Genomic DNA, 72,089 nt, shown 5'->3' on the forward strand with positions numbered 1-72,089 from the left:
GGTAAAAATCCAACCAATCAGTTAGCAGATATGGAAGATAAAATTCAAAGGACACAGTTCGGTCTGGCTGAACGAAATCCGAACGAAGGCTGACAATCCGCAAAATGAAGTTTTTGGCCACGAGAGCGTAATTTATAATTAAAATAATCAGTTTTCAGTTCTTACCAAGCCGAAGAACAGTTTTGAATCGGAAAACCAAAAAAAATCGGATTATTCCGTACAAAACGAATTTTGAGTAAAACGTGCATTTTATTTTTCTCTTTGAGGTGGCTCTTAGGCGCAACGCATTTTTGCCATTTCCACTGCCTGCAACACATGATTTTTTCAATAAAATCTTTAAAAATTGGAAAAAAGCCGTGATTTTTATAGAGTAAGTAGCTTAACATGTTTTGCATCCGCTGCAATAGATAACTCAATTTTATTATTTGGCGTTTAGCTCGGTCTGGTCGAATCCCGACCTTATATAGTTTAAGCATTTTTTATTGTTTTCTTCTATCTGAGCAAATAAAAAAAAATTTCTATATAACTTTTTCAAATTTGTCATTCCATTAAAATTCAACTAAACTATTTTAGAAGCTCAGAATTTAAAGCAAACACAATATTTAGGTAATACCATTTTGTCATCAAAATTTAGGCATATGAGGGAAATTCGTGACAAAAAAAAACGTTGCCCCTACGTGTCATAAACAGCAAATTCAAAGTCAACACTGTAAGTAACTCAACAAACGATATTTGGTATCATTCATGAGTTTGGTGAACCGACTATTATCAAAATTGAGGCTTTTTTTTGTTGCAAAAACACTGCCACTGAGTGGAAAACTTTTGAAAGTTTAAAAGCACATCGATTAGGAAAAGGATAAGGAAAAGTTATAAGTTTTGAATGAAATGAGCTTGAGGAAGGGGGGGGGGGCGATAAATCCCCCCTCCCCATAGGACCACGCATGGTGACTTAACATATAGAAAATCGCTCAATTTAAAAATTTCAGAAAAATATTTATAGCTTGTTTCATTTTATAATACCTATACTTTAGGCTTCCAACTAAAGTAGAAAAAACTCCCCAAGTCTTGAATACCGTAAAATAGGTTGAACAGAGACGAATGGAGGAAAATTGTTTGTAATACAATCTTCTTATTTTTTCACGTTTCAGGACCTATACATTTCTTGAACAGTTCCGCAAAAGCAATAGTGAATTCAACTTTGACACAAATAAAAAAGGCATTTGTAACATACAAAATTGCCAAATTCATATCATGTCAAGTGTGGGCTGGAATCTTTGCAAATAGTTACATGATTAGCCTGCAAGTTTCAACATGGTTTTGATGAAAATAGCATGGCAATTGATTAAAGCTTCTCCACATGGTGACACGTTTCTACAAAACATTTTTTGTTACGTGATATATAAATTTATACAATATTATTACAGTTTTTTATTTTTTCATACTCATATTTATTACACAAAAGTTATTCTGATTTGTATTTTCATGTTAAGTTCGCCGATTTTTTAATTTGTGCATTTTTTTTTGTCTTCCTTAGTAAAATAAACCGTAACTTTATCATACCTTTTCGAGCCTAGGAATAACCGATAAATAGATTTAATCGCTTATTCGATGTCACTTTTCTCGGTTATTATGAGCTGATAAAGCCAGCTTGATTTATAACTGCATTCAATGTACAATGTATGATAAAAAATCAGCATCAGGATTTCACCGAAGTCTGTTGCATTAGTAGGTATAAAATGAATACTGTCACTGAGCGTAGCTCATTCAGTGCGGGTTAGTTTTGACTGAAAGTTATGTGATCAGAATGCAGTTATCGGATATTGAACTCCTGAGACAGAATGGAGTCTAACAGATGATTTTAAAATGCTTAAAACAACTTTTAAACAAAAGTATCGACAGTTGATGCACTTTTTGTGCTTCGATCCTAAACGTTTGGTGAGAGTGATTGTGCTTAGTATTTGCAGTGTTATAGTAATTTTTCAGGTATTTTTCGAATAAATGATAATCGAAAATTCGTTGGATTGAAAAAATTCCCTAACTAGTTGACAGAATGCTTTCAAAAATTAATTCACCCGCCGGTGAGCACCCATTCACGGTTCGATCTCAACGAGTCAATGCTGTATCCGGCGGTAACATTTTGCCGAAACCCATCCTACAAGCAAGATGTCCTGGAACGTTACAACCTCTCGTATCATCCAAAATATACGAGTAACTTTAATAAGTTTAATTTTGAGGAAAACACACTGGAGCAGCTTTTTACCGAGGCCACATTCAACGAGTCGGAATTTTTTGTGCAGTTCGGTTTGGAGGGAAATCCTGAGAGTAAAAAACCAATAGTTAGTATTGTGTCAGCATTGTGATGAAACTATACTATGTTTGCAGATGTAGAAGTCACCAGTGGAATACACCTGGATATGGGAAGATGCTTCACGTTGAATCCACTGGTCACAACAAATCATTCCTGGAAGGATGCTGGGTATTCGGTTATGCTGAAGCATGACACGAGAGAAAAGTACTACTATCTGGGCCAGGATACCCCGGGGTGGCATGTGTTTATACACGATAAATCAGAAGGATTTGCAGGTGAGTCGCTCGGATGCCAAACGATCAAACTTTTGTGCGATTCTGGAACATCGATTTGTTTCAGTTTGACAAAGTTGTGCTGTTGCATACCCGTCGGGCTGATTCTAACCAAACAAACGCTTCGCTCTGATTCTTCTACAGAGAATCGCATGCAAACATCCGGACGGATTGAGTATCTCTATATGGAAGTTGATGAAGAAGTGGAGGTAAAATTAACAACCCAGCACTTTTACATGCTTCCGACGGACGACAACCTTTGCACTACCGAGGTGGAAATGAGCTCCACTAGGGTAATTGTATTCAATGATTAACACCTCATCAATCAATTGTTTGTTATGAAATGTGAAATCTACTTTTAAAGCTATAATTCAGAAGTTTTTGGTTAAGTTCATTAGATTGACTTGAGCGGGGTGAAAGCGTGGGTGAAAGATTTGACTGAAATAATAAAATATCTGAAATTTTGAGTAAGCTATCCATTTAGCCGGATGCAAACTGTATGATTATCTATAGATCTATAGCTATAGCTGAGGTCTGTGGCCCGCTTAAAGTATTTAGAGATACTCTGGTGGATACAAATTTATGTGTGGCAACGTTGCATATTATACACTGTTATTTTTTAAACACAACTGTCAAAAGTACGGAAGTAAGTTCGGGATCGGAAGTCCGGACTTCCGAAGTAAAATTTAGTGCTGGCGCTATAATATAGCATTCATCAATCATTCAATACACTCCCACAATAGGAGATAATAACCAAACAGTAGCGCCACATAATGCTTCATAGTAGAGTTTAGAACATTTGGAAAGCTTTTGAGAACAGGCATACAAATAAAGGGAATAAGTTCCTCATGTTGTGCTCCTCATGTTATTGGACAAAATTTTGTTATGAGAAGGCACTTGCAAGACAAGCCGGAAAAACATTCAATTTTGTACAAAAATTTACGAGAAATTTGTCCAACAGCTCGCTCATAACATAAGAGCAGACATTTCAGAAATGTATTTTTCATAAACGGAAAACGACACTTGAATAATTTTATAAAAAATCTAAATAATTTTATATCTTCTTCCAGTACAATAAATAACTCAAACACTCCGTTGATTCCATGAAAAAAAATCTTATTTTTTTTCTTATTAAAATAGACTGAGTCTATTTGGAGTGAATTCCTCAAACCCTGGGATCTTAAAAGCTTGATATGGGTTCGAAATTCATCCACGATTTTTTGCAGAATTTTTAAGTAACGTTTACATGAGTAAATTTGAACTTTTAAGTTTGTATGGGAGAATTGAATATTTTGTACTGAAAAATCAACGTCATTTTCGTTTCCTCTGTGGAATCGAGCCTGCAAATGGTTGTTGTGCCAATTTATAAATTCTTTAAAGTAAATTTTCTTATAAGACAAAAAAGTTATTGTTAGAATGCTTTCAATAACAGGACTTTCAAAATTCAGCTTACAAATATCTTCAACATTTATTTTAAATGTATTTTTTGTGAAAATATCACTTTTTTATTGAAGAACTACTAAAATACTTAGGTGTATTTTCAATGGCAAGAAAATCGCCAGTTTTTGAAACTCAATACTATGCGGGTACTTACCAATTTTTTTTTTCATAAAATATATGAAATACAAACCTAAAAATTCTACTTACTTTATTTTAGAGATCTCTTAAGGAAAAAGCCATGGTAAAATAAGTTAAATTCATTGAAAATGTTCATCTTTCTGTTTACATTTTTTCCTAATTTCAAAACGCCAAAGATTCATCTGGCATCCCGAATTATTCTTCAGGCTAAAAGAAAAATCTTGGCTAAATGGATCAAATTCTCACGAGAATAGACTCTCAGTGCAACATGAATTCATGTGTGTTGAATTTCTCCAATTGATACGGTTCTGGAACTCTTTGAATCTAAAAATAGGTAATATAGTAAATCGTGTTCTCGTTCGTAACCATAAACATGATTTTGCATATTGTCGGCATTTTTTAAGTTTTTCTTCTGCCATTACCATCCTGCTTCATGAAAATTTATTTTGAGTCGTTTATTGGCATGTTAACGACATTAACCTCTAAAACCCAACCTAGCGTAAAGACGGAATTTACTTAAATCGCCATAAGGCAAAAGCCAATAATCATTTTAAATAACTTTTTGCACAGAATGTTTCAAAACAATGTAGGGGAGAGGCGGGCTATATGCGCATATTAAGGAAAGCACTAATTTTCTCCCATTTTCCAATAGATAGGCGTCTGCAACTATATACACACTAGCTGATCCCATACGAACTCCGTTTCGCATTCAACTTTTAAAATGTCATGAACAGTTTGTATAAAAGTCGATTGTCAAGCATTTACCAGATGCACTTCCTAATTCATTGTTAATTAATAATTGCAAAAATATTGGACGATCACTTTTTCTGTCGCCTGCTAATAAATTTGAAATCATGAATCAATTTACCTTGCCAAAAAAACCCCGTGTATAAATTTCGACTCGATCGTTGCATAACAACGCAATTATTGCCACAAAGTTAACCCTTCATTTCATGATTTTTTATTTTTCGCTAAAAATCATTTTTAACAGTTGGAAATGATGAGTACATCAAGAAAAAAAATTAAAATAAAATACGATTTTTGATTTTTTTCATACATTAATTGTTGCAAATTTGTTACTTTATGAAACGAAGGGTTAAACCCCTTTCGATGGCCTCTTATACAATCTTTGATATTCGAAATTGATTGCCCTTCTCTCAAAACTCCCGTGTGCAAATTTTCAACGCAATCTAGTGCATAATAACGTCAATATTGTTAAAAACAGTGAAAAAATAATTAATATAGACGACCTCTTTCGTCGACCCCTGGCAAAACATTTGACATCTGAAATCGATTGCCCGTCCCCGAAAACTACTGTGTGCAAATTTTCATCCCAATCCGATGTCAAATAACGACGATATTGCATAAATATTGAAAAATTAATATGGACGACCCCCTTCGCCGGCCTCTTACACTGAATTTAATAGCTGAAATCCATTGATCGTCCCTCAAAACTCTCGTGTACCAATTTTCATCTGAATCCGATGTATAATAACGACAATATCGCATTAACAGTGAAAAGTTAATATGGACGACCCCTTTGGCCGACCCCTGTTTGTAATGTGGATAAGTGAAATCAATTGTTTGTCCCTAGTAACTCCAATGTGCAAATTTTCATCCCAATCCGATGTATAAAAACGTCAATATCACTAAGTTACTGAAAATTTAATATGGACGACCCCTTTTGCCGGCCCCTCAAACTGAATATGATACCTCAAATCGATTGCACGTCACTCAAAACTATCGTGTACCAATTTTCATCTGAATCATATGTATGGGAGAGTGGGGAATCATAGGCCACTTTTTTTTTGTTGTTGCATAACTTCTTTATTATAAAAGATAAAATGAATATAAGAAATGGAATGGTTTTCTACATTTTCAAAGTATCATAAGGTATTTTAATAAAATTTTTAATAAGATATTTTTCCCTAATTCTGACTGTTTGAAAAAAAGCAATAATTTTTGGATTTTGAAAAATGGTGGGGAATCGTGGGCCACCAAATCCAAATTGACCAAATAACATGCAAAGTTTATGAGTTGACCCAAAACTGTGATTTCCTAATTCATTTCGTTATTTTAAAGCAATTTCAGATGGTGGAATAAAAAAAGAGAGCTTTGTATGATCGCATATATTCTAAAACCTGGCTCGCGAACGTTTTGACAAAATTTCTGATATAAGATGGACAAAATAATTTTCATAACTCTTCATTTGGCATAAGAAAATTTTACAGATAGGAAAAACGTATTTTAAGTTCTGCATGTGTATAAATACATAAAAATATAGGTGATTCAAGATGTGTGGCCCACGATTCCCCACAAGCTATGATTTGCAAATTGGTTGCGTTTGTGTGACTTATTGATGTTTTATCAAAAATTCCTTTTCCACGTGAAAGATTATGACAAAACTAAGATCATAAGCGTATGAGCATTTTTTTTATGCACTTTAGGTTCCCCATCGATGAAATAAGCGGGTGTTTTTTTAATTATATAAGTAAATTTTTCTAACTTTTTTAAGCTTGATAAATAAAAGAAGGATACGATGCATATTTCAGTCAACAACGTATAGGAATATATGCTCACGCAAAGCGACATCGATGACAGTTGGTTTGAGATTTTTATCTCAACACACATCTGAGATATTAAAAGTGGCCCACGTTTCCCCTTGGCCCACGATACCCCACTCTCCTCTATAATAACGTCAATATCGCAAAAACAGTGAACAGTTTATATGGACGACCCCTTTGGCTGACCCCTTACACAAAATTTAACACCTGAAATCGATTGCTCGTCTTTCAAAACACTCATGTGCAAATTTTCATCACGATCCGACGAAAAGTAACGTAAATATCGCGAAAACAATATTTGTCTTCTATGGACGACCCCCTTCAAAAGGGGTCATCCGAAAATATAAAAACATTTTTCATCTGAAATCATCCTAATGAGCATCCATGCCAAATTTCAGCTCTCTAGCTCTTAAGACGGCTGAGTCTATAGAGGACAAACAAACAAACATACAGAAATTGCTTTTTATAGGGTAACGGACCAATTGAGACTGTTGGCCAGCAACTCCCGGATATTTTTAGCTCAGTCGCAGAAGACCCTTTGACTAATCTCAGGGTCGGCCTACGGCTGGGTAATCGGAGGGGAACGCGGACAAAATTTACGGAACAAACTGTGGGCTTTCTACAATCAAACAATCAACAAATTAAAACTTGGGACGAAAAATTTCTTTTATTACAAAGAAACGAGGAACTACTTTAAAACTTTGGTTTAATGATCTTGACTTTATTAACCTCTCTACTGTGTGGTGTGGGTGTGTAGGGTGTGGGTTGGACGGTGGTCGATGACCGTTGCGGTACGTACCGGATGCTCGATGACTCTGCGTTGGTGAGCGCTCACTAGTTACCTTTTCCCGGGGTTGGGTCCGACAATGGCGGATTGTCGATGGCGGATCACGAACGGGAATGTGTTACGTGACCAATTTGCCAAAATGGTGGCAGCTCGTCTGACGTGACGAACGGTAAGGATTACGGCGTCTTCCTTCGTTGACGGGAATCAGCGGACCACGGCAAGACCGTATTGGCCGCGCTGAGAAGGGCTCTCCTTTGTAGTTAGAGACTTCGAGAAACTCGAAGTCCCGAGAGATGAGCCTCCTTTGCGGTTATGGTCCTTCCTGAACCAGAGGCCGAAGTCCTTTACGGTAAGACGTAGACTACCGTCAGGTAGTCTAGGCCGAAACGTACGACGGGATTCCTCAACACAAAACAGGATGGCACAAGAACAAAACACACAGGTTTTCCAAATTTCTTGGCTGTTGGGGAACACACCTGACTCGCACGAACGCCGGAAGAAAAAAGCCCAGAGTCAAAGACCCTTTTTGGCGCGATACTTCACTCCTCTCCTCCACCTTCTCCTTTCAAAAATCTTTTAGGCGAGTTATTGCACCTTGCATGCAACCTACATGCATTCGACCTTGCAACCAGTCTTGGTTGCAGACTTGTTGACGAAGATGCCACACGCCCAACTTAAAACTAACAATTATTGTATTTGTTAAAACCTATCTTCTAAACATTTATTTAAAATTTGTCTAATCCTAACTAAATTAACAAATAGAAAAACAACAGTTCGAAACAACAATTAAAACAAAATGGAAAAATTACCTAAGGACTTTGTAACGACGGTTACACAATTTTGGACCGCTTTGGGAAGTGGCTATACTATTTTTTGAATTGAAAAAGTACATGTTACAATTTTTGACTGCTTTATCCGTTCATTACAACGATCAAGACTTTTTCTATCAAAACATGTCGTCGTTTGTTGCAATATAACAAGATTTTAGCCTAAAAATTCATTTTTTCGATCATTACTCTGGTCGTTATTTTGGACCACCAGGATTCTATTTTGGACCACCCTTTGGACCTATTTTGGACCACCCTTAAACTAAATCAAAATTTTGCTATATTTACGACAGCGATTGATGCGCAGTTATGCGAATAATGCAGCAATTCTTTTCCTTTGTCATTCTTATAGATAAGTTTGATTCATTCACGTTAATTTGTTCCTGAACTAACTTTCTTAAACTTTTCCCCAGCCTCTATTTAGATACACTTGTTTGTTGAAACTGTTACAAAAATTATACTCGTTACATATTTGCCGATTTATTGTTGGTTTTTCCTCGGTTTTCCCCTCCCCCGGGGTTTATATTTCGTCTCTTCTACCTAACCAAGTATATTTTTCTTCTCGTAAATCATCGGTTGTAATCGAATGGTTGTAACTTTTTTAGACTATGAACTGTCAATAATTTATTATGAAGCATAAAAAATCATGACTTAATTAAAAAATCGTGCATGTTCACCTTTTCATGTTTTTAAGCTTCTTTAAGCAGTTGCTTTTGACAAATGCTTATCAAACAGTTGCGATTAATGTGGATTGTAAGATCAACAAGGTTCAAAGTTCTGAAAGTAACAATCATTGGCTTAGGCTTATGTCATTTGAAATAACCCCGTTTAAAGGCGGGTTTGGTCCTTAGCTAGTTATTTGTATAAAATAATATCAAAATTCCAAACTTAATTTTAAGTAAGCGTTTAAAATAGTGTTCAAAATTCTTTTCATATCGTTGTTCAACGTCTTATTACATTCATGAACATTTGACATCAAGTATAATACCCAGGTTATGTTGAGTGGTCCAAAATAAGTCCTTAAGGAATTTAGTAGGACCTATTTTCGACATGGGTAAATTTGGTATCAAAACAAGTTTTTTTGGTTCTTCAAGTTTGCAAACTAGTTTTCAAGTGTTTTTTCATAGCTTTGAACATGTTTGTAGTTGTTAAATTCATCACAGCTAGGCAGAAAACTTATTGAAAGTTGACTTCAATAATGGCACGTCCTCCTGAAATGGGCTTGATTCGGCTCAACTGTGAAAATTCAAAACTTCATTTTCAATTTTCTCTCCCTTATCATCTTATTTAAATTGAATGTTAGACACGATTAGAATCATAAGAAGTAGCTTTAACTATATTTGTTAAAAAAAATCATGATTAAAATGTTTTATGAGGGAAATATTGGAAAAAAGCTGAAAGGTGGTCCAAAATATGTACCCGGTCCAAAATAAGTCCGTTACCCTATATATCTATAGATTAGCGGACATCTGTTCTATAGGGTAACGGACCTATTTTGGATCGCTTTGGGAAGTAGATATGCTATTTTCTGAAATAAAAAAGCACATGTTACAATTTTCGACTGCTTTATCCGTTCATAACGAAGACCAATGCTTTTTCTATCGAAACATATCGTCGTTTGTTGCAATGTAACGAGTTTTAAGCCTAAAAACTCGTTTCTTCGATCATCTGTTCTGGTCGGTATTTTGAACCACTAGGTTTCTATTTTGGACCACCCTCTGGACCTATTTTGGACCACCCTTAAACTAAATAAGTTATTTTTCTAAACTTTGACAGCGATTGATGTGCAATTGATTGTGCAATGATTCATTTAATCTTTTCCTTTCTTATCCTTGTAGTCAAGTTTTGTTTGTTCACATTAATTCATTCCTGAACTAACTTTCTTCAATTTTTTACCACCCTCTGTTTTGGTACACTTGTTTGTTGAATATTTGCTACTACAACTAGGTATCTGTTTTTTTCTACTACTATGTTTATGCTTCTTATGCTTTGAAACAGTAATTTTCGATAAGAATAGAGTAAAATAGTGTGTGTTGTTATATAGTGTGTTTCAAATGTTTCGAAATTTCCGACAGCACAGTGCAATCTGCGACGAAATTTGTTCTGCAGTGTTGAATACTGACTAGTTTGCTTATCTTTAGGATCAATTTTTATGACCAATGATAAAATCTGTGTTACTTGGGAAGTTAAGACATCATCAACTCCGCGACATCAATTGATGCATTTTGATTTGAAAATCCTTAGTGGGTTTGGTTTGGCTTCAGTTCTGTAGATTCAAAAAAGATAAAAATGTGGGAGAATTATGCGATCTTTTTAACCATCCTAAAGCCAGATTTTTTTCGCTGGAAAATTTGCAAAGTTCATTAACTTTGAAATAACTTTTCTCTTCCAAAAAACTATCGTTGGTGTAAATTCTTCAACAGTTTTTAAAATTGCATAACTACTGAAAAACAAGCTTTTAGTACTTTTTCGCTAGTAATTTTTACTAATAATACAGAAATAGTTTTGAACCACATTAATCTCAAAGCTTTAGTTGAATATATCATTTGTTAAAAATTTTCTACTATTAATTGGTTGTAACTAGAGATGTACCGAATAGTGGTATTCGGCGAACGGCCGAATACCGAATATTGACCTTCTCAACTATTCGGCCAAACGAATATTAGGCCGAATATTCGGTCGAATATTCTATTGAGTTTGCCCCTCATGTTTTTTAGTCGGTTATTCTCAACCAGATGATATTATCGGTTGATATATTACATTTTTTTAAATTGGGGTCATTGTTGTTGTTGTACGTTTATTTAAATAGGGTTTTTAGCCTTAAACTTTTACCCTCAGTAGGGGTTTTCCTGATTTCTAAAATATCATCAACAACTGAAAAGACATCAGATGACTAATCGCTTGTAGGGCGTTTATCACCAAAGAGATTGCGTTCCTATGAAATCTGGGATAAAACATGTTGAAACAGGTGCCAAGCTATTTGAAATTGCTTCTCTGATATTGCATTAGATGAAGGTCGAATTTTAACAAGGTATCTTTAAAATAGTTGTTGAAAAGATAAATGATCTTTAACCTTAAGCATACCATACTTTCAACCACACGTATCCACATGATCGGGCATTCAGGACAATTTTTGAAAAAAAAAATCAAAAAAGTTCAAAATTAATGTATATTTTAATTTTTTTGAAAAATCGTTATTGAACACAAAATCTAAAAATTTTTAAAGAGGAATTTCAGTTTCTTATTTGATTTAGCAAACAATCTGAATAAACTCGAGCAAAACTCGGGAAGTTGTTAACAATAAACAAAAAACCGTTAAGCCGAATATTCGGCTCACCGAATAGTTGAGCTAAGTATTCGGCCGAATAGGCCGAATATCTACTATAGACTTGTAAATTTTTCGGATAATTTATGATAATTTATCAAACATCCAAATGTAATGTTGAAAACGCTACACAATCATTAAAAACGGGATGTCCAGATTTGACTTATCTGGATTCTTTACTGGATTTATGGGCTAGCCTGAATATATCCAGAAAATCTTGAATAAACTATAATCAAAGTATGAAACGATACCGTTCAGCATTCTCCTGAAAGATCTAAAGTGAAAGATACGCGGATACACCATAGATGGTTTGATGAAACCATAAGTAATGCCAATAATAAGGCGATTGAAAAATTGTGTGTATTTTTTTTTCATATCGCCGTACAACGATTTATTACGTTCATGAACATTTAACAGTAAGTTTTATACTCAGGTTATGTTAGGTGGTCCAAAATAAGTCCCTAAGGCAGGCGTGTCAAACTCGTTTAGGTGTGCGGGCCGCATAAAAAAATTTCTATGACGTAGAGGGCCGCAGTTAGAAAACATAACATATTATTTTCGCGGAGATTATTTAGATACAATACAATGGAAAATAGTTATAAGTAAACTTGAAATGAAATTTTGCTTAAATTTTTATTAAAGCTTTTAATGTTTAACATTCTTATAATATAATGCATTATATCTATTGTCCTGATGCTTGACATCTTTTCTGAGATACTAGTTTATTAATATCAGGATGAAGTTTATTTGTCACTGACACTTTCATTATTGATGATAAATTTGTATCAGATATTCTCGAACAATGAGGAGTTTTTTTAGCTTTCATTTTGGAAAAAAAATGCTCACATAGATAGGCACTTGCAAACATTGCAAGAATTCTGGCAACAAATTTTCGTAACTCAACGTAGCGTTCAGGTCAATAGCTGTAAAATTTTGGTTTAATTAAAAGCGAAATACATTGAAGTGGCTGTTTGTTGTTGTTTGTTTGTTTGTTTTATTTTAGAGGCTTGCTGGGTAAGGCTGTTTCAATGTATTTCGCTTTTAATAAAGAGTCGCACTGCAGCTCTATCAACTCTAGTTGCAAATTATCAGCAGCATTTTCAGTACCAAAATGGAGATACAAACAACGAAAATTCTTGCTCGTTTAAATTAAAGTCACGAAAACGGCTCATGAATGCATCTAGAATCGATTCTAGGTGAAGTACGTATTTATCAAATGATGAAGCCTCATTTGATCTTTTCAGTTCTTGACACGTAGAGAAGTGCACAAGGTTTTCTTTGGAAATTTGGTTGACCCATAACTTCGCTTGAAAGTTTTTTACATCATCACAAGCAGTTATGATTATTTTTTTCTTTTCTTTGAAGTTTTAAGTTGAAATCTTGCAGGTGGCCAGTGAGATCAGCTTATTCTGCGACTCGAGTTACGTGGCTTACGAAATTTCATATAGTTTTGCTGGCTTAAATAGCCTCTCTAGCCTCGAAATTTTCATTCGGATGAGTCTTAGTCTTCCGAACTCATCGATACACAATTCTTTTCTGAAGCATATTCGCGAGCCAGGCAGGACGAAGAAGTGAAATTTCGTGAATCACGTCACTCGGGTCGCAGAATAAGCGCTAATAATTATTAGAGACCCATCCCCATAGAAAGGGGAGATTGGAAGAGAAGAATTGGAAAGGAAATTTTCCACATAACTAATAACTAATCAACCAAATTTTGCATGAGATAGTATGAGAGTACGGAAAAGGTTTCGATGCATATTTGGAACCCCTTCCTCTTTCCAGTGGAGTGATAGAAAGAGGGGAGGGGTTCGATAAACAATTTTGTGTACAAATTTGACATTGGAGGATATAAGGGTACGAGAAATGTTTTCACGAGGAAGGAAATGAGAAGGGGGAGGGGCATTCATTTAGAGAACAAATCGAGCTTATGGAAACAAATTTGGCTTGGGAGAGTATTAGGGTACGATAAATGTTTCTATGAATCTTTTGTAACTATCCTCCCTTCTTTCAGTGGAGAGATCTGAAGAGGGAGGAGGCATCTTCACAACTAATTCTTCACTTTCAGTTGGAAGCAGAACAATCTTTTTTCATTGATTCACATTGATTTCACACTCTCAATTTCTACTTTCAATGAAGTTTCTTGTTCAACTGAAAATAACAGTTGCCAATCTAATGCAGTGCAGCGAACTGTGCCACTGGAGCCGGGTCATCGATCGAGTGGGCTGTTCTGGGCCCTGGATGCCCGAAGCCGACGTAGAACCCTGCGATACGGCCAACGAGACGAAGCAGCTGATGAAACACTACAAACTGCTACAGGACATGGATAGTTCGGTTTGCGGATGCCAGCAGCCCTGTTCCTCGACCATCTTCACCGCCTACATCATGAACCGGAAACACTTCGAGCTGGACATCCCGGCGGCACAGATTTGGCTGTACTACACGTCCAAATTGGTTACGGTGAGTTTTATTCTGGTTTCGAAAAAGAAATCATTGACTAAACTTTTGTCGATTTCAGATAGTCGAAGAATTTCACAGTTACGATCTGGCTCAGTTTGTTGCCGATTTAGGTGGATCGCTTGGTTTCCTTCTTGGTTTATCCGTTCTGGGGTTGATTGGTTTGATGGAGAAAATAGTTGAGCTGGTTTTCATACGTCGTATTCTGGCTGAAAGAAAACGAAAGGAGAATGAAAAGTCTCATAAGTCGAGCTGTGAGGGTAGTGAAGACGGTGGCAAAGATGAGGGTAAACCTGATAGCATCAGTCAAACATTTAGTTCTGGAGGTACAGACACAACGCTGGCCGTTGGAAGTGTTAAATATTAAACATTTGAGGTATAAATCGTATCATTCAACAACTTAGCTACTTGGATGTCGTTAAACATGTGAAAAAAAACTGTAGAAAATAACTGCTTGGAACCTAGAAAAATGCTTAAATAAACGTGTTACTCAAACAATTGATATACAAAAAAATTATAGGTATTGTTTTTGGCCATACACTGCCAGTGCAAACTTTAAATTTTCAAAACTTTCCGTTTGATTTTCCATAAAAATCAAAGTTTATTGCTAGTAAAAGTAAACCTTTTATTTGGGTAAGGTGAAGAACAAATGTTTTTGGTAATAAATAATACGAAACATATATTTTTTCTGACTACGCCAATGTGATGTCCCATCATCACCAACCTTGAACCTTTTGATGCAAAAGTCGTTTGATTAACTGTGGACATACATTTTTTTAAAAGCCATTGAAGTTGAAAATGTTGCATGATGACCCTGTTGGATTGATTGCATACATTTAAATTAGTCAAAAAAATATGTAGGTAGTATAAATTGAAGGGACAATTTAGGTTGAACATGGACTAGGGTTACCATATCCCGCAATGTCAAAAAGACGACTAAAAGATGCCTTTTTGAATACAGAATATATAACTAAGTTCTTGTAAGTTGTGTTTCTTTCATAATTCTTAATTAAGATCTCGAATACAAACTAGAAGAAATAAGTTCCTTTTTTTAAACCTTTCAACTAAAAAAGAGTACATCTCGTAAAATTGCATGGAAAGAAGAGTACACCCTTCTCTCGATCGAGTACGTGTACTCTTAAAAGAGTACTTATATTATCCCTAACATGAACTAGCAACCAAGATTTTTTTTTGTGAATTATCAAACATTCAACCATTCTCGGTTGAACAATTGCCACGAATGTTCGCATTCTTTGGTTCTGCTTATCTACACTTTTAATAACATTACTAGAAAGTCAGATAGATGATGAAAACGACCACTCATTCAGAAAACACCAAACCGGTAACCTTTTGAAGAAAACTCGAGAATATTCCGTATGATTTTGATAACTTGAAGGAAAATAAGCCATGGAACTGGAATAGTTACTAACAAGAACTACCTATCGTATTCGTCAGTTCATTAGCTAACAAAACCATTTTATGAAAAGTTTTGCAAGTTTCACTCTGCATATCCTTATCTATTCCATTTAATTATAGTAAATTTGGAAACGTTCACTTGAGCTTATGTGTAGTTTCAATGAACTTGTTGCTCTCGAAATTAAAGTTTCATGAAGACTGAAAATGATAAATTAATTTCCATTAAATTTCATTTTCAAATCGCAAAAGCAAGTCCGAAGCTTAATAGACACACGCTTCACATCTGTGATGTCCTCGTTTACACCGTTTCGTCGTGGACCCGATCAAATAAAAATAATCAGCCTGATCGATTGGATCGATCTCGCTTATGAGATAAGTACTTTGAATGAGTCAGATGTATCTTGCACATCGTGCACATCATGTTTACACTAACAAAAATAGAGTAAATTGGAATTACAATGTCTGCTTACTATTTTAATAGAAACATATATCTTTGAAAAATTTGTATTCAAGCCCAATTTTCTATCGTAAATCAAAATTTTATCATCAGGATGCCATCAAACTGTAGGGCCTTTACCAAAATATCTATCTGTCAGAATTTTGTATGCTTTGCAATAGTCAATTTTTATCAATAGTTAAGTAAAAGTTATTTTCAAATAGTTGCGTTACAGTCAAGCAGCTGATGATCGCTTCAACATGTAATCGCACGCAGGCCAACTGATACATCGTCCTTTTGATATTTCGCCAAGAATTCGGCTACGCGATCGGAATTGCTCGACGATGTGTGGATCCGAACAAAAATTTGTTATCTTTAAAAATAAAAACCTTCTTGTTTCTATGCAAAATATGTTTGTTGACTTTTTGCGAACCATTGTAAATTAATTTAACATTTTTTATTATCATAGAACCTTTCTTATTATAAAAATAAATATATATACCTGTACTGTATACGTACCTAATCTCGGTTTATGTTTTACTGAGATTAATGAAGCGATAATCGATTTTTCGGCATGTATAACTTAGTAAGTTAGTATTTAGGCAAACTATGTATCAAATTTTATTTTCTTATTGGTTCAACATAATATTTGGATATTATACAACATCTGCAATATTCAACACAAATTTAAGATTTATGGCCATCAAACGCCTGCACGGTAAAAATAATAAACTCAGCCGCCACTTTTTTGTACGCATCTCGGACAAAAAGTGCAGGGACTCAATGTTATGTTTAATGCATTTAACTCAACTTGAAGTTTAGCGTATTTAACTCAGCGTTCAGTTTAGTGCATTTTACTCAACAGAAAGTTTTTCCATGTTTTCTCGCCGGTGCGTAGAATCGTATAGGATCGTTTAAATTAGCGATTTTGAAATCAGAAATTAAAAAGAGAAGTATTATTATTTTAATTTCTTTATTTAAGGGTTTATTTTAAATGTATTGCTTGCCGACTAGATTATGCACTCGACTTTCTTGAGGGCAACGGCGGAACTGGTGGCAGCGACTCCAGCAGACTTGGCTTCATTCGGACGTTGCGAGCACCGCAGAGTACTATCCCATAGGGAACTATTCGACTATCATTACCGGAACGAAAGCCGCTATTTTCTTAAGGGTACTTTCCATGGCTGGCGATTCGTATCCGGTTAGGAATCCAACCTTTCGGGATAGCTCCAGAGTTTGCTGCTGATCCTTTCGGGTGGCGGCTTCGATTACCTGAAAACGGATTACAAAACTTAATTTATTATCTGTGCTTTTAAAGGATTTTTTCATTATGAACATAATTTAGAATGGGGTTTGTGAGTCTTGATTGATTTTGGTATGATTACATTTTCTAACTTTAAAACGTAAACAAATAAAATGAAATTGACTCACCCTCACCCCCAATCGATCAACATAATTTGCCTGGTGTTAGCATCGTACAGAAAGTTGGATCAGTTGGGATCCGTTCGCATGCAACATAACGTGAACAGCTTACTCAGACACAACTTCATCACCGCCCGAGGGATATAATTTCGATGCTCTTGCCTGAAAATGTGAGTTAATAAATTAATATTAGTTATTAGGTCTAAATTGATTTATTACCTTAAGACGAAGCGTTTATCCATCGGAACTCCTGGCATTAATTTTGTAGTAGTAACGGTTCCGTAACTCTAAACACGGGCATGTGAACGATCATCTCCTGAAAATGATCGGGGTATTTCGCTCATCGGATGTAATCCACTTCCCAGGAAAATTATAAACGTTATCAATAAAGTAAACTCCATCAGGGAAAACATCCCACACTTAAAGCATCGACACCAAATTGACGATGACGGTGTCTGTTTCACGATGATGGGCTGAGGTGGTAGGGGAATTGGAGTAGGTTAACCAATTTTGGGTTAATTCTTCTTTTTCCTTTTCGAAGCTTAAGTCAATTTTTTGATTACGGCTTTGTTCCAATTCCAATTCTTCCAAAGTAATTTGTGAAACGTCGATGTTACCTTGAAAATAATAAAAACGTGTCAATTACTGTACAACCAACCAATCCGCTAAATACTTACTGTTTCAATTCATCTACCACGACTCCAACCCGCTCCGGTTAATCTTTGAACTTTTCACCGGCCTTAGTCTGGTTCTGAAGGATTTGTTTAACGATGTCCTCACCCAGGCGCCGCTGCTGATTCGGCAGATCCCGGATGCTGAAATTGGCCTAAATGTAAAGGGCATTGTTGCCTAATCAGCTGCTTTAATTTACCGGTTCATTATGAATATTGCTTTCGGACCAGATTATTCATTCGATCTTCCCGAAGGCAACGGTTGCATTGGTGGTAACAGCACACTTGGCTCCAGCCGGATGTTGCGAGCACCGCTGAGCACTAGCCCGTGGGGGACTGTTTGGCAAATTCCGCTGAAATCTGTTGGCATTAATGATTTTTGGTGATATCGTGACCGGTGCTTCAGCTAGATTTGTACTTCGGTCGCTTGGAGGACACAGGAATACTCTTCCAAATCCGTTCTTTGAAATATTTGTTCAGAAAATCAGCAGTACCTGGCAAATAAAAAAATCAAATAAAATAGAAATAATTTAATTTGTAATTGTTTACCTGATTCGGCAGCGGGGTGCACAGTTCTTCCGGCACCAACCCAATATCCGGTGGGGAATCAGACGTAGGTACATCATAGTCTGGTTTCTCCTACACGTTCAGCACATCCTGCATTACCCTACGGACACCTCACTACTTACTTGATACCCTGGGGAATACCGGGAATAACCTAAGTCGACCAGGGCTGACTTGCCGGATCTCGCTCATAGGGAAAGTCCACACTCCAACGGGGATATAACCTTCCGGAATTCGCTCCGGATTTAAATATTTCGCAAATCGGTGAAAATCGCGACAACAACGCGTCTAGAACAAACAAAATGGCAACTACAAAAATACTCATTTGAAAGTTTAATGGAAAAAACTTTTGAGTTGCATACAAAATAAGGAACGAAAACTATGCAAACAAAAGAAAATTCCAAAAAACTCTCGGGTGCGTAGAAAAAACTTACTCGGTAAGTTTTTGACAGTTTGCGTGTGCTCATTTGATAACATTTGCGAGTGGATTCACTCTCCCAATTGAATAAATGTGTCGAGTAAAAAGGTCCGCCACGATCGAAGATATAATTAACTGATCGGATCAAAATAATGCCCGACCAAAAATAAATTCAACGCATGATCAAAACAAGTTGATACGTACGGGCTACGATAGTGTGGAACAGATTTGCGAACTCACTATGCCGAGATTTCTACGAAAAAAAAAAGTTCAAATATGTAGTTTGTTTTTGGCTGCCAAATTCGATGGTTTGCCCAAATTGTATCACAAGATAGTAAAATGTATTGTTCCGAGGCGTGCATTATGATTATATTTTTCTATTAAATAGAGCCGATTTGGTCACTTTCGTCCTGTCACAATGATGGGTTGCTTCGATTTCTCCATATTATGAGCACACTGCACTTGAAATGAAGAAGAGCTTTTGTTGAGAACATTTTTTCCAAACTCAACTCAAAACCAAACAATCCATTATTAATCTGTTTTAAAGTTTTGACTATTTACTAATCACTAAGAGCAAGTTCACTGGTGTTGGGAAAAAGTGGTAGAAATTTTGACACTTACGGCACATTTTGAAAATTTTGCCATGCAAAAATATTTTCAAGATCTGTGGCCTTCTAGTTTTTTACAACACGTGTTGTACTTTCGCATGCTGTGATGCAAAATTAGCAATATTTCTATCACATACGTCTGAAATAGAAACAGTGTTGTAAAAAAATACAACGCCCCAAGATCTTGAAAACATTTTTGCATGGTAACATTTTCAAATTGCCAAAATTTCTACCACTTTTTCCCAACACCAGTGAACTTGCTCTAATCGTACACCCTCAAGTTGTCGTTTGGCATCCATTTGTTATCGATAAAACCAACGAAGAAATGATATATTTCTTTGAAAACTATTAGCTCTTTATAAGGCTTGTGATAGAGCTCAGTTGGCAAGTCTGTTGTCTCCTGAGCCGATATCCGCGAGTTCGAGCCCAAGAGTAAACATCGAACACAGTTGTACCGGAGAAGTTTTTCAATAACGATCCGCCAACTGCAACGTTGATAAAGTCGCGAATGCCATAAAGAGGGTAAAACGACTATAATCGAAACCAAAAATTAGCTCTTTCTTGCCTAGTACATCGAATATCTAGGATGTAAACATAACAAGTCTCAGCAACCCAAATTGCAGTTCAAGTTGCCGAGTGTGGACGAGGCTTTAAATGTCAAAGCCTACTGAGGTTTCTTTTGTTATATTTTATAAGAAAAAAAATGAGAAGAATGTTAACAGAACTCGGATTGACGAAAAATCTGTAAAAAATTGTATGTCAAAATTCTGTATGATCGGAGCTACAAATTCTAAATTTTCACTTAATTTATCCCACAGGATCATCGAGGCAGTGTTCCGAAAATCACTCAATTCTCATGAGAGACACTGAAACGCTTTCAACAGCGAGAGCAAAACCTAAACTGTCGGTTGGTTTATCTCCCAGCGGGGCAAAGATTGTGTTCGACAGCGCTGCTCCGAGAATCAAAGAAATAAAATTTGAAAGAGAGACGTTTCCTTCTCAACTGATCGAGAAGCTACCTGATTTTCAGTTTCGCTTTTCACTCAATAACTTTTCTTGCTCACTCACTCACTCACTCACTCACTCATTCATTTACTGATCGATGATCGGATGCTGTCTGCCTGATGTATCGTGCTTTGTTGTTGCTGTTGTTGGGGAGGACCAAAATAGCCATTCAAACACACAGGCAGTGTGTATCTACATATGTATTTTCCGCTATGGCTGAAAGTACGCAGGCAGTATTAACCGATGATTGAATTTGAATGGGTGAGTGAGTGGATTTTCGAATTGGATCTTGTATCAGTAAGTGTCTCAATCACTTCTGATACATCAGGTAGTGAGCTTGAGAGATAGACTTTATGCGAATCCACTCTCACTTTTGAATCTCGTTTACATTGACTTCGCATTGTCACTCTGCCGACTCTCTAGGGAACTACAGGCAGCAGCATTCGGCTTTGAATTTTTCCAACTAGAAACCTATCATGAGCGTTTCTTCCGAGTGATTTTCGGAACACTGCATCGAGGTTGATTGAATGCCCGACATTATTTTATTCGAAGGCTGTTCTACTTAATTTATCGGCCTTATCGTTGAAAAGTGATGTCCTTTATAGTAACATATCGAGAAAATTTACTGTTACGATGTTTCGGAGTTAAAAAATTAATATCAGCGATTACTATAACTACTTATAATTCGAGTTTATTGCGATCTCGTTTACTAGCCGCTAACCGATAAGCGCGCGCTTTTTTTGTAGGTCTCTCCACACCTGACCACTTCCTGTGTTCCTCGGTCCATCTGTCATAAAAAGGCTCCTGTCACTCAGCTGCAGATTAAAGCCTTTCGTGGTATCCCAACATCTCCCTCTCAATAAAGATGATAGTCTCTGTATCGAATGGGAATGGTTCGTGTTCTAGCAGATCTCCTCAATGGAACCACAGCTTCACTCGCTTCTGCTGTTGGCATCTTTGATGTGGCAATTTTTCTCGTTGGCTGCATGTCAAAACTGTCGATCAATATATCCAAAGGAAGTTGCGGATGATCATTCGGTGCTTCACTATAGCGACGTATCATTTGGTTTATGTGTGCTGATACAATTCGCCCGTTGTCCAACTTCACCATATACATCACGTTCCCGCGACATTCAACCACTTCCCCCGAGCGCCACTTCGATGATCCTCGCACATGCTGCTCAGGGTTCAACACGCAGGAGTGCGTCGATTGAGAAAGAGCAAATAAAACGCAGCTCTTTCGTTCTCGGTTCACGGGCACATTTGATTGCTCGAAATTCTCTCGAGAAATTTGTGACCAAAACGCAGATTGAAAATTTTTGAGCAGAGCGAATTCGCGCGCGCCTATTCGAGAGCGCGAGCGGTTCGGAAACTGCGTTTGCGTTTTTCTGCCGCGTGCGTGTAGGAACACCGAGCATCTACCGAGAGGACACGGCGGCTCACCGGACGACGCGCGCGGCTCTCTTTAGCACACGGAGTGTTCGCCGTGTTTTCGTTATTGAGGGCCGACGGCATAATCTGTGCGAATAATTAAATCAATAGATATGGTAAAACAGATAGAAGCACGCAATAGCCTTGGGAGGAGGGTTATAATAATCAATGTTAGAAGTTTTAAAATACATACTAGTAATAGTAACTAGCACTAGTAACTATGAAAAATTTACCATGCAATAGTAAAATTTCGCGAAAAACGCCAAATCAAAGAGCTTTACACAAGGATTGTTAAAATGAATGTTAAAAATATTCTAGCCACTAGTAATAGTTACCAGCACTAGTAACTATGAAAAATTTACCATGAAATAAAAAAATTTCGCGAAAAACGCCAAATGAAAGAGCTTTACGCGTAGAATGTTAAAATGAATGTTAAAAATGTTTTAGCCACTAGTAATAGTTACCAGCACTAGTAACTATGAAAAATTTACCATGCAATAGTAAAATTTCGCGAAAAACGCCAAATCAAAGAGCTTTACACAAGGATTGTTAAAACGAATGTTAAAAATGTTTTAGCCACTAGTAATAGTTACCAGCACTAGTAACTATGAAAAATTTACCATGAAATAAAAAAATTTCGCGAAAAACGCCAAATGAAAGGGCCTTACACAAGGATTGTTAAAATGAATGTTAAAAATGTTTTAGCCACTAGTAATAGTTACCAGCACTAGTAACTATGAACAATTTACCATGCAATAGTAAAATTTCGCGAAAAATGCCAAATGAAAGAGCTTTACACAAGGATTGTTAAAATGAATGTTAAAAATATTCTAGCCACTAGTAATAGTTACCAGCACTAGTAACTATGAAAAATTTACCATGCAATAGTAAAATTTCGCGAAAAACGCCAAATCAAAGAGCTTTACACAAGGATTGTTAAAACGAATGTTAAAAATGTTTTAGCCACTAGTAATAGTTACCAGCACTAGTAACTATGAAAAATTTACCATGCAATAGTAAAATTTCGCGAAAAATGCCAAATGAAAGAGCTTTACACAAGGATTGTTAAAATGAATGTTAAAAATATTCTAGCCACTAGTAATAGTTACCAGCACTAGTAACTATGAAAAATTTACCATGCAATAGTAAAATTTCGCGAAAAACGCCAAATCAAAGAGCTTTACACAAGGATTGTTAAAACGAATGTTAAAAATGTTTTAGCCACTAGTAATAGTTACCAGCACTAGTAACTATGAAAAATTTACCATGAAATAAAAAAATTTCGCGAAAAACGCCAAATGAAAGGGCTTTACACAAGGATTGTTAAAATGAATGTTAAAAATATTCTAGCCACTAGTAATAGTTACCAGCACTAGTAACTATGAAAAATTTACCATGCAATAGTAAAATTTCGCGAAAATTGCCACATCAAAGAGCTTTACGCGTAGAATGTTAAAATGAATGTTAAAAATGTTTTAGCCACTAGTAATATTTACCAGCACTAGTAACTATGAAAAATTTACCATGAAATAGTAAAATTTCGCGAAAAACGCCAAATGAAAGAGCTTTACACAAGGATTGTTAAAATGAATGTTAAAAATATTCTAGCCACTAGTAATAGTTACCAGCACTAGTAACTATGAAAAATTTACCATGCAATAGTAAAATTTCGCGAAAAACGCCAAATCAAAGAGCTTTACACAAGGATTGTTAAAACGAATGTTAAAAATGTTTTAGCCACTAGTAATAGTTACCAGCACTAGTAACTATGAAAAATTTACCATGCAATAGTAAAATTTCGCGAAAAATGCCAAATGAAAGAGCTTTACACAAGGATTGTTAAAATGAATGTTAAAAATATTCTAGCCACTAGTAATAGTTACCAGCACTAGTAACTATGAAAAATTTACCATGCAATAGTAAAATTTCGCGAAAAACGCCAAATCAAAGAGCTTTACACAAGGATTGTTAAAACGAATGTTAAAAATGTTTTAGCCACTAGTAATAGTTACCAGCACTAGTAACTATGAAAAATTTACCATGAAATAAAAAAATTTCGCGAAAAACGCCAAATGAAAGGGCTTTACACAAGGATTGTTAAAATGAATGTTAAAAATATTCTAGCCACTAGTAATAGTTACCAGCACTAGTAACTATGAAAAATTTACCATGCAATAGTAAAATTTCGCGAAAATTGCCACATCAAAGAGCTTTACGCGTAGAATGTTAAAATGAATGTTAAAAATGTTTTAGCCACTAGTAATATTTACCAGCACTAGTAACTATGAAAAATTTACCATGAAATAGTAAAATTTCGCGAAAAACGCCAAATGAAAGAGCTTTACACAAGGATTGTTAAAATGAATGTTAAATATATTCTAGCCACTAGTAATAGTTACCAGCACTAGTAACTATGAAAAATTTACCATGCAATAGTAAAATTTCGCGAAAAACGCCAAATCAAAGAGCTTTACACAAGGATTGTTAAAATGAATGTTAAAAATATTCTAGCCACTAGTAATAGTTACCAGCACTAGTAACTATGAAAAATTTACCATGCAATAGTAAAATTTCGCGAAAAACGCCAAATGAAAGAGCTTTACACAAGGATTGTTAAAATGAATGTTAAAAATATTCTAGCCACTAGTAATAGTTACCAGCACTAGTAACTATGAAAAGTTAACCATGCAATAGTAAAATTTCGCGAAAAACGCCAAATGAAAGAGCTTTACACAAGGATTGTTAAAATGAATGTTAAAAATATTCTAGCCACTAGTAATAGTTACCAGCACTAGTAACTATGAAAAATTTACCATGCAATAGTAAAATTTCGCGAAAAACGCCAAATCAAAGAGCTTTACACAAGGATTGTTAAAATGAATGTTAAATATATTCTAGCCACTAGTAATAGTTACCAGCACTAGTAACTATGAAAAATTTACCATGCAATAGTAAAATTTCGCGAAAAACGCCAAATCAAAGAGCTTTACACAAGGATTGTTAAAACGAATGTTAAAAATGTTTTAGCCACTAGTAATAGTTACCAGCACTAGTAACTATGAACAATTTACCATGCAATAGTAAAATTTCGCGAAAAATGCCACATCAAAGAGCTTTACGCGTAGAATGTTAAAATGAATGTTAAAAATGTTTTAGCCACTAGTAATAGTTACCAGCACTAGTAACTATGAAAAATTTACCATGCAATAGTAAAATTTCGCGAAAAATGCCAAATGAAAGAGCTTTACACAAGGATTGTTAAAATGAATGTTAAAAATATTCTAGCCACTAGTAATAGTTACCAGCACTAGTAACTATGAAAAATTTACCATGCAATAGTAAAATTTCGCGAAAAACGCCAAATCAAAGAGCTTTACACAAGGATTGTTAAAACGAATGCTAAAAATGTTTTAGCCACTAGTAATAGTTACCAGCACTAGTAACTATGAAAAATTTACCATGAAATAAAAAAAATTCGCGAAAAACGCCAAATGAAAGGGCTTTACACAAGGATTGTTAAAATGAATGTTAAAAATATTCTAGCCACTAGTAATAGTTACCAGCACTAGTAACTATGAAAAATTTACCATGCAATAGTAAAATTTCGCGAAAAACGCCAAATCAAAGAGCTTTACACAAGGATTGTTAAAACGAATTTTAAAAATGTTTTAGCCACTAGTAATAGTTACCAGCACTAGTAACTATGAAAAATTTACCATGAAATAAAAAAATTTCGCGAAAAACGCCAAATGAAAGGGCTTTACACAAGGATTGTTAAAATGAATGTTAAAAATATTCTAGCCACTAGTAATAGTTACCAGCACTAGTAACTATGAAAAATTTACCATGCAATAGTAAAATTTCGCGAAAATTGCCACATCAAAGAGCTTTACGCGTAGAATGTTAAAATGAATGTTAAAAATGTTTTAGCCACTAGTAATATTTACCAGCACTAGTAACTATGAAAAATTTACCATGAAATAGTAAAATTTCGCGAAAAATGCCAAATCAAAGAGCTTTACGCGTAGAATGTTAAAATAAATGTTGGAATACCTCTGCAACTAGTTATAGTTACCAGCACTAGTAACAATGAAAAATTTACCATGTTATAATGATTTTTCGCGAAAAACGCTTAATCAAAGGTTCTAAAGATTGTTCAAATGAATGTCGAAATATTCTAGCTGCTAGAAAACACATGCAATTATGGTCACAGAATGCATGCACACAACACTCAACTCAGTTTACATGTTAGTGTCAACAAATTTTCAATGAAAACAGATTTTTATTAGTTCTACATATGTGTAAGCTTTTTCGTTTTTTTAGAATTCCGGGTCAAATGTCGGATCTTCGATGATGTCATAGTTATTTTCAAATAATAGATTTTTTTCTAATATTTCCGGAGACAAGTTGACACGGAATATGATCAATATTTTTTCGTTTTTCGCGAAATTTTACTATTTCATGGTAAATTTTTCATAGTTACTAGTGCTGGTAACTATTACTAGTGGCTAAAACATTTTTAACATTCATTTTAACAATCCTTGTGTAAAGCTCTTTCATTTGGCGTTTTTCGCGAAATTTTACTATTGCATGGTAAATTTTTCATAGTTACTAGTGCTGGTAACTATTACTAGTGGCTAGAATATATTTAACATTCATTTTAACAATCCTTGTGTAAAGCTCTTTCATTTGGCGTTTTTCGCGAAATTTTACTATTTCATGGTAAATTGTTCATAGTTACTAGTGCTGGTAACTATTACTAGTGGCTAGAATATATTTAACATTCATTTTTACAATCCTTGTGTAAAGCTCTTTCATTTGGCGTTTTTCGCGAAATTTTACTATTTCATGGTAAATTTTTCATAGTTACTAGTGCTGGTAACTATTACTAGTGGCTAGGATATTTTCAACATTTATTTTAACAATCCTTGTGTAAGGCCCTTTCATTTGGCGTTTTTCGCGAAATTTTACTATTGCATGGTAAATTTGTCATAGTTACTAGTGCTGGTAACTATTACCAGTGGCTAAAACATTTTTAACATTCATTTTAACAATCCTTGTGTAAAGCTCTTTGATTTGGCGTTTTTCGCGAAATTTTACTATTTCATGGTAAATTGTTCATAGTTACTAGTGCTGGTAACTATTACCAGTGGCTAAAACATTTTTAACATTCATTTTAACAATCCTTGTGTAAAGCTCTTTCATTTGGCGTTTTTCGCGAAATTTTACTATTTCATGGTAAATTTTTCATAGTTACTAGTGCTGGTAACTATTACTAGTGGCTAGAATATATTTAACATTCATTTTAACAATCCTTGTGTAAAGCTCTTTCATTTGGCGTTTTTCGCGAAATTTTACTATTTCATGGTAAATTTTTCATAGTTACTAGTGCTGGTAACTATTACCAGTGGCTAAAACATTTTTAACATTCATTTTAACAATCCTTGTGTAAAGTTCTTTCATTTGGCGTTTTTCGCGAAATTTTACTATTTCATGGTAAATTTTTCATAGTTACTAGTGCTGGTAACTATTACTAGTGGCTAGAACATTTTTAACATTCATTTTAACAATCCTTGTGTAAAGCTCTTTCATTTGGCGTTTTTCGCGAAATTTTACTATTTCATGGTAAATTTGTCATAGTTACTAGTGCTGGTAACTATTACCAGTGGCTAAAACATTTTTAACATTCATTTTAACAATCCTTGTGTAAAGCTCTTTCATTTGGCGTTTTTCGCGAAATTTTACTATTTCATGGTAAATTTGTAATAGTTACTAGTGCTGGTAACTATTTCCAGTGGCTAAAACATTTTTAACATTCATTTTAACAATCCTTGTGTAAAGCTCTTTCATTTGGCGTTTTTCGCGAAATTTTACTATTTCATGGTAAATTGTTCATAGTTACTAGTGCTGGTAACTATTACCAGTGGCTAAAACATTTTTAACATTCATTTTAACAATCCTTGTGTAAAGCTCTTTCATTTGGCGTTTTTCGCGAAATTTTACTATTTCATGGTAAATTGTTCATAGTTACTAGTGCTGGTAACTATTACCAGTGGCTAAAACATTTTTAACATTCATTTTAACAATCCTTGTGTAAAGCTCTTTCATTTGGCGTTTTTCGCGAAATTTTACTATTTCATGGTAAATTGTTCATAGTTACTAGTGCTGGTAACTATTACCAGTGGCTAAAACATTTTTAACATTCATTTTAACAATCCTTGTGTAAAGCTCTTTCATTTGGCGTTTTTCGCGAAATTTTACTATTGCATGGTAAATTTTTCATAGTTACTAGTGCTGGTAACTATTACTAGTGGCTAGAATATATTTAACATTCATTTTAACAATCCTTGTGTAATGCTTTTTCATTTGGCGTTTTTCGCGAAATTTTACTATTTCATGGTAAATTTTTCATAGTTACTAGTGCTGGTAACTATTACTAGTGGCTAGAACATTTTTAACATTCATTTTAACAATCCTTGTGTAAAGCTCTTTCATTTGGCGTTTTTCGCGAAATTTTACTATTTCATGGTAAATTTGTCATAGTTACTAGTGCTGGTAACTATTACCAGTGGCTAAAACATTTTTAACATTCATTTTAACAATCCTTGTGTAAAGCTCTTTCATTTGGCGTTTTTCGCGAAATTTTACTATTTCATGGTAAATTGTTCATAGTTACTAGTGCTGGTAACTATTACCAGTGGCCAAAACATTTTTAACATTCATTTTAACAATCCTTGTGTAAAGCTCTTTCATTTGGCGTTTTTCGCGAAATTTTACTATTTCATGGTAAATTTTTCATAGTTACTAGTGCTGGTAACTATTACCAGTGGCTAAAACATTTTTAACATTCATTTTAACAATCCTTGTGTAAAGTTCTTTCATTTGGCGTTTTTCGCGAAATTTTACTATTTCATGGTAAATTTTTCATAGTTACTAGTGCTGGTAACTATTACTAGTGGCTAGAACATTTTTAACATTCATTTTAACAATCCTTGTGTAAAGCTCTTTCATTTGGCGTTTTTCGCGAAATTTTACTATTTCATGGTAAATTTGTCATAGTTACTAGTGCTGGTAACTATTACCAGTGGCTAAAACATTTTTAACATTCATTTTAACAATCCTTGTGTAAAGCTCTTTCATTTGGCGTTTTTCGCGAAATTTTACTATTTCATGGTAAATTTGTAATAGTTACTAGTGCTGGTAACTATTTCCAGTGGCTAAAACATTTTTAACATTCATTTTAACAATCCTTGTGTAAAGCTCTTTCATTTGGCGTTTTTCGCGAAATTTTACTATTTCATGGTAAATTGTTCATAGTTACTAGTGCTGGTAACTATTACCAGTGGCTAAAACATTTTTAACATTCATTTTAACAATCCTTGTGTAAAGCTCTTTCATTTGGCGTTTTTCGCGAAATTTTACTATTTCATGGTAAATTGTTCATAGTTACTAGTGCTGGTAACTATTACCAGTGGCTAAAACATTTTTAACATTCATTTTAACAATCCTTGTGTAAAGCTCTTTCATTTGGCGTTTTTCGCGAAATTTTACTATTTCATGGTAAATTGTTCATAGTTACTAGTGCTGGTAACTATTACCAGTGGCTAAAACATTTTTAACATTCATTTTAACAATCCTTGTGTAAAGCTCTTTCATTTGGCGTTTTTCGCGAAATTTTACTATTGCATGGTAAATTTTTCATAGTTACTAGTGCTGGTAACTATTACTAGTGGCTAGAATATATTTAACATTCATTTTAACAATCCTTGTGTAATGCTTTTTCATTTGGCGTTTTTCGCGAAATTTTACTATTTCATGGTAAATTTTTCATAGTTACTAGTGCTGGTAACTATTACTAGTGGCTAGAACATTTTTAACATTCATTTTAACAATCCTTGTGTAAAGCTCTTTCATTTGGCGTTTTTCGCGAAATTTTACTATTTCATGGTAAATTTGTCATAGTTACTAGTGCTGGTAACTATTACCAGTGGCTAAAACATTTTTAACATTCATTTTAACAATCCTTGTGTAAAGCTCTTTCATTTGGCGTTTTTCGCGAAATTTTACTATTTCATGGTAAATTGTTCATAGTTACTAGTGCTGGTAACTATTACCAGTGGCCAAAACATTTTTAACATTCATTTTAACAATCCTTGTGTAAAGCTCTTTCATTTGGCGTTTTTCGCGAAATTTTACTATTTCATGGTAAATTTTTCATAGTTACTAGTGCTGGTAACTATTACTAGTGGCTAAAACATTTTTAACATTCGTTTTACCGATTCTTGCGTAAAGCTTTTTCATCTGGCATTTTTCGAGAATTTTTACTAGTTCATGGTAAATTTTTCATAGTTACTAGTGCTGGTAACTATTACTAGTGGCTAGAATATTTTCAACATGCATTTTAACAATCCTTGTGTAAAGCTTTTTGATTTGGCATTTTTCGCGAAATTTTACTATTGCATGGTAAATTTTTCATAGTTACTAGTGCTGGTAACTGTTAATAATGGGCAACGTTAACCACCTACATCAATTCTCATAACCCTCCGCCAGATCCCATTGCGCGCCTACATATGTTTCAACTATCCTGTTGATAAAATCTTACACACTGATTTCTCAATCGGCACTGCAAACAGAAACACGAACGAAACACAAGGCCCTCACTCGAGCCCGTGCGCGCCGCCCGGTGAAGAAAAGAGGGCCGCCTCGGACCATTCGGAGAGCCGCCGCGCGCTGCATTGTGGGCCGCTGCGTGCTGTTCTTTGAGCCAAAAGAGAGGCCTCACCCGCCGCTCGATTAGGACGCGCGAGAGCTAGCCGTGCCTGTTTGACTCGGCCGCTCGCGCAGATTTCGGTTAGTGCATCTCGTCGACGAGAACGAGGGGAAAAGATTGAGCTACCGTGTTTTTGTTTCGAGCGAGAGCGCGTCAACGGACAGAACGCAAACGAAGAAGTGTTTCGCTCGAGAGGAATGGTTTGCGTGTGCCGCGCGCGTCTAAAAGAGTGCGTTTTGTTGAACCCTGATGCTGCTGAACATACACTGCATCGCCAATCTCAAAACGTCGTATTCCATCTACATCCGGAACCTCATATTTGGTGGTGTCCTTTGGTGGTAGCAAAAGATCTAAATGTGAACGTATACGACGTCCAAATAAAAGTTCAGATGGTGATTTTCCTTCACTCGCATTACGGTTCGGAGTTATTCTGTAGTTTAACAAAAATGTGTCTAAAGCAGATTGCAAGTCTCCTTCGGGATGATAAATTTTGGCCAGCGATCGTTTAAACGTGTCCACAAATCTCTCAGCCTGCCCGTTAGACTGCGGGTGGTAAGGTGGACTACGTATGTGCTCAATGCCGTTCTGGGTACAAAATTCGAGGAAAATATCCGCAGTGAACTGTCGACCATTATCACTGACTAACGTTTCCGGCATTCCGAAACGACAGAAAACATCTCGAAGCATTTTAATTGTAGTGGCTGAAGTACAAGTTTTGGATGAAATTATTTCGGGCCATTTGGTGAAAGCGTCTACAATTATCAAAAAATACCAACCGTAATGCGGCCCTGCATAGTCAATATGCACTCTTTGGAAGGGCCTAGTTGTTTCAGGCCATGCCTGCGGAATTGCTCGAGCTGGAGCTTTCAAAGATATGGCGCACTGTCCACATCCGCGTACCCACTCTTGAATATCAGAATCTAGCCGTGGCCAATAGATGTAGCTTCTTGCCAAAGCTTTCATACGCTCTATGCCTGGATGAGCAGTGTGCAATTGTTTTAAGACCTTCGTGCGATAACAGCGTGGTATGACGAGACGATCTCCAAACATAAGGCAACCCTCAGTGATGGATAGAGAGTCCCTTATTTCGTAGAATTTCTTCGTTTCTCCTTGAAGCTTGTTAGTTGATACCGGCCAACCATTCTGAAGAAAGTTGACAACCTTCGAAAGCTCATCATCTTCGTTGAAAGCAGAGCGAATCATTCTAAAACTGAGAGGTATATTTAAAGAATTTATAGCAACATGAAGTACCTCTTTTAAATCTGCGTCAACTGATACGGCTGCTATAACAATATCATCGTCTGGCTTTGCACACCGATTGATCAGTCTAGACAATAGATCTGCATTCCCGAAGTCAGTGGTTCGCACATAAAGGATTTCAAAGTCGTACGCTAAGAGTGTTACTGCCCATCTCTGTAGTCGATTCGCAGCATAAACTGGTACACCTTTCTTAGATCCGAAAATAGAAAGTAAAGGCTTGTGATCCGTTTCCAGCTTAAAATGGCGTCCATAGATAAAACGGTGAAAACGGGTAACAGCAAAAATCAGAGCAAGACCTTCTTTTTCTATTTGTCCGTAATTTTGTTCTGCTGATGATAGCGCACGAGATACATGGTAAATCGCCTTCCTAGTACCATCCGGAAAAACGTGTTGGATGCAGGCACCGATGCCAAAGTTAGATGCATCAGCAGAAACGATGACTGGCAAATGTGGATCGTAGTGTGTCAGTGCCAAATCTGATAACAAAATCGTCTTGAAGGAGTCGAAACTTTTCTGGCATTGTTCAGTCCATTCAAAATGCGTATTCGATGATTTCAATAGATTGTCCAAGGGATACCGCAAATTACGCATGTGCGGGATAAATTTCCCATAATAATTTACAGCACCCAAAAATGACCGTAATGTTGCAACATCGGTGGGTGCTGGCATGTTAGAAATGGCCAGTGCTTTTTCCGGATCTGGACGTATTCCCGTACGATCAATGATGTGGCCTAAGTATTTTACTGACTCCGCAAAGAACTGGCATTTCTCTTCCTTCAACCGTAATCCGAACTCTCGAAATTTCTTCAGCACCTGTTCTAGACGATCATCATGCTCTGCTTTCGTACAACCGGTGATAATGACATCGTCTATGTACGGTTTGACGCCAGGAATTCCTGCAAGAATGGTGTCTATTACTTGCTGGAATGCTCCAGGTGCGGAACGTAGCCCCGGTGAAAGGCGGTTGTATTGATAGAGACCCTTGTGTGTATTTATAGTCAGGTACTTACGGGACTCTTCCGAAACGTTCATCAGCAAATAACCGTCACGCAGATCCAAAATGCTGAACATAATTCCACCGGTTAAAGTTGCGAATATTTCGTCTGGAGTTGGAAGTGGGTATTTGTGAGGCGTTAACACTGCATTCAAGCCAGTCGAATAGTCTCCACATATTCGCACCGTCTTATCCGACTTTTTAACAACCACGATAGGGGCTGCCCAATCGGAATACGAGACAGGGGTGATAACACCACGTCTTTCGAGCCTGTCCAACTCCTGCTCAACTAGGTTTAGAGAACCAAAAGAAACTGGTCGCTTTGGTCGGAAAACAGGAACGGCGCCTTCTTTCACTGTTAGGTTAACTTCAACTTTGGCACATACACTTGGCTCATTAGAAAACACATCCGAGTATCTGGATTTTAGTGTCCTGATTTGATTATCGTCGGATAGTTGCAGTTTCCGACAAATGCTGCTAATGGGAACGTCCCAAATGCCAAACCGTTCGATCCAATCGATTCCCAGAATGTTGAGATTGGATTTGGTAACGTAAACAGTACCTTGTTTTGATTTTCCTGCTAACGTCAAAGTTGCTTGAAACTGCGATGATAGTTGTAAGTTGGACCCAGATGCTGTTAGCGCTCTTGCTGATGTAGTTGTGGTGACAGGTTTACCAATAATAGCCCAGCGCTTTTCAGAAATCACTGTGATATCAGACGCAGTATCAATCTGTAGATCTGTTTTGACACCGTTTAGCAACACTACAACATATTTCCTCGACGCAACATTCAGTACTTGATTACACACCAGTGATCGAGATTTGTATCGGTGCCAATTATTACCATCTCCTCGACCACCACCTGAACGATTTTGTTTGTATGGTATATTCCTGGATGGACGAATACAGCCACAATAACCTTCTTTATGCCCGACTTGTTGACATTCCGCACAGCGATGGTTTGCGTACTCACATTCACGAACGAAATGAACTCCGCCACACAACCAACATGGAGCTTTCGGTAGATTCGTTGATGTTGCTCGTGTATCAGTGTGTGCAGCTGCCTTATGCACAGAATTCACTTCTTGTTGCTCGACCATAGATGTGTCTTTCCGCAAATTCACTAACCTGTTACATTCATCCGCCAGTAGAGCCAGGGTCATGGTATCTGGTTCGGTTTCTAGTCGATTTATAAGACGCATTCTTATTTCCGCTTCATCTGGCGATTGCAAGCCGCATACGAACACTAGGCACTTAAATTGATCAACGGTTGTTCTGCCAACATTAAACTCTTCACAGCGCCGGTTAACTGCCGCAGAATAGCTTATATAATCTTCGTGGCTGGATTTTACCGTTTGGAGACAACGATAACGTTTTCGAAACATCGATGTGCCTTCGCCGAAAACAACTTGGAGTTTTGCAATCGTTTCTTCAAAATTTAAATCCTTTGGAGTTTTTGGAAGTATGAAATCAACATAACGTTGATGTGACACAGGGGAGAACTTCCTTAGCAATAACCTAACTTTGCTCGCGTCGTCCAGTGCTGACGCATCCTTGCTGAACAAATCTTCATAACGGCTATACCAAGTTAGGAAAGTAACTTCGTTTTCGGGATCGTACACAAATTCGGACATAGTGTTGGATAACGATTCCAAAACAAACTCATTAGCATTCGTTTTTTGTGCCACTGAATTTTTCACTAACTCTTCGAGAAGTTTCTGCTGGCCTTGCAGAATACTCATAAGTAGTTGATCGCTTGGTGGATGATTGGTAGCCATCGTTGTTCTAGAAACTCCAATTACTTAAACGAACGTTTTAAGAAACACACGCAACCGGAATCCTCGTCGCCAAAATGTTACGATGTTTCGGAGTTAAAAAATTAATATCAGCGATTACTATAACTACTTATAATTCGAGTTTATTGCGATCTCGTTTACTAGCCGCTAACCGATAAGCGCGCGCTTTTTTTGTAGGTCTCTCCACACCTGACCACTTCCTGTGTTCCTCGGTCCATCTGTCATAAAAAGGCTCCTGTCACTCAGCTGCAGATTAAAGCCTTTCGTGGTATCCCAACATTTACTATGAAAATCCTCTTTACAAACATGGAAAGATCAATCAACAAAACCATATCTTATCTAAACTTATCTATCAATACAAACATGATCAGTTTGGTGCAAAACACTTGATTTTTTTTATTTATGTAAAATCTGATCTTGGTTTTGTATTGGAGCATCCACAAAATCATCTGATTAAACTTGTATGTTTTCCGAATTCATGGTTTCAGTTCTATGGGAATTCGTATGGGAGCCTTCCTTCCTTTTTTATAAAAAGAAGTGGTCTGACAGCACAATAAATTGTCTTATTATAACATGACTCACCTATCACTGTGATAAATCATGCCAATATTGGGGGAGTTCTTTAACTATGCCAAAATGTATGTTTTCTTCGTATGGATCATTCACCCTCTCCCTCTTCTAAAGTGGGGATGGCTCATTTGGCTTCATTTGTTAGATAAATATTCAGTTTATGCCGAAAAAAAAAATCTTCTTTTCAACTCCGCCCTGAAAAAAGATGGTCGCTTTTGATTGAATCTTCCTATCATCTTTACAGAAATATTTAAACAAAAACACCTAGGTTCTCAAGTTACGAAAATATTATAATTTTCATGCACTTCTTTGAATCATCTTAATCTGTAATGTACGCAATGCAACATGATATACAGATTGTTCCTCAATTTTCACCATCATTAATTTTTTTTAATTTTTTCACTTAAATCAATTTTAAAACGCGTTTTTACTTTAATTTGTGACTCGGGGCGAACAGAGCATAATTAATCAGGGCACGATGAGCGTTTTCTGCCGTAGCATCTAAATAGCAGCGAATTCAACTTGATGTATTCAACTGAATGATAGAGCTACAGCTACATCTGACGATTTGGCCTGTTGGTTAGATATCGGATGGGTAATCAGTAGGCTCGAGTTCAATTCCTGGTCGAGGAGTTTTTTTTTATTTACCATTCATGATCGATTATTGGGGGGTTCTTGGGAGCACTGCTTGACTGCAGTCACGGTTTTATATCGGCTGATAATTTCATGAAAAATTCGTGTGAAAATAGTGATAAAAAGTGTTTGTTTCTAACAATTCAATGTGTGATATTAGTGTCCTTGAAATGCATGCAATTGCGACTTAATTTTTGCTTCAAATAGAGCATAAAGTTGAATTTTGTGCGGCGTTCTTAAAACTGGTTAATCGATGACGCCATTGAAGAGAGCTTTTTTCAAAGCTTATAAATTTTTATAATAGGTGGTGCTCGCGTATGGGCTATTCCTAAAAGCTCAGCAATTGTCGATCGTTGTTCGAATTATCGATATGTTTATCAATATTCTAAAAAGCCTGTTTTCTACACCGTGAAAGTACCTACATGCACAATTCTAAGATAAGTATATTATATTGTTATATTCATTTTCGATAGTTAAAATAATAATTACGAAATCGGCATCAGATGTTCAATACAAATCACTCAATTGAAAACAGTAACATGGTTCGTTTCTCGATGAGCTTTTTTTTTTTAACGAAAAGCTCATATGAAGCTTGTGTAAAATCGATGAACAAGTGAGTTGCGGTTACATCGATGCATTCACTTGAATGAGGGAATGCCAGATATCAAGTCTTTCCAATATTAAAAGATAATATGTAAAACGTCAATTCAGAGATTTTATTCGAAACGCAAAGGTACGAAAAGGGTTGAAAAAAAAACAGATAATAGGAAATTAAAAGTTTTTATTGGTACGGCTACAATTGAAATACTTGAAGACATAAAAATATTGTAGAATGATTTTAATTTTAACTTAGCATGTGACTGAATATTTTACCGATTGAGACATAGAATTTCCAACAAGTGTTGAAATTAGACAGAACTGAGATCCGTTAAATTTGAAACTTTTATTGATATTTTATTGAAACAAAAACAATTTTCATCTCGTGAAAATGGAACGACAAATGTTTTCATAATATTTTTACAGATTTTTGTTCTGTTTTTTTAAATAGCGATATATAATTCAGTTTTAGTCTTGCTGTAGCTTGTTTTGCATTGTTATCTTGAAAGTTTTTGTTTCTATTTAAGTTATAGACTGAAATCAATTTTAAGTTTCATGTTTTTAGAAACCTAGGGACAAAAATGTAGAAGTTTTTATATTATCAAATTGTTTTCCTTTTTAGTATGTTGAATGGAAAGGGTTTAACTTTGAATAAATGAATTTCTTTGAAACTTTTTAAACTCGTCATAAAGTTTTGAAGTTAGGGCGTTTTGCTCTTCTCGTTATAAGCACGCGGTATAATTGGTGAGTCGCACCGGTGATATAAGTACATTGTACGTGTATAACAATGCCACGTTAGGACGTATTTGCTCTAAATAAAAACGCGATGTACTCGATAGTGTGTGACGTTACGATCATTAAATATTTAACTTTGCTTTGATCACATCCCTTCCCAAGGGGAATCCAGATCTTATTTACCTTCCCCACTAACAAACCACCCTTCCTGTGACGACCGTGGAGATTTAGAGGTGTATTCGGTCTCTAGTAGCAACGGAAGTCGAACTAACAATCCTTCCCTTTCCCCGATGAACCGTAAGGACGTGGCCGGCGCCGTTATTGACCATATAAGATAAGGAACCTTCGAAACGTGTACACAGAAAATGGTAAGCTAATCCCAAGCCCCATTTATTTGGATCTATGTACAATTTTGGTGGTTCTTGTCAATCACGGAGTAGCAACTACTGAAATGTACGGTTTATCTAAGCTCAAGCTCAAGCTCAAGCTTACCATTCATGATCGATTATTTTGATTGTTGCATTTCATGACTAGTAGCATATTTGTGGTTGATGCAACGCACCAAAACATACTGTATGAGTGTGTGTGAATTTGTTGTATTCTACGAAAAATCACCTTGAACAGGAATCGAACTCGAGCCTCTCCGACATCTAACCAATAGGCCAAATCGTCAGATGAAACAAGTCCAGCTGTAGCTCTATTATTTAGTTGACTTCATCGAGTAAATTTGCTGCTAGATTCCACGGTAGAAAACGCTGATCGTGCCCGATTAATGTTGCTTATACTGCCCCAAAGGGGGTTCTTATTATGCCCCTACAGTGACTGATTTTCAGCTTTCGCATAAAATTTTAAGTCACATATTATAGCTGTTTTCTATGGTTAAATAAGCGTCTTCCTTAAGGTGGCCATTATGCCCTTATCTCCCCTATTATGATTTTATAAGAAAATTTCAATATTGCAGACAGTGGAAATGGCAAAAATGCGTTGCGCCAAAATAAACTGAGAGCTACATTAGAGATGAAGATTCCAATCAGTTCTTCAGCTCGAACTAATATCTGATAAATTAAATGATAAAAAAAAAGTTCCCGTGGCTAAGAACTGCATGTTGCCAATTGTAAGCATTTGTTAAAATCTAATTCAGCCAGATTGAACCGAAACCCTACAATTTTGTTTTCCAATTTACTTAAGGGAATGTAAGGATTTTGATCATTTAACGATAAAAGATGCTTTATTTTATTGCTTGCTGTCGTTCAGAATGCAACCGGTAAGTATCATTCCAAGATATTTCGTATTTCAAAAGCGCGAAATTTGTATGGCTCGGTTCACTCTGGCTTAACGGAAAATTTTTTTTTCATGCATCAGTATTCAGTCATACTCGTTGGGTGCTGCTCGTAAGGCGCCTATAAGTAGGCTCCTACGTTGGCCCATTTTGGTTCGACCAGAGTGAACTGGGTACAAACATATTTTATTTTTATTTATTATTTATTTATTCTTTATTTATGCAACGTAAGATTGAAAATATTTTAATTTGTTATATTGTGAGATAAGATTCGTTTGAGAAAAAAAACTAAGATCAGAAATAACTGTTTCTGAAAGTGTAGGGGAGAATGAGGATACTTGATCCCTGGGGATACTTGATTCCTTAGCTATATCTCGAAACTGGAATGTCTTACAAAGATCAAATGTTCTAGAAAAATGTGCCAAAATGAGCAAAATAACAATGCTTGTAGTTTAAAATTTTTTAACATAATAATTGTTTGAGTAATTGAACATTGTTTGAAAAATTTCACAAAATGTAACTTGAAGATCTTTTTTCATCACTTTAAAATATTCCTTACATGGGAAAATTATGAAAAAAAAATTTGTTCCAATGTATCAATCGTTCGAGCGTAAAATGAACTTCATAATGCCATATTTTCAAAGCAATGGAAAATTCTCAACTTTTTTCAGAAAAAGTTTTCTAAAATGTTGATTATGGGTACAATTGATCCCCTAGAGTTGGGTACAATTGATCCCCCTTCCAAACGGCATATTCTTCTTCTGAATTGATCGTTATGATTGCTGATTACGAAATTACCAATATTTATCCAAAAACTAATATTTATCAAACAATTGTCTGAAGAAAAGAGCAAAAATTATTAATTTTCTCTTAATTATAAAAAATAGCGCCTTTAAGTATGCAATGTTTTTAGCGTTGAGACAAAGTTATAGAATTTTCTTCTTATGTCTGCTATAAATTGTGAAATGAGAACAAACATGACCAAAATAGTCAATTAACATTCTCTCTTGGGGTATTGTTTGATTTTTTACAAGGATTAGGGCTTCCTGAATAAAAGATCAAGTCTCCTTCAATAGGGGATCAAATCTCCCCTAACTTCAGAAAAATCGCATTTATTTTACTCCCACGAAAATGCTTCTAGTTCATCAACGGGTTCAAGTATCATTCTAATTTTTGGCGCATACAAACTTGAAGTTACAAGCTGTCAGAAAATGTCAAAGACGGCGAGTTGCTAATTTTTTTCAAAAAGATATGGTGAAAATAAGAAAAGGGGATCAAGTATCCCCACTCTCCCCTACCTATTCTTTTTGTGTATCCTAACTTTAACTGTTAAGTTTTGCCAACAAACTCTCCCTAAAAAATATTGCTTTTAAAATTAAGCTTTCTGCTTATTTTGTAATCATAAATCGACCTCGACGTCTTTATAAGAGTCTAAATGTGATGGTAAAATGACCAAATGTGATATCTAATGAAATGGTATCAATTGGTAGGGCTGTTAACTTTTTAGATCAGGGGTGAGCAACCCGCGGCCCGCGAGACCCTTGTGTGCGGCCCGCGAAGCTTTTTTCAAATTTTAATACCTTAACTTTTTTCTACAATGGATAATTTTTTTTCTGGCATTTTAAGCGTTTATTATGTACTGTTCAAGGCTTTAATGCAATATTGATTATTAGCATAACGTAATATTGAAGTGTTTTATTTATTCCACATCTTTTTTTCCTTATTTAACTCCTACCACTTAGAGAGCAAAATCCATTAAAGTGAGTCGGAAGAACAGCCAAAAATCGGAACCTACACATGGTCAAAGAAATTTCGAAGTCGGTTTATTGAAGTCATAACCTATTTCCATTTCAAGCAAAAATATAAAGTTGAATGATAAAAAATATGCTCAGCAGATTTTTTTTTTAATTATTCTATCCCATTCGGCAAAAAGGCTGGTTCTGTTAGCATCCAATTACAGGAAAAAATGGAACCAAAAACCTGTTATATATTTTTTTCCGAATATTGACGAAAATTACGAAAGTTAAATAAAGCCTGGGTGAACAATTTAAGATTGTTTATCAACATGAATCAACACACAAAAATTATAAATTCTTGATGAAAACAATTGATATCTGAAATTCTGTGATTCCACCCAAAATATCTTTGACGATTATCTGTGATGCTTTTTTCAGAAATTTGATAGAAAATTTATCACAAACATCGATAAATTGAGTTATTTCACTTATAATTCGCGGTCCACATTACCAGAGTCAAAATATAGCTTTAGTAATCCTATCACAATGATATCTTAATAAGATTAGAAATGATAAAAATGTGGATAAAAATTCTAAAATCAAGTATGTAGTTTTGAAGATAATTGCTCAAAAATACATGAAATTGAACATATTTCTGTGATTTCGACAACCTTGCTCAACATCTGAATGCAAGAATCTAACGGGCCTATAGTAAACATGTATGCAGTCTCTTTACAATGATCCAATACAGACCTTCAATTTAAACAAAACAGTTTTTTAACGTTTGTTGGAAAAAAAATCTAGGCTTTGAGAACAAGTTTTAATGGTTGAAAAAAATCACAGAAAATCAAATAGCGATTCAACGTCGAACGCCAAGAATTAGTTATCACTATGGTAAGCTCCAAAAATTTTTTAAATGGAAATGAAGACGAATAGTATCATCGCTTTAAACAAGAATGTTGAAAAAACGAATGTTCGCCAAGAAGTACTATTAATAAATTGAGAGAATTTAAAAATGACAAAGCGAGGTACCTTTTCAATACCGGTATTTTAAATGCCGTGTTGAATTACTGTTTTTGAACATGTGAATTCGTTTTATCTTTTCTTTTTCAGATTTGTTTCCGCCGAAAATTTGTAGTAATGAAAAATGATGTGAAGTTCTGATAATTATCACAAAAGAAAAAAATATATATATTGAGTGCGGCCCGCCGACAAGTTTTAAAATTTAAATTGGCCCGTTGGTTCAAAAGGTTGCTCACCCCTGTTTTAGATCGATTTTATCGAAATCAAGTTCAAAGCGTTCAGTTTGGTCTGGTCGAAGTAAGAAGGCAGCAGGTTGAAATTACAGTAGATTACGATTTTATCACTCTTTGATTTCTTCAATACTCGTCAAACTCACGCTCGATTTTATCACGGTTATTGTTTCGATTTTATCACGCGGTAAATTTCGATGAAAAAATGCAACAGAAATATTGAATATATTTAGATAGTTTCTTGTTTGTTTTTTATTTTGAATTTCAAATTTCATTAAAAATATTACTGCCCCAAATTTGTATGAGAAATTTCAAGCTTGTGGAATGTTATGCGCTGCAGGCCAAAATTGATCCTAGGCCTAGTACAAGGTCTCATGCCAAATTTGGGCCAGATCGGATCACGGAAAAGCGTCGCTCAACGAGTCTGAAGTTTGTATGGGATTTTGAGACATTTTGTTCTGGAGGAACATGAAAATCCAGTTTGTCATGAAGAACTTTGGACCCCTTCGGCCGTTTTTTTTTGAAAACGGTTTTTCTTAAAGCCTAAACCATGACAAATATTTCATCCGAAGACTGCATTTCGATTTGACTTATGATAAAAAAGTTATTAAACTTCAAAAATGGGGTAACTTTTTTCAGGGTGATATTCATCACTGTTAATGCAACGTCAAAATTTTCGAAGCAGTGTCTCGCATTAATAGTAATGAATATCACCTTTAAAAAAGATAACTTTTTTTGTAAGCTAAATAACTTTTGTGTCTTAGCTCGAATCGAAATGCAGTCTTCGGATGAAATATTTGTTAAGTTTAGGCTTTAAGAAAAACCGTTTTCAAAAGAAATCGGCCTAAGGGGACCAAAGTTGTTCATGAAAAACTGTATTTTCGTGTTGCTCCCGAACAAAGAGTCCAAAAATCCCACACAAACTTTAGGCTCGTTGAGCGACCCTTTCTCGTGATCCGATCTGGCCCAAACTCAGGCCTAGGATCAATTTAAGTCTGCAGCGCACAACTTTTTCAAATGTCGGGTCATTTGGGGCACTCTACCCTACATGTATGCAACATCATTATGCTTTTTCGGATATAAGCGTTGGTAGCTCAAAATGCAAAAAAAAACTTGATAAAAGATTGAGCTTAAATCAGTTGGGTGATCCAAGTTACCCCGAAATATTATATTTTTGGTTAAACATTTAATGGGCGATGGAATCGAAAAGGAAAACCCGTAAGATCTGCCAAAAGTTGGGTGAAAATTTAGCTGCATCTCACTTGCACTAGTGGAAAACCTCAGCCAAATTCGGACTGCTTCCGTCGCCTATTGCTAGTCAGAACTTCAAAAATCTCGCAATTGACTGTCAAGCTCTATCATCCTGACCACAGTACAAATTTTAAAACTTGCATGGGTTACAAAATAGAAACCCCTTCCAGAATATTAATGAAATTAGATTAAAAAAGTGATTAAGATTCCTCCAGCTTACGGTTTTTATACGAAATAAATAAGTTCCAAACGAGCTCTACAATGGTGTGCTTAGAAAAAAGTCTCAAAAACAAACAGTTTCAGCAAAACTGAAAATGTTCATATTGTCTCGTTTGGCTATCATACCCATATTTTCGTTTGCTATTCGATACGTACCGTCAAACGGGGCATCATGCAACAGCGGGGTTCGATGCAACATTTATATCACACTACATTGAATAAATTTTTAATTTAATGTATTGTAATAAAGTTATCTTTTAATGATAAAAAAATGATGATGACATAATTTCTCGCATCTTAAGCTAGTTGCCTTATGTTTTTTATTTTTAAGTAAAATTTGAAAAATCGAGCAATAAATGTACAAATTTTAACATTTTTTGATGCCGAAAAAAACTTTACCCAGTATGACGGATCGGCTTGATAAAATTACCTACAAAATTTTTACAGGTTTCCTCATATTATACCAACATTGTTGGTGTAAAAATATTTTTCGAACAATCACCCAATTTTTTTAAATGAATATTTTTAATATTCAGTTAGGTGCCTGAGGTTAAATGCAACAAAATGCAAATCAAAGAAATACCTTGTAAATCTCGGTTCCAAGTATTGGAATATGAATGTTTTGAATCACGCGTTTGTAAACATTTAAATTTCATTCATCCAAACATTTATTTTTATGATTTCAGCTTTTAGAATTTTTCTTAGTATTATTTAACCCCTAAATGTATGCAGCATCGTTATTTTCAGAAAAAATGTGAAAATTTTATTTTACAGACCCAAAACCTACTGCAATTGGTGTAGTCATGCGTAAAAGTCTTTAAGGCATCGCAAATATATTAAAAACTATGAATTTTCGTACGTGTTCAAAAGATTTTTCATTAAAAACAAAGTTTGTTGCAAGTTACCCCATTTTCTAAGGAGTGTGAAAATCGCATGTTTTTAGAAATTGGTCGAAGGAGACAAAAGTTATTGACGAAAAACTGTTTTTTCATGTTCCTCTCGAACAAAATGTCTCAAAATCCCATACAAACTTCAGGCTCATTGAGGCTGATCTGGCCCAAATTTGGCATGAGATTTTGTACTAGGCCCAGGATCAATTTAAGCATGCAGCGTATGACATTGCACAGGTTTTAAATTTCCCATACAAATTTGAGGCAGTCTAGTGCACAGTCGTTCGATGGAGTTGTGTCAGCCCAAGCCAAAACGGTCGAGAAAAAAAAATACCGTGATCTATCCATCGCATCGGTCGAAAAATAAAGTTGTCCGAGTAAAAATTGAACAATTCGAACCCTAAAAGAACAATCCCCGTGGGTGATAGAACCGTAGTCCCAATCGTAGAGGCCAAATCGCCGCTCCTCAAACGCCACCAGTTCAACAATACTCCAACCCCAACATCCAAAAAGCGTAGGAGCCCCCGAGATTAAGAGCGAGCCGGTAAGTCTAATTTAAACCCCCTTTAAAGGTGTAAAAACCAATTGTTTTACATCTTGTTGAATATTCTACAGCATGTCCAGATGGGATTGTTGAGTTCGAAAAGTGTGCGGGAAGGCGGGAGCCGGGAGAAGTGTTGTTGGCGTAAAGTTGGGGGTGCGTTGATTGGCAGACGAAATAAAAGTTCACTGCAGCCGATATTATTGCACAACAGGTCGTGAACGAAAAGTCGTTGAAGTAGCTTTCTGCGTTGCGCCAGCGTCGGGAGATGAATCAGATTGCACTTACTCTCGTACTGCGGAAGATGCGTTGCGTTGTTCCAGGGTAATCGGCGAAGAGCGTACCTGAGAAATCTGTTCTGAACTCTTTCAATACGATCTGAGTGCAGGGCGTAATACGGCGCCCCCACTTGAATTCCATATTCCAAAATACTTCTCACGTGTGAGCAGTAGATAGCTTTCAGACAGTAGATATCACGAAAGTCTTGTGTGTTCCGTTCAATGAAACCCAGCATTGCAGTATGCTTTGTTAGTGGCGAAAGAAATATGCTCGTCAAATGAAAGCTTGGAGTCTAGAAGTAGTCCTAGGTCATTGATTGAAGATTTTCTGTCAAGGGGAGTTGAGTTCATTGCATAATCAAATATAAGTGGCGATTTCTTACGAGTGAATATAATTGCGCAGCATTTGTCTACATTGACTCCCATGCCATTGCGGTGACACCACGTAAGAAGAGCATTGATGTTCCTCTGGAGCAACGAGCTATCACTCTTTCACAACTTTGAAAATTTTAAGAACGTCGGCATAAAATAGTTTTGATGACGTTAGTACAGTGGTGAGGTCGTTAACAAATAAAACGAAAATCAAAGGTCCTAAGATGCTCCCTTGAGATACTCCAGATGAGATTTCGAATGGTTCAGATCGACTTCAGATCGATCATTCAGTAATTATTTCCAGAACCTTAATATTTATTCAAAAGCGTTTAGCGTCTTTGTTTTTTTTTTTTTTTTTAATTCGTTTATTTGAAACGGCTCAATCCTGTAGGTTTAAGGAGCCACGGGCATTTTTTTTAATGTTTACATTTCTTTGTTTAAACTAGGGTTAGTAACAGATAAAGGGATAGATTAAAGAATAAGATCGATAGATTTAAAGAATGAGTAGAGTTCGTAAAAGTAAGTTAAGTCCAACGCAGCTAACACATCTCTTACGGGTACATAAGGTTGCCTTCCCAGGGCCCGGAGGGAATCTACTAATTGCGCTCTAGCGACTAAGTGGACCTCACACGACCAAACAACATGTTCAATGTCCTGGTAACCATGACCGCAGGTACAGAGATTGGTGCTAGAAAGATTTACACGATACAGTAACGCGTTTAAGGAACAGTGATTGGACATGAGTCGGGAAAATGTTTTAATAAAATCCCGGCTCAAGTTCAAACCCTTGAACCATGGTTTAAGCTTCACCTTTGGGACAATCGAATGGAGCCACCGACCCATCTCATCTGCATCCCATTTGCGCTGCCAGTTGGCGAGAGAATTTCTACGAACCAAATAAGCGTCTTTGTTTCAAAAATGGCGGCTTCTGATTACTTTAAAATGTTTATTTTTTAATAATGTTTTTTACTTGTTATTTTTTAATGCCTTTCAATGTTGAATTAAATCTTGTTTGAACTATTTAATTTTTGTATAGTTTGTTTCTATAATTTTAATGGTTTTTATTTGTTATTGCGAATTGAAAATTTGGCAGATTATAGTTTTTTCTAAGGTCCTAATTTTCGCCAGTGAATTTAAAAAGAAACAAAAATTGATAGAAATAAAGTGATATCGTTATTTTTGCCGATACGGAAGGCCTGAAATGGAGCAACTGATGCGTGTGGATGGATTCTGCAGGACAGGTCATGATCATAAGCTACAGGGAGCTTATCCAGGGGCGGAAAGTTGTGCCCTTAAAGGAGATTGTGGGTCTATCGGTACAGCATCGGTCAAATCTGTAGGAGTAAGATGCCCTTAAGATAAGTATTAAAAATCTACTTTCACATCATAACTGTGGAAAAGAATTTCTTGGATGATTAGACGTGAATTTTTCCCTCAGATTCAGAGTAGATTTGAGTGTAGATTTAGAGTGGAAAGGGATTTTTTTTTAGTTTTATGTTTCAAAGTCGAAGAAAACACTCGCAAACATTTGTGTTTCAATTCTGATGTACTTCAGATATAACTATATTAAAACGCTGTTCTATATTAAATATTCTTTTCAGAACAAAATTTTTTCATTGAAACATCCAAGATTTTCTAAAAACCTACTTAATTTTTCTTTTTTCTTATCTTTGTTTTGAGATTGTAAAGTATGTTATTATCTACTGATGGATGAGAATAAATAATTTTATTGAGGCTAGTTAGAAATTGTACTATAAATTTTTAAAACATGTATTGAAGTAATATTTTAAAAATCAATTTTTTTACAATTTTGTTCAAGTACATTTAAATGAATATGATCTGACATAAATATGTTTAAAAATGTTTCTTTGAAGTCAAAATAATATTTAGTTTAAAAATTTATATGTATACCACACTGAACCCAAATTCACTCTTAAATTACACATGATTTTTCACTTAAAAACAAGGATCCAGTGATTTTCTTCTATTCAAGTGCGACATATACATTTCACTTGGCAGTCACTTCAAATTCAAGTGAATTCATCCACATTTACTTCAGTCGTCACTTGAATTTGAAGTGAGAAAAAATATTCACTTCCCCATCACTTGAATTTCAAGTGGATGTCGGGTTGTAATTGTGTTTATTTTCAGAGTTCAAAATGGCAAATTCTAAAGAGCTGCGTTTAAAGCTTGCTGGATTTGGATTTTCCCAATTCTTTACTAGGTGATTTTGGCGGTAGTTTGTGTTAAACGTGATGTTAGAAAAAGTTATTTAAAGGCGTATCATGTTTCAGCTTGTGGGTTGAACTGGACAGATTTTCTGGTTTGCAGCAGGGAAGATTTAAAAGTCGCACTATTCGCAGTAACCGATTTGCCTTGGGATTACGATGGAATTTTCCAACCAATAAATTTATGGCAAAAGCGTAATGTAAGTATTAGAAATCGAAGTGGTGTTCTATAAATGTTCTTTCATTTAAAAACGCGAGAGAAAATAAACTTGAAACTTACTTAGAAATTCAGATAAATTTCTTTCTAACGTCATAGTGTAATTCACTTGACCGGTCACTTAAGTGAATTCACTTGACCCATCATTTAAAATTCAAATGAAATTAAGTATGGCGAGAATTTACTACAGATGTCACTTATTTTTTAAGTGAAAATTATTTTGGGTGCAGGGAAAAGTAAGAAAATGATTAAAGATTTCGATACATGAACTTGATTTTTTTTCTTCGAAGGATTCATAAATGTTTCCTTCCTTTTTTAAATTTTAATATTAATGCATTTCACAAAATATTACTAATTTATATTCAATTTTATACATTGTTGTTGAAAAGCCTGTCAGTGCTAGAAGTTTCAGTAGGAAACTTTAGGAGTTTTGGACGAGTAGGACAAAATCATCTCCCACAATGCTGGCCTAGCATCTCCCAGGGTTTACCTTCCCCAACTTACCTCTCTAAAACCTCCCCACGTTTATGGGTGGATCGTAGAGATCTCTGCATCTACCGTTTAAGTAAACGTTAGTCACTTGAAGCGACTAATATACTCTTCCCTTTCCCCACACAGTCCGCAGGGTTCGGCCAGGGCACCTTCAACATTCTGAGGTGGCAAGTTTTTCAATTTAAGAGATTCAATAGTCTGAGGAAACGAATTGGAAGACTTTGCTTCTTTTGAAATTAGAAGTCAGAATATGTAACATCATCTAGGAAAGAAGTTGGTGCAATGTTCAAAGACTCCAATTTCATAAAACGGAGAGTTGAGGAGTAGCGCCAACCGAAGTTTTAGGCGACTGTTCATGCGAATGCGAATGCGAATGCGAAAAGCGTTTAGCTTCTTTGTTTATGATATTGTTTATGGTTTATGTTATGGTATATAAGTATTCAATAATATGAAAATGAAATTGAACTCATAGTGAATTCCAGATTTTGTCACGCACCGATAATGTCTGCCCTCGATTTTGTCTTCCCGAGCAGACATTGATGCCCAATCCGATAACAAACTGAGGCCAAAATAAGCTGTCAACAGCAACGTGAAAGAAATTATAAGAAAATTGGCACATTTTCGGTGTCGCAATAATTTCGTGTTCGTCGTGGCTCAAAATGCAAAAAAAAAACATGATAAAAGATTGGGTTGAACATTTAATGAGCGATGGAATCAAAAAGTTATTCTTTCTCTCCTCAAGAAAAACCCGTAAGATCTGTCTAAAGTTGGGTGAAAATTTAGCTGCATCTCACTTGCACTAGTGAAAAACCATCACCCAAATTCGGCACCGCTTCCATCGCCTATTGCTAGTTAGAACTTCAACAATTTTGCAATTGACTGTCAAGCTTATCATCCTGACCACAGTACAAATTTTAAAACTTGCTTAGGTTACAAAAAAGAAACCCGAGAATATTAATAAAAATTGATTAAAAAAGTGATCAAGGTTCCTCCAGGTTACGGTATTTTATACGAAATAAATAAGTTCCAAATGAGCTCTAGAATGGTGTCCTTCAAAAAAAAGTCTCAAAAGCAAACAGTTTCACCAAAACTGAAAATGTCCATACGGTCTCGTTTGGCCATTATACCCATATTTTCCCTTACTCTTTGATACATATTGTATCAAATCAGGCATCAGGATGAAATTATAGTTTGATTATCGTTCGATTATGGCAGATTAATGAACAGATCCCACGAAAAAAAGTGTTTGGAACATAACACCACCAGATGCACTTTTAATTGATTAACTAATGCCGTCAATCGTCAATTAATGTAGATCAATCACCAGACCAGCTCATGTGGCAAGTGTTTTCGACCAACTTCGGCTCGAAGTGTCCTGTGCGTATGATGAGGTGGGTCATCAATCGGCGGATCGTATCGAGGTAACTGCACCCCGAATCGATCGATCGGATTAATCGCGGCAATCGAACGCCCTTTTCGGAACACCGAAGGATTTCGCATCGATGTGGGTGTGCACTTGTGTGGGTACGGTTCGCAGATTTGGTAATTTGATAAAAACTGAAGCTCCATGCGCGGCTAGCTTAGGAAGGTTTCACAACGCGTAAGTGTCGCAAGCTGCGTATCCGTGTCTCAACGCACCCGGAAGTCAATCGAGGGTTTGAATTTTTGCAAGTGAAGTCTTTGCCAATGGCTGGTTGGATAATGTGTGGTTAATTGGAGTATTTTTACGATTTTTTAAAGGATTATTTTGTGAGTTTATTCTGTGGTGTAAAAGTTATCCAAAGCAAAGTTATTCAAATTTTTTAATGAACTTAGTGAATAAAGTGAAAATTTCGGATGCTTGTGATTGATTTTGTTATATAACATAAGCACTGAAGAAATCTTGAGGACAATATCTTGCAGAAATTAAAGTGCCTGAATTTTTTTTTTCAATCTAAGCCTTTTTTCTCAAACTGGTAAAACAAATTCATCAGTTGTCAAAAAAAATGGTTTTCATTAGGAAGAATTGTATATTCATTAAACAAAAGTTGTGAATTTCTGATATTGCATATTAGAAAAAGGTTCTTAAATTATTTACGGTATCGAAGATTTCAACACAATTTTGTGAAAACGTTTTAAAAAAATTTTTATAAAAAAAACTTATAGTTTTTTTAGTTCTGTAAAAAGCACTGAACGTGGCTTTCAAAGTTAAAAGCGAATCCATAAATCTTAACAAAAAACTCTTAATTTCATTACGTCAAATCTTTAAAAAATACCCTTTTTTCCACCCCCTATTAATTCAAAAATGTAAAATATTAGCTCCCAACGCTCTGATATCCTGAAAGCCATGTGTTTCAGCAATGGGAAAAATAGAGTATTACCCGTGTAGCGAAAAAAAGCTTAACGATCATCAAAAAGTACATTCTTGTTATTAAATATAAACTTATTTAATTGTATTTTTCTCGTTTTCATAGGTCAGTTTTTTCTTTTCTTTTTCATCTCAAAAATAGCTGAAGAACTCACCTTTCAAATGGTGCACATGAATTTAAACGAAGCACGAGGAATTTACTGTTCAGTTTTGAAATATTACGGTTATTTATTAATAGTTTATTTTTGAATTGACATTACGATTGTGTTTTGCATAAGAGTAGGCGTTTTTTTTGTGCTATAGATTTGTGTAGTTTAGGCGCATTTTTCACCAATTATGCAACCAAAAAGCATTTGGAACAATTCTAATTTGCCATAATTGAATGGCTTTGATGACATCAGTTTTTCTAGTTCTATTGAAATCAAATTTGAGATGGCCTGTTAAAGGCTTGAAACTTTTCAAAATATCTTTTCAATGCCACGCGAAAACAATCCTTAGAAGTTCTACACCATTAAACGAATGCCAGAATTTTCCGCAATCCACAATCAGCAAGTGCTTGCGATGCTTAAATTAAACGCATTTTGAAACATGCGTGTGCTCGCTTAAGATCAACCACCAATCGAATTCTTTACTTTCGATTGAAGATGCAATGCAGATCTATTTCAGTACGAAAAAAGTCGCTAGGCACGATTTGCATTCGTAGTTTTTGTTTTTTGCGCCGACAATACCTCACTTCTTAAAAATACTATCGCTCGATCATTGCACGAGGTGGTGCAATTAAAAAAAAAAAAGAGGCCAACCACTGACTGTGACTCGATCGACAGATCATTGATTGACAATGCTTTCTCGAATCGGCTCACGGATTCACGAACATTCCAATGCCTATTTCGTTGGTGAATTCGAGGCGCAATTCGCGTTGATCCTCCGGATGAATCAATCGATTAACGAGTTTTGTCGAATAAGGATCGCGACCGTCTTCCAAGTTGAGGCGGATTTAAGGCACCTGAAACGTTACGTCACCAGTCGATCGAAAGTGTTTCAATTAATAAGAACAGTTTTACAGAACTTTCAGTATTCATTCTTAAGTGCGAGCTAGGAGTATATTTACTGAATCTCGTTCCTTTATTAAACTGAACAAAGTGTCCTTGAACGAGTTTGGCGAAGTGATTGCTACGCAGTGTAAGAACTTTTGAAGTGTATTTCCTGAATTTAATTTGATTGATTTTCTATTGCATAAACTTTTTGTTACATAAACGTAGGCGTTTTGGGGTAGATACTCTAGATTTCGACAGGAGCTAGTTTTCGACAAAATTTTAATGAAAAGCTTATCTTTCTGTTTGGAGGCTCAAGCTACTTATCTTCATATTTTTCTATTTTGGCTCTCCGTATACTTAATACGTTGAATATAAAAATTCTTCTAAATAAGTTATTGAATAGTAGTAAATCAATAATTTAAAAGTATCATTCTAATTCTCCTGTGAAATTCAATGCTACCGACCAAATAAGAATGATTTTGAGTCACGAAAAAACCCCTCTTTTATTTGATTAAAAGCAACATAAAAGGAATCAATGGATAGATAAGGTTCTGAAATCAATCTTTTCGGTAATCTGTTTTATATTTTTGCTAACATTTAATGAAATTTCAACTGTTTTTTGAGATGTCGAAAACTAGCGCTGAAAATTCACCTAATAATCTATTTTTCGACACCCATCTTCTTCGGTATGTTTATACTGTTTCCATGCTGTAAAAAACGCCGTGAAGTAGACAAGCAATTACAAAACGCAAATATTCATATTGCTGAACTAACAAAGGAGGTGGAAATATGCTTGTTGAAAACTAAAACTTTTTGTGTCGAAAACTAAAATTGAATGTCGAAATCTAGATCATCGAGAAGTTTCAGTAAAAGGATAATAAAAACGCTGTTTTGAAACTTTTGATCAATAAAAAATGTAGAGAATGAAGAAAAAAGTCTGATTCATATAACCAATCATATTTGAAATGAAAAACTTTGGTCAAATAGTTTATTTACATGGTTATTTTTTGAAAAATCAAGCAAAAATTGTCGAAATCTAGGTATTCAACCCTAAATTTACGGGAAATAGAATGCAGAAGGATTTATAAATCCGATATTAGAATTGTGGGATCGAGCATAATTCTAAAGATAATCGGATCTGGTGTTTTAGAAGTTCAAAAATTCTTGTTCACTCTTCGGTTGACTTCTTTTGCACTTATATTACAAATCATTTTTATGACATTTTTATATAAAACTTATAAACCATTTTCGTTTGTCTTTACAGGAAGGCGTCAAAGGGCTGGGCAAAATTTCATCCCCGTAGTACCGGAGGAAAAACTCCAAATTCTCTAGTGATTCCGTTTCGAGGTTCGGTCCACATTGGTCGACTCCCATTAGTAGTTTGGCTTCTCGCTCCCCGATACTTTTTTTTCTCCCCTCATCCGTCTAAGTCGCCGCCGTTGCCGCAACCAATCTCAAGATGCCGAAGGCCGTAGACACCAGCGGTGATCCCGATCCAAGCGAATGGCTGTACATTTCGGCCGAAATGAAGGCCGCCGATATGGCCAAACCCTACGACGGCAAGAAGGATTGCTGGGTTCCGGACGATAAGGAGCTGTACGTGCGGGGCGAGATTAAGGCGACCAAGGGCGAGCTGGTCACCGTTGCCCTGCCAGGCGGAGAGGTGAGTGGGATTAGGCAGCTATACTAGGGTTACCATATCTGGCAATGCTAAAAAGAGTACAATGAAAAAAAAAATCCAAAAAAAGACCTGGTTGCCCATGCAGATATCGGGAAAAATTCCCAGATTTATCCAAAATCTAAGCAAAATCCATACCAAAACGATATTTTTTTTATACATGTTAAATACATGTGGAAACATTTTTTTTGAAATGTAAAATTTGAATTGAGCACCGCAGATGTGACTTAATAAGAATAATTTTTTTGTGTACATTTTTCACTTTTTCTCTTGAATTTTCATAGGAAAAGTCTGGATTTTTTTTTTTAAACGATCACAAACACGTACAGGATCTCAATGAAACTTGATGTTTCCTCGAAGAGAGTCCTTTTTTCTTAACTCTTAGTGTACATCTTTCGAGGATATGATGGCTAGCATCTTACAAATGCTAAAACCACCAACCCACAGAAAGTGTACAATGTATGCCGTGACCGGGATTCGATCTCATACTCACTGGCTTAGAAGACTTGAAGGCTATCCTCTACGCCACGGGCTGCGGCGATTTTTGTTTGGTTTGCCAGGATTTAAAAACCCAAATGCCCAGATTTTACCACATTTTCGAAGGAAAATGCCTGGATTTTCTTGCCTGAATTCGCTCAAATAAATTTATCATTTTTTTTTCAACTAATGAAAAGAAAAAAAGTCAGAGAATGAATATTGCTTTTTGGATTCCTTATTCGAAGGAATTTTCTTTTTTTCGAGGAAATGTGTTTTAAAATCATCATTTAAGCCTTTTTATTCGAAATTGTTTTTCCCATTATTGAACACAATGAATCTAATATTGAACAGGCAATGTTCTAATTATTGAACACGTAAACATTGAATATAATTGCATATATTTAGGGGTATTTCGCTTTGCAGGGGCGAATTTTGTTGAGCTAGCAACCAAGAAACAGGTATTTCCAAACACCAACCGATGTTTGTTCAATAACTGGTACATGCATTTCTTTACAAAACGAGTGCTGCAAGATTGAACGTTCAATAATTGAAATATTGGCGTTCTCTGTGAATTGAACACTTTAATTTGTAAAATCTTAAGAAAATAGAGTTAATAAAGGCTGCCACTCTTCCAGAAATCATCTAAAAAGACTTAATTGAAAACACTCTTATTATTATCTTAGAATTTTACTTGTCTTTAATTCAATTTTTCTCCCAATCACCAAAAGGCTGTTTTCTTCATCCAGTCAAAAAACAAAGCCAAAACTTGAACACATATTCTAGTTTCGGATATTGTGGCTTTCAGAGTCCGAAATGCTTGATAAAAATTTGAATAGAGGTAGAAAATGCTCCAACAGTAGCATAACGATTTTAAATTAATTTGTCTGCTGTATATTATTGTTTTAATTGGCTAGTGTTCTTCTAGTGTTCAATATCTGGTACCTGTCCAATAACTAGTGCTCCTACCCTATATTAGATTTGTGCGCTATGTAAACCTAAGCACTCTTCATATACTGAAACAAACAAGTTCATATTTCTGACAAAATGACTCTCATAAAAAAGAGTACATTTCGTAAAATTTCACAATAAGAAGAGTACGGCCATTTCTTGATCGCTCTTAAGACAAGACCCAACTCAAAGTCCTACATTGAAATAAACTATCGAAAATCCAGCTTGCCACGATATTCGATTGTTGCCGCTCTTCTATCAAACTTTGGTTGCATACACAAAGGCGACTTTTTTTTAACGTAACAAACACTTCCAAATTGAATATCGAGCATTAAAAATATGTATTAGGAACTTATGATCTCTGAAATTTTTGATTCGGCTGATGTTAGAATACATTGGAAAAACACACGTTAACTTAAAAATCTGGCAAAAATGGACAAGATAGTCCTTTTCATAATTGAACCTCAACTGTTCCATTGATTAGATACGAAGCATCGTTATAATCAGTGCCTCATTGTATGAAATAAACACTGCGTATACATTTTGATTTAGGATGCAGAGTTTTAGTTAAGATACGGATAATGGATAAAAAAAACATTCAGATTTCTGAATAGAAGGTCCATACTTAAAATGTAATTAATTTATAAATATTGAATACCGTCAAACCGGGCATCATCCAACAGCGGGTTAGATGCATCATTTGTATACCAACCACAACACTTTTTCCAGGGCCGTAGGAAAAACTGACTGGTGACCATATTTTTTCTATGACATTTTTACTTAAAGAATGCATGAATGAAAAAAATACTGATTATTTTTACATACTGTTTGATTATCCGTTTTTAAGTTCGTTTTCTAGTTAAAAAGAAACTTGTTTTTCGTGTAAAATAGAAACTTTTGAAAATACATCCTAAAATCCTTCAAATTTTTTTGTTTCGATTATAGTCGTTTTACCATCTTTATGGCATTCGCGACTTTATCAACGTTACAGTTGGCGGATCGTTATTGAAAAACTCATCCGGTACAACTGTGTTCGATGTTTACTCTTGGGCTCGAACTCGCGGACATCGGCTCAGGAGACAACAGACTTGCCAACTGAGCTATATCACAAGCCCGTAAAATCCTTCAAATGATAATTAAGATTTGTATGAAAAATCCTTTAGCACCAAAATAGGAAACTTACTTTCATCGATGGTTGAAATCTTAAGTTTGCATGGTAAACTTAGCTTAAGATTGCCAGAAGTTGTCCTGCACGTATCCGGTCGGGCTAGTCCGGGCTATTTCATTTAAAACCTGGCAAAATCGGGACATTCTATTTCTAAATTTTCAAACCAAAATCCGGTCAATATTTGGGAAAACTTGCAAAAATCCAACAACTATTCAACAAAAGTCAAGGAAAAAAAAATAATTTTTTTTATCGTTCTAATTTTTATTTTCAACAAAATTTGGGCAGCCGAACCTTTCCCTATTTTTTTCTAATAAAATATCAGGGCTAGTCCGGGTAAAACCAGATAATCTGGCCAGCTTTATTTTGCTTATTTGATTTGAATTTTAAATAAGTTTTTTTTAAGAAATCCTTCAATTTCGAAAGAAAATGCTAGAAATAAATTCCTTTTTCAACGGTGAAAATAAAAGATTAAAATTTTGCAGTACAAATCAGATTTATGCAAACTCGATTTTTGTTAAACGTTTTAATTGAAATTTGGTTCTTGAAAATACTGCAATATTAATAATGTCGAACAATACGCCAAAACAAATGGAATTTCCTGAAATTGCTTGAAGATAAGATACATATTTCTTTATAATAAATTAATTCAATAAAAATGGGACTATTTTTTGGCAAAATGAACTATAATTCTACTAAGTTTTTATCATTTTCAGTTGAATTGTGCAAATGAACTGACTTCGGTTAAGTTCTAAAATCAAATTAACCCTTCGTTTCATAAAGTTACAAATTTGCAACAATTAATGTATGGAAAAAGTGAAAAATCGTATTTAATTTTAATTTTTTTCTTAATGTACACATCATTTCCGACTGTTTAACATGAATTTTGCGGAAAAATAAAAAATCATGAAATGAAGGGTTAACATTCAAAATTATCATTTTGCAATCTCTTGCAATTTAAATCCTTACCGAAATAGTCATTTTGATAATTTTATTTTGATTGTGGAACTCATCTACGAGCTGGATCTGAATCTAAATTTTGAACATGAACAAAAGATTTGAATTCTCGATCTGTTTCGGAATTTCAATACTTTTCCTAAAATGTATATAAAAACGAGCCAAAAATTGAAATAAGTTTCGGAGCCATGAACCATGAATCCATAACAAAAATTCGTATGGTTTTGGGTTCAATGATTATTCTATATTTCAATTATGTATTTCTAATCCGACATATTCGGAAAATATGAACTTAATGTAAAAAAAGCGTATTAGTTTCGAAAATCATGTATCAAATTTTGAAGGAAATGTTAAACCAAATTTGAACTAAGATTTAAAACACAAATACAATTTTTATTTTGATTGTAAGAAACCAGAATAAAATTAAGTATTGAAATTATGAAATTATTTACTATCCAAAAGTGAGGAAATTTTGAAAATTTGTAGCTGAATTATGAATCTGGGATCAGTTTTCGAGGTTTTGAAGTCAGTTTTTAATCAAGGTTGTTACTATCGAATAACCATACTCCATCATCAAAATTTGGTAAAATTTTAAAATGTTGAGTGTTGAGTAGAATACCTAGCTTGCATTTGATGGGCCCACATGAAGGGGGGGACTTAAACCCCAAACCCCCCTCCCCCTCCGTTCCTACGGCCATGACTTATTTAATTTTTATTTTAATATCATGTTTTTAGTTTTTAGTAGTTTTTAATTCTCATAAAAAAAATATAAAATCGATCAATGGATGTACAAATTTTAATATTTTCCCATGCCGTAAAAAACTTTACCCAGTATTACGAATTGGCTTAAGATATCTCCTTAAAATTTTATATTGCCTTTTTTATCCTATACCAACACTGTTGGTGTAAAAATATTTTGCAAAAAATCACCAATTTGTTTTTTAAATACATAGTTTTTTAATTCAGTTACCAGTCTGGGCAAATTTTTTACCCCTAAATGTATGCAGCAACCTTATGCTTCTTCTTTAAAAACATTTTTGGCAGGAAAAATGTAAAATTTAACTCGATCAAAACCAAAAATTACTGCAATTTGTGCTTTATGCGTTATGACATCACAAATATATTAAAAACTATAAGTTTTCATACGTTTTCATTTGATTTTTCGTTGAAAACAATCTTTTTAGGGTGAAAATCGCATGTTTTTTTTTTAATCGCATGTTTTTCTTAATTTAAAAATAAATGGTAAAAACCAATAATGTTTCTGACTAAGTAAATTATTGGTTCATGATTGAGAGCTCAGAAATAGATTTCACATGTTGATTAATAATAAAAATTCTGATTTTGAAGTAATGAATTTGGAAACGGACTCAAAACTTAAATTTTGAATGCAGTTTCAGAATATAGATTCTGAGTTGATGAGATCGCAGACTTATAATTTTAATTTTTTTCTTTTTTTTTATATTTATTATAGACATTTTACCACGGTTGTGGCTTTCGTGTCTCATAATTTTAATGCAATTTCAAAATTTCAGGCAAAAATTACAAATATAAAGTTGGTATTATTTGCAAGTTTGTTTTATGGAAAACTATTTTTTTTAATATGTATTTAATTATTCATCCACAGGATTTAAATTATGTAATTGATTTAAACTAAAATTGTTTGCTTACTAAGAAATATGTTATCTTCAGTTTAAAAAAAAAAACTGCAGGTTATTTCATATTTTCACAGTGTATTGGTTAATATATCGAATATTGCGGGTTTTTTTTTTCAGAAAGTCAAACTGCAACCAAAATCTTGAATTTAGATTTGCTTAAATCAGACTTGAATCCAAAAATTTAGATGTTTTACTTCCACTTTTGAAAATTTGATTTATTTTCATTGATGGTTCGTTGGCCTAGTTTATTTGATTTAAGAATATAATGCATTTTTTTTTGTCAAGTAATTGAAGGTTTCATTAAAAAAAAAAAGCTATTCTAAGCCCAAATAAAAAGGGCAAATCTTCTAAAATCTTGAACAAACTCATAGGTTTTAACATCTTTGATAGTTATTTCTGTATTTCGTTACTTAATACTTACTCATTATACAAATTTAACTTTCCATTCTAAAGATTTCGGGACGCATTTAAAAAAGTTAAGATTCAATACGAAGAATTACTAATGTAATAAAACTTGGAATGAAGAATCCAAAAGCACATAAAATATATTGTTGAAAGTTTTTTTTTTAATTCATGCGTTTTTGAGCAAAAATATCATAAAAAACACAAGTCTCCAAAATCGCCCCTCCACCCTCCCATGAGGTGGTTTTTGTATGTAACCATTTTTTTCTGAGTAGGGAGAAAATGAAAGTTTTAAAAGTTTTAAGAAAATTAAAAATTTCTGGAGAAACCAAAAATTTTCCTGACTACGTCAATTTGATTTCCCATCAACTTTTCAACTTGGATTGATGCATTAGCGGTGTGATTATCTATGCATATGCAAAATTATGCTGGTTTTTGTCCCGCTGATTTTCCAGCAAAATTCCCAGCAATTAAAATTACTGGAAAAACAGCAAACATTAATGCTGGTTTCCAGCAATTCAAATTGCTGGAAATCGGAAACCAGCAATCCAGATTGCTGGAAACCAGCTATTTGTTTCAACACAACCGGCTGTATTTGGTATCAAATTTATTTTTCAATTTAAAATTAAATATTGAATACCAGCTGTGCATATGATAAGCAATGAAAAACAATTATTCTATCCATTTTTCACTAAGGGATGTATTTGTTTTCCGGATTTTTTTTTCTACATTCCAACACCGGCTTAGGGGTGGCAGCTTCGTGCCAAAGTGTTGATCATCCGCCACCGAAAAAAAGAGTTTTGATTAGTATAATTTATAGAATTTCTACATGTCCAATAAAAACTTACCCTTGACTTGATGTCTGGTTGCCAAAATATAGAGGAATATAAAAATAGTTGGATAAATCTTACAAAAATTCGTGAAAAAAAGTCTCACCTTGCTTTAGCGTGCGAAATCTTACAGGCCCCAATTTGACAGCTCGATTGCAAATTTTCCAGCAAACTAGACCAATTACTGGAAAGTTCAGCAAATGGAAAAGCGATTGCTAATTTTTCAGCAAAAATGACAAGAACACGACCGAATGCTGAAAAAACCAGCAATTAGAAACCCGATTGCTGGTTTCCAGCAAAAATTTGGATTGCTGAACGTGTCCAGCAATTTTTATTGCTGGAAATCGAGGCGAAAATTTGCTGTGTGGATCTAATTTTTCAGAAGTTGTATGTTACCCTAGTGGACGGTATTAAAGCATTAATAATTGAAGTTTGTCAAATTAAATTTTGAGGAGGTAATTTGGTGTACGTTAATAAGTTCTATCCATCTTTATCAATTTTCAGTTCTGATATTCTGATGATAGAATATAAATTTTAACCCATATGCTGAAAATAATATTTCTTATTTAATTTTTGGCATTTCGGCGAGTTGTGAAAATTCAAGGTAGAAAATTTAGAAAGAATATGAAAGTATTATAGGTGGAAAGATCAAAGCTAGAGCGCTTTGGGTAGAAGAAATTGAATAGTTGGTGAAAATGTGAGCAGGGCTTTTTGTTTTGTGAACAGCTTTTGAACTACTTGCGTGATTCTTTGCCGCGCGCCGTTTCAATGTTGATAGGAAGCGATGAAGAAACCCATCGCATTCCTACCCACATTGAAACACGGACGGGTCGAACACACATGAGATTGTGTCCGACCGGGCAAAAAATCACCCAAGCAGCGCTCACATGTGCTGTTCTATTGCTAAGCCAATTCTATCGATGCGTGCTACTTTTTTAGGTACATCGGATGGTTGCTACTTTTGTTTTCGCATATTATCCATCCGATGCCTTACTATTTTTGCCAAATGCATCGTGGTGAATTGTGTTGTAATTTTTGTTATCCCATTTCCCCCCTTCTTTAGCCAAGTGATTCTGTTATCTTATTTTAATCGCCGCTGGGATATATTCTTATTTAATTTTTGGCATTTCGGCGAGTTGTGAAAATTCAAGGTAGAAAATTTAGAAAGAATATGAAAGTATTATAGGTGCATTTGGCACCACGATGCATTTGGCAAAAAAGTAAGGCATCGGATGGATAATATGCGAAAACAAAAGTAGCAACCATCCGATGTACCTAAAAAAGTAGCACGCATCGATAGAATTGGCTTAGCAATAGAACAGCACATGTGAGCGCTGCTTGGGTGATTTTTTGCCCGGTCGGACACAATCTCATGTGTGTTCGACCCGTCCGTGTTTCAATGTGGGTAGGAATGCGATGGGTTTCTTCATCGCTTCCTATCAACATTGAAACGGCGCGCGGCAAAGAATCACGCAAGTAGTTCAAAAGCTGTTCACAAAACAAAAAGCCCTGCTCACATTTTCACCAACTATTCAATTTCTCCTACCCAAAGCGCTCTAGCTTTGATCTTTCCACCTATAATACTTTCATATTCTTTCTAAATTTTCTACCTTGAATTTTCACAACTCGCCGAAATGCCAAAAATTAAATAAGAATATATCCCAGCGGCGATTAAAATAAGATAACAGAAAATAATATTTACAAAAATCAATTAACGGTGGTTTTAATATTTTATGATTTTCTTTACAAAATTTAATTTTGGAATTTTTAAATTTAAACCATAAAGAAGCTGTTTCGATGAAGATCAATTTTGGTGATTCTGTCGGAACAATTTGAGAAAGATCCACTGATGGGTCAATTGTAGGAAATTATTTAAAAACAATTACAATTATGTTCTAAAATTATTCAACCTTAATTCATAAAAATCCTGCGTTTCTTCTAATAAAAAAGGCACCTTTTTTCGAGGCTAGATAAGGAACGAAGAAAAATTCCTGGACCTCCAACCTTCAACAATTCATACGCGGTTGCTTCTCACTCTGTTATGCTGTTGTGTTGCAATGAATGATTTTTTGACTAACTTCTCTACATCATCATTCGCGTTGAAATCAAGTGCATCAAGATCAACGTGAAATCGAAATAGTTGTTAATTTAAAGTACTTCCAGTAATCGGTTTTGCGAAACAACGTTATTCCAGTATTCTTTCGCGCACGCAGCATTGCACCTTTTATCAGTTGGTGTCCAAATGCTAGTCGATGTGGTGTTAAGTTTATGGAGCATTTTCTTGAAACTAGGGACGGATCTAAAAAATTTCATAAAAAATTTTATTTCAGGAGAACTAAATAATGTTGAAGATTATCATCAAACGAGATGATTCCGAAAGCGTCCACTGGAAATAATCGGACGTTAGGCAGCCTGTTCAAGTCACAAAAATTTGGCTACATTTTTTTTTACAGAAAACTGTAAATTACAGGAAGATTAAATAACGAAAAGCTTTTGAATTATATGAACGTTAACGTTATTCGTATTTTTTTACCATATTATCCAAACAAGCGTTAATTAATAGGGGAGAGTGGAGGTACTTGATCCCCTTTTCTTATTTTCACCATATCTTTTTGTAAAAATAAAGTCGTTTTACATTTTATGACAGCGTGTAACTTTAAGTTTCTATGCTCCAAAAATTAGAATGATACTTGAACCTGTAGATGAACTAAAAGCATTTTCGAGGGAGAAAAAAAAAACTTGCGAAATTTTTTAAGTTAAGGGAGACTTGATCCTCCATTGAAGGAGACAAAACCTCGAGATAGAATGTCAATTGACTATTTTGGTCATGTTTGTTCTCATTTCACAATTTATAACTGACAGAAGAAGAAAATTCTATAATTTTGTCTCAACGCGACCTGACATTGCATACTTAGAGGCGCTTTTTTCTATAATTAAGAGAAAATTGATTATATTAGCCCTTTTCTTCAGACAATTGTTGGATAAATATTAGTTATTGGATAAATATTAGTAATCTCGCAATCAGCAATGATCACGGTCAATTCAGAAGAAAAATATACCGTTTTCAACTCTAGGGATCAATTGAACCCGAAATCAACATTTTTAAAAACTTTGTCTAAAAAAAGTTGAGTGTTTTCCATTGCTTTGAAAATATGGTTTTAAGTTCATATAACGCTCGAACGATTGATATATTGGAACAAATATTTTGGTAATAATTTTTCCATGTAAGCAACAATTTAAAGTGATGAAAAAAGATCTAGAAGTCACATTTCGTAGAATTTTTCAAACAAACTGCAATTACTCAAACAATTATTTTGTTAAATTTTTTTGAGCTTCGAGTATTGTTGTTTTGCTCTGTTTGGCACATTTTTCTAGAACATTTGATATTTGTAGGACATTCCAGTTTCGAGGTATAGCTAAGGAATCAAGTATCCCGAAGGAATCAAGTATCCTCACTCTCCCCTACCTTTTTTTAATTCCTAAACTTTTATTTTTTTCGTTTAAATTTTGAGACAACACTACGCGTTTTGACATTCCGGTGTATATCATCATTTTGGTCGCAGTGTCCTCTGAACGTCGTTTGGAGCTGCAAATTAATGTGGTGGAAAGAGAGGTGATGAGAAAGAAATGTTGCAAAGGTAGTAGTGAAATTGTTTCTTCGTAAACATATACCGTATTTGTTTTCACCACCCGAAAGTGTTGCACCTTCCAAGCTGAAAACGAGCATGAATCGAGTTTTGCACCCACCTTTGTTGGTGTACGTGAAATCGGCAGTGTCAACAGCTGTCAAAAATCCATTACAGCTGGTATTTGTTTTCGTTTGATTTCGAAAATTGAAACAAATTTACTTTAGTTGATCATTGTCTAGTAAATAATATGAAAATTTTAACATGAATTTATGTATTATGTTGAATTGTGAAGATTTCAGATTTATTTTGCTTGGTAGATTCGCCTCTGGCTCTGATGATAACTACAATACCGGCTGATTCTGGGCGGTCTATGTTTGCTGCTACTAGACTGCAGTTACCCCAGCTTGAAGGTTCCGGTATTTTGAACGTTTATTCCTCGCAAATCTCATCTTCGTTCGAGTACCTATTTCCGTTTCCAGATTACAGAAGAAAAATTCTTGGAAGTCAAATTGGCGAACTCAGATCGCGGAAGTCGGGGGAGAAAATTTTAGCAAAAAGACCGAAACGAACGAAATTCAAGCTCCCATACGAGTGTAGTCTCGAACTAACGTTTTTGAAGGGCAACGGGTGGGAAACCGGGACTTGGCGCAACCGAGCATCGTCACCCTAAGGCACAGCTCGAAGCTGAGTAGCTTCGATGCAGCTGAACGATTCTTGCTGTGGAGACCAACTTATAGGACCCTCCCGAACAAGAAAACTTTCCGGTTTGGGCGATTCCACCAGATCTTTGGGTTGGCCTTTTTGCACTCGGATTTGCTGCTCTTTTTCGTCATCGCCTGGAACCGATTGCCGATTTTCTTCTTGGAAGCGTTGTTTGCTTTGGAACGTGCCATCCAGGTGAAATTCTCCGCCTCTGTTGGAAACGGCACTGGTATTGAATCCGGAACAAGTTTCCGTTCTTCGGGATAATAAAGAGAAAAAACAGCTCGAACGCAATTTTTGCGGTATAGAAATAAACCAACCAGCTGATATTTGTTTACATCGGGAAGCACGTGCTGTCAAAATTCATGATAGTATTGGTGAGAGCGCAAGCAACACCGAATATTTTCAGAGTGTTCCACCGTCCACTTTATGGTGCACTACCAGTGGACTACTCATCCTGAAAACGAGCATGAAAACAGCAAAAAGTGCACTACCGGTAGTGCCCCGGTGCACCACCACACGAAAACAAATTCTCTAATAGTAACCATGTCAAAGTGGCGTCACATCCTGATAAGACCGGAACAAATATTCTTCTTTTGTAGCCACCAAACCCCTTCGAAGTTTAAAAAAAAAACTTGAAAATAAATAAAGTTTCAAATGTTTAATGAAAAAACCAAAAAAAAAAAAACAGTAGAATATTCAAACAATTGCAAGAGCGAAAAACAAACCGTGGGAGATTGGATTTTTTGCGCATTTCACATTCGTGATTCTTTCAAATATTTGGTTTAAAATAACGTTACTTTTCGGTTTTCTTCGATGCAAATCGTACAATTTTGTTCAATTTCTTGGTTTATGGATATTTTTAATTGCACCCCCTCTTGATGTTACAATACTGCGTGACGAAAGAAGGATTTCATATTTGTTCCGGCCTAATAGGCGCTTACTGTATGCCAGATAACACGAATGGTGGATGTCTGAAAAAGTCAAATGAAACGGGTCACACAAATTTCTAACGTTTTGAAAATGGATATTTTTTCATATTGATTTACTGGTTTGATACAAATTGAAAAAGAAAAAATATAATTACTTACATATATAGAAAAGTGTTCAAAAAATATCTAATGCTTTGATCAATTTCCCCTCGACAGACCAAGGACTTCAAGAAAGATTTGGTCGGCCAGGTCAATCCACCCAAGTACGAAAAATGCGAGGACATGTCCAACTTGACGTACCTGAACGATGCCTCCGTGTTGAACAACTTGCGCGAACGTTACGTCGCCAAGCTCATCTATGTAAGTCCAGCGTGGGTTTCAATTTGGATTTGGCGAATGATTCTGACAACCTTTTTTTGTTTAACATACTAGACATACTCCGGTCTCTTCTGTATTGTAATCAATCCGTACAAGCGTTGGCCACTGTATACGATGCGTGTGGCCAAGATGTACCGTGGTAAGCGACGTTCGGAAGTTCCGCCGCATCTGTTCGCCATCTCTGACGGTGCCTACGTGAACATGCTGACGGACAAGGAGAACCAGTCTATGTTGATTACCGGTGAATCTGGTGCCGGAAAGACCGAGAACACCAAGAAGGTCATTGCGTACTTCGCCACCATCGGTGCGGGCAAGAAGAGCGCTGACGACGAGAAGAAGGGCTCCCTGGAAGATCAGGTCGTCCAGACCAACCCCGTACTGGAGGCTTTCGGTAACGCCAAGACAACCCGTAACGATAACTCGTCCCGTTTCGTAAGTTTGACAAACCGTCTATGAGTTCGGAATGTGGATTATCGAAGGTTTTTTATCTTCCAAAATAGGGTAAGTTCATCCGTATTCACTTCACCCCCGCTGGTAAACTGGCTGGTGCCGATATTGAGACCTATCTACTGGAGAAAGCCCGTGTCATCTCTCAGCAGGCTCTGGAACGATCCTATCACGTTTTCTATCAGCTTATGTCCGGTTCTGTCAAAGGCGTAAAAGGTACAAAGATAAACTTTTAAAGACAATGGTAAGGAAATTATTATCAATATTTTTTCTCAACAGAAATGTGCTTCCTGTCGAACGATATCTACGACTACTACAACGTATCCCAGGGTAAAATTACCGTACCAAATCTCGATGACGGTGAAGAGTTTAGGCTGACCGATGTAAGTTCTTGAACTTATTTTAATATCCAAACGAAAATTCATCGCAATGTTCTTTACTCTTAAAGATTGCTTTTGACATCCTTGGCTTCACGGAGGAAGAGAAACACAACGTCTACAAGATTACCGCAGCCGTAATGCACATGGGTGGTATGAAGTTCAAGCAGAAGGGTCGCGAAGAACAGGCTGAAGCCGATGGTATCGAATCGGGTGAAAAGGTTGCTAAGTTGCTGGGTATTGAGTGTGAACTGCTGTACAAAAATATGTTGAACCCACGTATTAAAGTCGGTGCCGAATTCGTCACCAAGGGTCAGAACGTGGCGCAGGTCACAAACTCCGTTGGTGCTCTCTGTAAGGGTATTTTCGATCGTGTCTTCAAATGGCTGGTCAAGAAGTGTAACGAAACTCTGGATACCAAGCAGAAGCGTGCCCAGTTCATCGGTGTACTGGATATTGCAGGTTTCGAAATTTTTGAAGTGAGTCATCAGGTTTTTAGTTAGAACATTTTGTATTTACCTATTCTTTCGATTACAGTACAACGGTTTCGAACAGCTTTGTATCAATTTCACAAATGAGAAGTTGCAGCAGTTCTTCAATCATCACATGTTTGTACTTGAGCAGGAAGAATACAAGAAGGAAGGTATTAACTGGGCCTTCATCGATTTCGGTATGGATTTGCTGGCTTGTATCGATTTGATTGAAAAGGTGCATATCCGTCTACTTGTCTCTATTTTTGTTGAATGTTACTGTTAACACCCAGCAGTGAAAGGTATGTTTACTCATGTGTATCTAAAACAATATCTACCAAGCATCAACGACTGTTAATCATCACATAACAACATAGGTGCTTAACCCATGTCTGAAATAATTTCTAAGATGGAGTTCCTCTAGGGGGTCGACTACATTTTTTCGACTCCCAATTTAAATCCACCTAGATTAAAATTTGAATGTTTTTGAGAAGACAGTTACATCTGATTGAACCAACTTCGATCCACTTTAAAACAATTGTGGTTAAGATCTGTGTTACGTCGCTGCCGAGATCTTCAACCTAATTATGACTGTTTGTTTTGTTCTCATTTTGTCTATCCAAAATCGTTCAGCCCATGGGTATTCTCTCGATTCTTGAGGAAGAATCTATGTTCCCGAAAGCTACCGATCAGACCTTTGCTGAAAAGTTGAACACCAACCACTTGGGCAAGTCCGCTCCGTTCCAGAAGCCCAAACCTCCAAAGCCAGGTCAACAAGCAGCTCACTTTGCCATTGGCCATTACGCCGGTGTTGTAGCATATAACATCACCGGTTGGCTCGAGAAGAACAAGGATCCCCTTAACGATACTGTCGTCGATCAGTTCAAGAAGGGCAACAATGCTCTGCTGGTGGAGATCTTCGCCGATCATCCAGGCCAGTCCGCCGATCCTGCTGCCGCCAAGGGTGGTCGTGGTAAGAAGGGTGGTGGTTTCGCTACTGTCTCTTCAGCCTACAAGGAACAGCTTAACGGTTTGATGATCACCCTATGTTCAACCTCACCTCACTTCGTCCGTTGTATCATTCCCAATGAAATGAAACAAAACGGTCTGGTTGATGCCCACTTGGTTATGCACCAGCTGACCTGTAACGGTGTACTTGAAGGTATCCGTATTTGCCGAAAAGGTTTCCCCAATAAGATGAACTATCCTGACTTCAAGCAACGGTAAGAAGATCAACCCTTCGTTCGCGACCCCACCTAATGAAAGACGTTCAATTACAGTTACATGATCTTGGCTCCAAATATTTTGAAGGATGAATCTCTAACCGGCAAGGATGCTGTTGATCAGTGTCTTGCTCACATTGGTCTGGATCCTGAGTCCTTCCGTACTGGTATTACTAAGGTATGATGTACACTACGATTCTCTTTAACTTCAGTACACAAGTATAACTCAAAACAAATTTTAGATCTTCTTCCGAGCTGGTGTCCTGGGTCAGATGGAAGATTTCCGTGATGAACGTTTGGCTGCCGTTATGTCTGCTTTGCAAGCCTGGATGCGTGGCTACCTGTCTCGCGTGGAGTTCAAGAAACAACAGGAACAACGCGTCGCTCTTGAAATCGTCCAACGTAATCTCCGCCGATACCTGAAGTTGCGAACCTGGCCCTGGTTCAAACTGTGGACCAAAGTCAGGCCTCTGCTCAACGTATCTCGTGTCGAGGATCAAATTGCGGTAAGTATTATTGCTTCAGCTAGCGAAAATCGACAACAAATTGTTTCTTAACCAAAACAATCACCTATTGCAGAAATTGGAAGAAAAGGCAACGCTTGCACAGGAGGCCTTCGAGCGGGAAGAGAGGCTTCGTCGTGACTTGGAGGCAATGAACAGCAAACTTCTAGCGGAAAAGAGTGCCCTTCTTGATTCTCTGTCCGGTGAAAAGAGTGCCCTTCAAGAATACCAGGAGAAAGCAGCCAAGCTAACTGCCCAGAAGAACGATCTTGAGAACCAATTGCGTGACACTCAGGAGCGCTTGGCACAGGAGGAAGATGCCCGAAACCAGCTGTTCCAGACCAAAAAGAAGTTGGAGCAGGAAATCGCCGGCCAGAAGAAGGATGCCGAAGACCTCGAGCTGCAAATTCAGAAGATTGAACAGGATAAGGCATCGAAAGACCATCAAATCCGCAACCTGAACGATGAAATCGCTCACCAGGATGAGTTGATCAACAAGCTAAACAAAGAAAAGAAGATGCAGGGTGAAATTAATCAGAAAACCGCCGAAGAGCTGCAAGCGGCTGAGGATAAGGTGAATCACTTGAACAAAGTGAAAGCCAAGCTTGAACAAACGCTTGATGAACTGGAAGACTCGCTGGAGCGAGAAAAGAAAATGCGAGCTGACGTTGAAAAAGCTCGTCGTAAGGTTGAAGGTGACCTGAAACTAACTCAGGAAGCCGTCAATGACTTAGAGCGAGGCAAACGAGAGCTGGATCAAACAATTCTACGAAAGGATAAGGAGATCTCCTCTCTATCCGCCAAGCTCGAGGACGAGCAAAACTTAGTGGGTAAACTTCAAAAGCAAATCAAGGAACTGCAGGGTCGCATTGAGGAGCTGGAAGAAGAAGTTGAAGCTGAGCGTCAAGCTCGTGCCAAGGCTGAGAAGCAGCGTGCCGATTTGGCTCGTGAACTGGAAGAGTTGGGTGAACGTCTTGAGGAAGCCGGTGGTGCAACTTCCGCCCAGATTGAGCTGAACAAGAAGCGTGAAGCTGAACTAGCTAAATTGCGTCGGGATCTTGAGGAAGCCAACATCCAGCATGAGGGTACTCTGGCGAACTTGCGTAAGAAGCACAACGATGCCGTTGCTGAAATGGCTGAACAAGTCGATCAACTGAACAAACTTAAGACTAAGTATGTTTTTCTATGAATTATATTTAACGCTTGAACTGAAATTTCAATTTTTTTCAACAGGGCTGAACATGATCGCGCAAACATGTACAACGAACTGAACAACACTCGCTCTGCTTGTGATACTCTGTCTCGTGAAAAGGTTTGTTTTAAATGTTCGAAAAGGAAAACTCTTACTAAGTATAGACATTTTTATTTCCAATCTAGGGTGCTCAAGAGAAGATTGCCAAGCAATTATCTCACACACTCAACGAAGTTCAGAGCAAGCTGGATGAAACGAACAGGACATTGAACGACTTCGATGCCGCCAAGAAGAAGCTTTCGATTGAAAACTCTGACCTGCTCCGCCAACTTGAGGATGCTGAATCTCAGGTGTCACAGCTCAGCAAGATCAAGATCTCGCTTTCTCAACAATTGGAAGATACCAAACGGTTGGCTGACGAGGAAGCTCGGGAACGCGCTACGCTACTTGGTAAATTCCGCAACCTTGAACACGATCTCGACAACCTTCGTGAACAAGTGGAGGAAGAATCGGAAGGCAAGGGAGACATCCAGCGGCAGCTCAGCAAATCCAACGCCGAAGCTCAACTGTGGCGAAGCAAGTTCGAATCCGAGGGTGTTGCTCGCGCTGAAGAGCTTGAAGAGTCCAAGAGGAAACTACAAGCTCGCCTTGCTGAAGCCGAGGAGACCATCGAATCGCTCAACCAGAAAACAATTGCTTTGGAGAAGACCAAACAGCGCTTGTCCACTGAAGTCGAGGATCTGCAACTGGAAGTTGATCGTGCAAGCTCGATTGCCAACTCTGCTGAGAAGAAACAGAAGGCCTTTGACAAGATCATCGGAGAATGGAAGCTCAAAGTCGACGACTTGGCCGCCGAGCTGGATGCTTCCCAGAAGGAATGCCGTAACTATTCCACGGAGTTGTTCCGTCTCAAGGGTGCATACGAAGAAGGCCAAGAACAGCTTGAGGCTGTACGTCGTGAGAACAAGAACTTGGCTGATGAAGTCAAGGATCTGCTCGACCAGATCGGTGAGGGTGGCCGCAACATCCACGAAATCGAGAAGTCTCGCAAGCGCCTGGAAGCCGAGAAGGATGAATTGCAAGCTGCACTTGAGGAAGCTGAGGCAGCTTTGGAACAGGAGGAGAACAAAGTTTTGCGTGCACAGCTCGAGTTATCTCAAGTCCGCCAAGAAATCGACAGACGCATTCAGGAGAAGGAGGAAGAATTCGAAAACACTCGAAAGAACCACCAGCGTGCTCTGGATTCCATGCAAGCTTCCCTCGAAGCCGAAGCCAAGGGTAAAGCTGAGGCCCTGCGCATGAAGAAGAAGTTGGAAGCCGACATCAACGAACTTGAGATCGCTTTGGATCACGCCAATAAGGTAATTTTTTTTGTTTATTTTTTGTTTGAGATATTTATCAATATAATTTTATTCCTCAGGCCAACGCAGAAGCGCAGAAGAATATCAAACGTTACCAGCAACAGCTGAAGGATATTCAGAGCGCGTTGGAGGAAGAGCAACGCTGCCGTGACGAAGCTCGTGAACAGCTGGGAATCTCGGAACGACGTGCTAATGCTTTGCAGAATGAACTGGAAGAGTCACGAACGCTCCTAGAGCAAGCTGATCGTGGCCGTCGTCAAGCTGAACAGGAACTCAGCGATGCCCATGAGCAGCTGAATGAAGTGTCAGCAAACAACGCTACCATCTCAGCAGCGAAGAGGAAATTGGAGTCTGAGCTTCAAACCTTGCATTCCGACTTAGATGAGCTACTTAACGAAGCCAAGAACTCGGAAGAGAAAGCCAAAAAGGCCATGGTTGACGCTGCGCGTCTGGCTGATGAGCTCCGAGCTGAACAGGATCATGCTCAGACTCAAGAGAAATTGCGCAAGGCTCTTGAACAACAAATCAAGGAACTGCAAGTACGCTTGGAAGATGCCGAAACTAACGCTCTGAAGGGTGGTAAGAAGGCTATCCAGAAACTGGAACAGCGCATCCGAGAACTGGAATCCGAGCTTGACAACGAACAGAGACGACATGCCGATGCCCAGAAGAATCTACGCAAGTCCGAACGTCGCATTAAGGAACTCACCTTCCAGTCTGAGGAAGATCGTAAGAACCACGAACGCATGCAGGATCTGGTCGATAAGCTGCAGCAGAAGATCAAGACTTACAAGAGGCAGATTGAGGAAGCTGAGGAAATCGCCGCTCTGAATCTGGCCAAATTCCGAAAAGCTCAGCAAGAACTGGAAGAAGCTGAAGAGCGGGCCGATATAGCCGAACAGGCTGCCACGAAATTCCGCACCAAGGGAGGACGCGCAGGTTCGCAGCAGCGCGGTGGCAGTCCTGCAGTTAGTACAGCCTAAAGATTCCTTCATGTGTATCCGCTTTTATAATTCACCCACATAAACGAAACGCGAGATTTGCTAATTGGACTGCTGTTAGACAACTAACAGAAGCTTTGCTTTATCCATAAGCCGCTGTGGCTTAACGAAAAACAAATCACATCTTAATATAGTTAACGATGATACATTTCCCCGTCACAATTAAAGTAGAATACGATGCATC

At 36.3% G+C, this 72,089-nt stretch overlaps 3 protein-coding genes across 4 annotated transcripts in view; 2 read left to right on the forward strand and 1 right to left on the reverse strand.

Moving 5' to 3' along the window:
* Positions 1–1,808: 1,808 nt before the first annotated feature.
* Positions 1,809–14,563, forward strand: LOC129744959 (uncharacterized). The gene is made up of 6 exons (XM_055737780.1): positions 1,809–1,983; positions 2,043–2,322; positions 2,383–2,583; positions 2,725–2,873; positions 13,840–14,118; positions 14,177–14,563. The coding sequence occupies exons 1-6, from the start codon at positions 1,864–1,866 to the stop codon at positions 14,480–14,482; spliced, it is 1,335 nt and encodes a 444-aa protein (XP_055593755.1). The 5' UTR covers positions 1,809–1,863; the 3' UTR covers positions 14,483–14,563.
* Positions 14,564–17,092: 2,529 nt separating this feature from the next.
* Positions 17,093–34,312, reverse strand: LOC129742431 (uncharacterized protein K02A2.6-like). Its single transcript, XM_055734329.1, has 4 exons — positions 33,127–34,312; positions 31,633–33,012; positions 31,160–31,557; positions 17,093–17,239 (listed from the first exon to the last, which is right to left on the reverse strand). The coding sequence occupies exons 1-4, from the start codon at positions 34,310–34,312 to the stop codon at positions 17,093–17,095; spliced, it is 3,111 nt and encodes a 1,036-aa protein (XP_055590304.1).
* Positions 34,313–49,778: 15,466 nt separating this feature from the next.
* LOC129744957 (myosin heavy chain, muscle-like) overlaps positions 49,779–72,089 on the forward strand; it is a 22,455-nt gene continuing 144 nt past the window's right edge. Inside the window, exons 1-15 of one of the 2 annotated variants that reach the window (XM_055737779.1) lie at positions 49,779–49,797; positions 52,843–53,241; positions 65,170–65,313; positions 65,386–65,763; positions 65,832–65,994; positions 66,058–66,161; positions 66,227–66,634; positions 66,693–66,863; positions 67,259–67,848; positions 67,906–68,026; positions 68,091–68,354; positions 68,428–69,524; positions 69,585–69,663; positions 69,729–70,904; positions 70,964–72,089. The exon at positions 70,964–72,089 is cut by the window's right edge and continues 144 nt beyond it. In XM_055737779.1, the coding sequence (XP_055593754.1) occupies positions 53,038–53,241; positions 65,170–65,313; positions 65,386–65,763; positions 65,832–65,994; positions 66,058–66,161; positions 66,227–66,634; positions 66,693–66,863; positions 67,259–67,848; positions 67,906–68,026; positions 68,091–68,354; positions 68,428–69,524; positions 69,585–69,663; positions 69,729–70,904; positions 70,964–71,887 (5,823 nt within the window). In that variant the 5' untranslated portion in view covers positions 49,779–49,797; positions 52,843–53,037 and the 3' untranslated portion in view covers positions 71,888–72,089. Of the gene's footprint in view, positions 49,798–51,489; positions 51,724–52,842; positions 53,242–65,169; positions 65,314–65,385; positions 65,764–65,831; positions 65,995–66,057; positions 66,162–66,226; positions 66,635–66,692; positions 66,864–67,258; positions 67,849–67,905; positions 68,027–68,090; positions 68,355–68,427; positions 69,525–69,584; positions 69,664–69,728; positions 70,905–70,963 lie in introns of those variants that run through there. The other variant, XM_055737778.1, reaches the window with a different exon arrangement.

Source organism: Uranotaenia lowii, chromosome 2 (genome assembly GCF_029784155.1).
Source record: "Uranotaenia lowii strain MFRU-FL chromosome 2, ASM2978415v1, whole genome shotgun sequence".
In the NCBI taxonomy this organism is placed as follows: Eukaryota; Metazoa; Arthropoda; class Insecta; order Diptera; family Culicidae; genus Uranotaenia; species Uranotaenia lowii.

Coding starts and splice junctions, on each gene's coding strand:
- LOC129744959 (XM_055737780.1), top strand. CDS start 1,864: ATGCTTAAAACAACTTTTAAACAAAAGTATCGACAGTTGATGCACTTT. Junction 2,584..2,724: donor TAAATCAGAAGGATTTGCAG/GTGAGTCGCTCG, acceptor ATTCTTCTACAG/AGAATCGCATGCAAACATCC. Junction 2,874..13,839: donor TGGAAATGAGCTCCACTAGG/GTAATTGTATTC, acceptor AATCTAATGCAG/TGCAGCGAACTGTGCCACTG.
- LOC129742431 (XM_055734329.1), bottom strand. CDS start 34,312: ATGCGTCTTATAAATCGACTAGAAACCGAACCAGATACCATGACCCTG. Junction 33,013..33,126: donor GAACGTTTCGGAAGAGTCCC/GTAAGTACCTGA, acceptor CCATTCTTGCAG/GAATTCCTGGCGTCAAACCG. Junction 17,240..31,159: donor CCAAATATGAGGTTCCGGAT/GTAGATGGAATA, acceptor ATCCGTTTTCAG/GTAATCGAAGCCGCCACCCG.